Raw genomic sequence first — 72,089 nt, 5'->3', positions numbered from 1 at the left:
CTGACGCTGTCTCCTATTAAATACATAAGTCTTTAAGTTTAGATATTTACCTTTTATGGAGCAACTTTCAACCATGAAAATTAGTGGGAGACTCTTTCAAAAGAAGTTGGCCCTATTTAAATCATCTAGTGTGACTTTGTCTGTTAGACTGTATACAAACCAGTTGTTTCTCATTCATTACTGCATACATTACGTCTGATTGGAGCAATAGTTTTGCCAATAGTGTGATCCTTCAGTTAGTATTAGTTAGTATAACTTCAGTTATACGCTAGTATTGTGTATATTTACAGTCTTCCTTTATGAAACCATCGACAGTTTAGTATGCTATGCAGTTTACCCTATGTAGTTTGAAACATCTACAGTCCTTCTGCTCCAGATTGATAATAGTCAACATTAACAATGCAACATTGTACTATATAAAGCCCACAAAGTAGAAACAATAAGAGTTCATCTTAAAGGTTAAAGCGTTTTTAAATTGTTCTACAAGATTGTCTCTGCAGAAGAATTCCCTCGGACATCAAATCTCTCTTGGCTACTCGTCCCCCCTAAGACGGTGGTGGCAGGGTTTGACCTCAGGGCCTAAGGATTAGTGAGCACCCCTCTCAGCCACTTGAGCTAAAGTAGAACTCAGTTTAGTATGGTACCCGATCGGGCGCCTTTAATGTAACAACAGGCTCTTTCTCTTATGCATGTTAAATGCAGCCTTCCTATTATAAGAGTGTTAAAAATAGGTTTATTTGTAGCCTGTAGTGGTATCACAATTTTGCTGCTGACATTTTTCTTAAATAAAAGATAATAATTAAACTTGAAACTTGAATTGTTCAAGTAGGAAAGTGAAGTATCCAATTAGACAATATTGTTAGTATGAGTGGCAAAGCTCAAAACAAAAACAAAACTAAGTTGAAGACAGAATCTTTTCTTAAATCATTTGCTCAAGTACAAGTCTCTTGCAAAGCCATTCCTTTATACAATTAAAGTTCAGGCCCAGCCATCTTTATAAAGCGACAAAGAAATCAAGTGCGTTGTGCATCAAGTGGCAATGAATGTAAATCATCCAAGCCTCAAAATAATGGTGCTCTTTTAACAGACATTTATGGGTTTAACCACACTACCAGTCAAAAGTTTGGACACACCTAAAAAAATGTCATGATTTGATAGGAACTGATTCCCTTTTTTATCAAAATAACATTGAATGCATTTAAAAATACATTCAAGACATTACTAGTGTTGCTGATGGCTATTACTGCTTGAAATTATTGATTTTTAATTTATTGTTCACATGTGAGTGCAAAGCCCCATCTTCAGCAGCTATTGCTTTAGTGCCCACGAGGCATATTTAGATTTTGACAAAGTTAATAGGACAAGTTGCGGTGGGCTGGTGACCTGCCCAGGATTTGTTCCTGCCTTGCGCCCTGTGTTGGCTCCAGCAGACCCCCGTGACCGTGTGTTAGGATACAGCGGGTTGGAAAATGACTGACTGACTGACTAATAGGGCAAGTACAGTTTCTATGGCGGATTATATAATTGATTCTGAGTAGAGATACTCTTACATTGCAGCTTACTCATGGCTCTCCCGGATGCTGTGCTAGCTTTTAAGGCTGTGTGTTGAAATAGTTTGAGTCCTACCTTAAAAGTAGATCTATGTCTGTTAACATAGATGGGAACTTGTCTCAGCCATCTCCTCTCACACAAAGCATCCCACAAAGTTCTATCATGGCTCCCCTTCTATTTTCCCTTTATCTGCTCCTGATCTTTTACAAACATGATGTCACATATCATTGTTATGCTGATTATAGGCAGCTGTACCTCAAAGTTAGTCCTGACATCACTTCATCTGTACAAAAAACTGTTGAAATGCTTTGAGGATATTAAATATTGGATGGCACAAAATTTCTTACAATTAAAACGAAAATAGAACAGAGGTCATTATTTTTGGTCCTACCACATCTGCAGTTGAAATCTGCACTCACTAAGGCTCCTTGGTAGCAATGATTCATAATGATGTCAGAAACCTAGGTATCATGTTCGAGTTGTCACTAAGTTTTGAAAAACAAGTCTCCACAGTAGTAAAGTAAAGTTTTCACCAACTAAGGCAAGTTTCTAAACTAAAATCCTTTCTTTCAAGGAAGGACATGGAAACACTCAATGTCTTTATTACATCCCGCCTAGATTATTGTAATTCCTTATACGTGGGACTGACAAAATCTGCTCTGTCCCGCCTTCAGCTGGTTCAGAACGCTGCAGCTAGATTCTTAATTGTGTCTAGAAAAAAGGATCATATCTCCCCCATTTTAGCCTCTCCCCACTGGCTACTGGTCAGGGGTCACATTTAATTTTGAAATCTTGTTGTTTGTTTTTAAAGCCTTGCATGGTCTCGCTCCAAAATACTTCTGTGACCTCCTTCACCCTGATGTGGCACCAACAGCATTGAGGTCACCTGGACAACTACTCCTTGTCGTTCCAAGATCTCGGCTGAAGTCAAGGGGAGACAGAGCTTTCTCAGTTGTTGCTCCTAGGCTTTGGAATAACTTGCTTTTTCACATCAGGTCTTCATCCTCTATCGAGGTTTTTAAAAGTTGGCTTAAGACCTGCTTGTTTTCTTCCGCCTTTCACTATGTATAATGGGATTGTGGTGAATGTTATAATTGGTTGTTTTGTTAATCTGCTTCTGCAGGATTGTTTGCATTGTGTTGATTTTAATGCTTCTTTGTGCAGCACTTTGGTGCAACCTCTGTTGTTTTAAATGTGCTTTTATAAATAAATTATCTAATCTAAGATGTTGGATACTGCATGTTTAGATACAATTGAAAGGTGGCTAGCATTAATGGCATATACGCAGCTTACTTTTGCTTTGATGAAATCAGTACTAAAGAGAATTTTTGAAGAAAAGGCATGTCTGGTAACAATGGACATTACTGTCACACAAGAAACTGTGCATTTCACCACTCAAAAACAACACAGCAGGTTGCATTTGCAATGTAGCCAGAAGAGGTCACCATTACCAGGCACTAAGTGGTAGGAGATCAAAGTGCATTATTTGTCAGACCACTTACCACTGGGCTAAAGACTTCTCAAATAAAAATGAACATTTTAAAATAACAGTCGAATAAAAAAAAAAACAGACGACTGTGAAGAATGCAACATTATAAAGGAATCCAAATCAAACATTTGTTTTTGGTAAACTCTTTAGGATTAGCTGTAATTGATGTTTGGGTGCACACGCAGTCTGTGGAGAGAAATGGGTTAGACAACAACATTAGTCAACTTAACAAGAATGAGGTTAAAAAAAAAAAAAAGGTGCTGGATTCAAACATTTCAAGCAGCAGAGCTTTCAAATTTGGAGATAGCAAAATTGAGCATCCCACCAAACTAGTGAAAATTCCTGCAAAGACTGGACAAACATGATGTAGCATTAAAACAGACGTGGCTCTAGCTTACATCCCATTGTTGTCAAGAGTAGGGACATTTTTAGACATAGAAAACAATAAAGCAGTGATGTTTAATCAGCCAGTGACTCTTGAATTAACCAGCTCTGGTCTCTACTGTGTGAACATTTTAGATAAAGAAAAATGTGATGACCATTGTGAAAGTGAGATACATATATTCATCCACCTACTAAGGCAAAAGGTGTAGGAAAACTATGGATGCTCCAAAAATGTATATATGGTTTCATAGTTGTATCACTTTACTGGTACAATAGAGTAAAGGAGGTCATGTGTAGAAGACAGGAGTCAAAGTGGAACCATTGAACCTTCTAGAGCCATGAAATAGGATGCCACCAAACCCCCACAGTGAACTTGAAGTGGAATAATTAAAGTCAAAAATAAGGCAGATTCTCTTGGTTGCCAAACAAAGCAGACCTGATATAATGTTTGATGCCTACATTTTAGCATCCAGCACAAAACATGCTACTGCACAAGCTATCCACAACAAGGTCATTCACAAAATTCATTTTGTGAAAGTGGCCATCAAGTTTCAACACCTAGGAAGAGAAGAGTCATTGAGATTAGTTGTTTCCAGTGACGCCTCATTTGGGAATCTTCCTGATGGTGGCAAACAAGGAGGACACTTCATTATCTTGGCAAGAGAGGAAGGATGGTTTTCACACCCTTTCTTGGTAGTAGAAAAGAACCAAAAAAGTAGTACATAGTACTTTGGCAGGAGAAACATTGGTAATTAATAGTGCAATCTTTCTTTTTACACTTTTTTCAAGAGCTTATTGACAGTGACTCAAGAAAAAATACTCTTTAGGTCATTTGTGTTCCAGATAACTACTCTTTGGCAGATGCGTTTTCTGGTCTCCTGAAAAGGAGCAGATTGCTGACTGTCTAACAAAAAAGGAACATCTCCTTTTGTACTTTTAAAAACACTTAAAGAAGGAATATGGCATATTAAGTGAATAGTATAACCATTTTTTTAGAGTTTGGGTATTATTAGTTCTACTGTGCATATAAGGGGAAATTAATGCATGTTTTGCAATTTTATTTTCTTTAAAAAGAGAAAGAGATGAGAGTTGTTAAGTTCTATATCTTATTTATGCGCTTCTGTTTGTAATATTATGGTACCACATCCCTATTGTGAAGAGTACAGCCAGGGTTTCAAGTGAGTGGGCTTGCTGGTGAGTATGTGCCAGTGTGAGCCATGCAAGGGAGTCGAATAAACATTGGTGGTTAACGTCAAAGGTGTTGTATCATTGTTTAAAATTAACATTAACGGTCAGCTCCCATAGCTTAACCTTAATAAACCAGGTATAAATGTTAATTGTTTATTAGTGGTGCATTTGTAATTGAGTTAGCATCACTAAAAACTGTTATTCTGTTTACTTCATTTACAAGATACCAACATTCCTAAAGTTTATTTTTTGAGTTCAAACATGGTGAAAATAAAACAGCTTCCTTAATAAACATGTCAGTCTATTTTATATTTTATTCTAACTATTTATTTTGCATGATGAAGGCTATTCAATGTGACAGATTGCCAAGAAATAGTGAAGATTTTATGCTGAGATGTTTGTCTCTTCTCTCAACAATTAAACTGGTTCTAACCAGGAGAGAAAAAGGAAGAAGCCAACTGAGGATCTATAAGGCTATTGTTTCTCACATTACACTGTCTGATGTCCTTATTCTCTTATGCAGTTACCCATCTGGGCCTTGCCCACTTCTCACAGGATAGTGTAATGGACATCTTTATATGAAATCATCATCAGTTTTTGGCAATCTGACACATGGAGTAGCCTTCATTCTGCAAAACAAACAGAAAATAACACACATGTTTATTGAGAAAGCGGTTTCATTTTCACCTTTGAACCCAGAACTGAACTTTAGGAATGGCAGTTCCTTGTAATCCAAGTTTACAGAATGACAGGTTTCAGTGGTGCTAATGCAATTTCAAAGATTTTTTAAATAACCAATTCAAATTTAAAATTAAAGATAAGCTAAGGGAGCTACCATTATGACACTGAAGAAATGACGTATATTATATGTGTATAACAAAGTAAAACTCAATAATTTCAAACAGTAATAGCTATTATGTGTCTTGACTGTGTTTTAAAATCAATTTAATGGTATTTTATAAGTAAAGGCATCAATTTCAATTAAAAACATGAAAATATCTGAGTGTGTCCAAACCTTTGATTGGTATCGTGGGTTGACCAGTTACCCTTCAAATTATGAGCAGAAATCTTTACAGCCAGACAAAAATGTAAGCAATCATAAATTAAAATTAAAATAAATAAAAATTAGTATCCCCTTCAAAGATGAGCAAACATTAAAAAATAAATTAGTAATGCATTCCATGCAGTTCTCTAAGCTACTTCAAAACCACACCTGTATAGTCAAAAGTAACTCATATCTAAATTCTTAAGATTTGCCTAATAACTTATTGAGCTTATACTTTTCCCAATTCAGGCTTAATATTCATCCTCCTCGTTATCGTCATCATTTACATCAATACCTACCTCCTCATAATCCTTCTCCAGAGCTGCCAGATCTTCTCTGGCCTCTGAGAACTCACCTTCTTCCATGCCCTCTCCTACATACCAGTGCACGAAGGCTCGTTTTGCATACATCAGATCAAACTTGTGATCCAGGCGGGCCCAGGCCTCTGCAATGGCAGTTGTGTTGCTCAGCATACAGACGGCGCGCTGCACTTTGGCCAGGTCTCCTCCAGGAACTACAGTTGGTGGCTGGTAATTTACTCCAACCTAGAATGGAATTATGGGGCTGTAGGAGTTGACTCTTTAAATTTTAATGTCTACAGAGCAACTAATTGTCCATTCTCTTGACTCAGTGCAATATAACTCCAAGTAGTATAGGTGCTTAATTAAGGTCTGTGATGTTAATATGTTTGGTGAACAACTAATTATTAAAATGGTTCTTACTGTTCCCAATATAAATTCAAGTGAAACCCACCACTGCATGGGTTTCCATTTATCAACTATCACTAGTTTTAGCTATTCAAATACAGAACAACACTATTTGACTTACCTTGAATCCAGTGGGACACCATTCTACAAACTGGATGCTTCTTTTGTTTTTCATAGCAGCAATAGCAAAATTCACATCTTTGGGCACTACATCCCCACGATAGAGCATGCAACAGGCCATGTATTTCCCATGGCGAGGGTCACACTTCACCATTTGATTTGCAGGCTCAAAACAAGAAGCTGTGATCTCAGCCACAGAGAGCTGTTCATGGTAGGCTTTTTCTGCAGATATAACTGGGGAATAAGCAACTAGAGGAAAGTGAATGCGGGGATATGGCACCAGGTTTGTCTGGAACTCAGTCAAATCCACATTCAAGGCACCATCAAAGCGTAAAGAAGCCGTGATGGAGGACACAATCTGCCCAATGAGTCGGTTGAGATTGATGTAGGTGGGCCGCTCAATGTCCAAATTTCTTCTGCATATATCATAAATGGCTTCATTGTCCACCATAAAGGCACAGTCAGAGTGCTCCAGGGTGGTGTGTGTGGTCAGGACGCTGTTGTAGGGCTCTACCACAGCTGTAGATACCTGTCAGAATGAGCATGGACAGATGTTTCCATTGAGTTTCATTATGAGCAATTATTATACAGCAGGCTACTAGATTTCTAGCTTTCTTTTGACACTTAATACCTGTTTTTATTGGACACTTGATATTTTGAACCCATTACTGTGATTAATTAATGTTTTAACACTATTTTTAAGCATTTCTTAACTTTACTATAATTTACCTTTACAACCTTAAATTTGTAGTACTTGGGAGTTGTACCGTGTTAGCCATTATGAATGTACAGAAAAGCCAAGCAAAATGACACCTTTTATTGGCTAACTAAAAAGAATACAATATGCAAGCTTTCGAGGCAACTCAGGCCAGATGAAGAAGGGGCCTGAGTTGCCTCAAAAGCTTGCATATTGTAATCTTTTTAGTTAGCCAATAAAAGGCAACCTTAAATTTGGATAGTTGTTTTTTGCAGACACCAACCCGCATGTCACGCCTGCTGCATTTCTGCAGCCATTTTATTTACAGTCACTATCTCTGTTACCAGTCATATGGTATATTAAGTCATTACTGCATTGGATATTTTTTTGTTTGTTTGCTGTTTTTTTGTAAAACCAGTACATAAAGAGGTGTCTCATATTTCTTTAAGAAGACACCATCCATTTTGCATTTGTGGTGTTTTCCTATTTGTTATATAGTGCACATGCTTACATTTTAGGAAGGAGTTGGTGAGGGATCAATAAACCTTGTCAAATTAACATTTTCAATCTCAAAACACTCCTTGGTGCTCAAGGAGATTCTTTTTTGTTGTTTGACCTATCAGCCAGTTCAAGTGAAAGTCAAGTAAGGTTTCAGATTTAAGCATTGAAAGTTGCAATATTCTCCAAAAAACACTGAAACGTCCTATTTCTTTTTCTTTCAGTCTGTTTCCCAAAAAAAATACCTATAATACTGGTAACTAGCCTACTTTTTTTTTCTTATTCTTACTGTTCAGTGATGCTGTTTGTTGGCTCCATTATTGAAAGGATTTTTACAACAATGCAGGAATCCACATTATGGAATAATTTGGAGGGCGTGTGGAAAATTAATTTTGTAATGCCTTAAATTTTAAAAAGATTTACAACCTAAAATGTATAAATATACATTTTCCTATTCTGTCTGTCAGCTAATAACAAATGTTCTGCATTTTATTATGTAAGGAAGGCAGAAGTTTTAAAGTAAGATGGTTCTAATCTCTTATCAAAGAGCCTGAGAGTGGTGATGTATTGGATGTTGATTAGCACATGCAAGTAAGAATTTCACCTTGCCCGGTATACATGACAATATTGACTCTGCAAAACTTTACTGTTTGTTAGAGTAAGCTGGTGTAAGAAAAACAATGAAGATTTAAGAACTTTTGCTACATATCAAATTTGATTTGCTGTTTGGGTTTTGATGAGGAGTTTGCTTTGTCTTTTCAGGTTTCCCTGATTCCTGCCTGTATTATTTCAGTTTTTGTTTTCTTCCCAAGTTTTCTGCTTTTTTCACTAAGTTTTTATAACAATGTGACCAGGTTCTGAAAGTATTGAACATACAAAAAGTCTCTGAAAGAAGTGCACTATGCAGTCAACTTTGTTCATGAATCCCCTACAGTACAGAGTTATGTAAAAACTGTGATAGAAAAGTTGATTGAAGCCCCTCTAACCTTACCTGAGGAGCTGGATAGATCGCAAACTCCAGTTTAGACTTCTTTCCATAATCCACACACAAACGTTCCATGAGAAGAGACGCAAAGCCAGAGCCAGTGCCACCTCCAAAGCTATGGAAGATCAGGAATCCCTGCAGCCCAGTACACTGATCAGCCTGTGGAGGACAGTTGAAGGTTAACATGTGACAAAAAATGTAGATGTCGCTATATGGTTTAGTAAGCCCCAAAACTATAATAAAACTAATCTGGCATCAGGATGCTCAGCAACATCAAGGTGCTTCAAGAAGCCAATATTCAGTAGTCTGCAAATATTCCGTTGCCATATCTGTACTCACCAGTTTACGAATACGATCAAGCACCAGCTCAATTACTTCCTTGCCAATGGTGTAGTGCCCACGAGCAAAGTTGTTAGCAGCATCTTCCTTGCCTGAGATAAGCTGCTCTGGATGAAACAGACGTCGATAGGTCCCTTTGCGTACTTCATCTGCAAGAAAACATAACAAATTGTAGTGAATGATTATAGGAAAACATTCAGATTGCAATGACAGACAATAAATCATGGCTGAAAGATCTGAAATGTCATGTGCTACAGCTTCAAAGCCCAGATACTCTGGGAAGCGTGTATCTAAATGCCAAGAAAAGAAAGTAGAAAAGAAGTCATTTTTCATACTGCCCAGATTCCTCCAAAAGTCGGAATGCATTAATTACCCAACCAAGGATTAATTTTAAAACTGGAGTATTGTCTCTTGTAGGGGGTGGTCCAGTTATTGGCTTTACTGCCATATAGTGCCACAACTGTAGTTTAAAATTTCATTTTGGGCTGTCTAGTATGAATTTGTACATTCTCTTCATGTCCGCATGAATTCTCTGTGTAAACCAGCTTTCAGTATGTTAATTGTCTTGTAAAGGGACTCCGTACTGTCCCCTTATGAATGTGTATATGCATGTCTGAATGCTCTGTGGTGCCACCTCATTCAGTGCTGGCTCCAGCGTTGTTCTCAGTCTTGCTAGACTGGATCTAAACCAAAATAAACAGGATCAACAACAATGCTGACACAGATGCCTTCTTGTGTTTGACTTTTCATTCAGCATGTAGCATTTCTTCTGCTGAGTCTGGCAAACCACCCATTTATTGAAAATGCTTGGTCCTATTTTAGTAATGTGGACAGGTATAGCCCATTCTAGTACCACTCGGCACATAGCAGGAACTAAACCTGGATAATCAACATATATACCTAGAGTATCTATCCATCTATATGAACCAGTTCACAAATGGAGTGTAGGATTCAAAACGCTGATTTATTTATTTTTTGGGTATACTACTGGTCATTACTGATGTGGTAAATGCTGATACTGTTCTTCCTGCATGACATCAAGGCTTTTCTGTGGCACCTTAAACTGTAAATTCCTGAATAACTATTTATGGCATGACTAAAAGGAAGCAGGACTCACCAATCACAGTTGGTTCCAGATCCACAAACACAGCTCGGGGATTGTGTGTACCAGCTCCTGACTCATAGAAGAAAGTGTCATATGAGTGGTCTCCTCCTCCAAGAGCCTTGTCAACCGGCATATGCCCATCTGGCTGGATACCATGTTCCAGGCAATAAAGCTCCCAGCAGGCATTGCCCATCTGAACCCCAGCTTGCCCAACATGGAGAGAAATACACTCACGCTAGAAAAGGCAACACACTCTATAATTAATAAACTATTTGGGCTGACAAAATGAAATCTGAAATCTCCTTCAAAGTGAAGAATGGAGACAAGATGCCTCACATACCTTTGTGCTAGGCAACCAAAATAAAACTTGACTGGAGATTTCATCTGAACTCTACTTTATATATGAAAGCAGCTTTTTGTAAGTAATTGAAATGTTCATTTACCCATTTAAGAGAAATATATCCACTTTAGGAAGGCCACGACAAATTATTATAAGCCATCATCCCCAGATGCCCCCCATCCACAGACATAATCACATGGTTATCGGCCTGATCTACATACTTAAAAAGACTCAAATCACAATTGCACTTTTCTTGCTGTAAATGAGCAAAGCTTGATTTAGGAACATTAAAGGTATGCTATTAAACAAATTAGTTTCTATTTTACAGAAAAAGTAAAAAAAAAAAAAAAATGGGGTAAAATGCCCTAGTCGATTTATAAGCTTATAGGGTCAGTATTGTTGCATGTTCAGAGTAAAGTGAAATTCTTACTTGCATGTGGTAATCAACACATGTAGCATGTTGCCAGTCTTTAGTGCCTTAATTACTAAGTGTAACTACTTTGAAATGTCTGTCGCAGATCTTATTTGACATAATATGCAGAAGTATCTGGTTACTAATTTGTAAAGTGGCTGAAATTAAACCATGTAGTTGCAACAGCCCAGCAACACCTGAGATTGACACAGATGTGTATGTCTTGTCTGTCTCAGACCTATACTTTTGAGTAGACCATTTGAATATTCGGCCTTACTACTTGCTTAATATTCGATCACAATAAAATATTGACAATCACTGCACGGACCAGAAGTCAAGCTGGTAATTTACACTAGATGTTTAGAAGATTATATGATAGCAGGATGTTGATGCCCTGCTGGGCTTCAAGGAAATCACCAGAATAACACAAGTTCCTGCAAAAAGTCACCAAAAAATAAATAAATAGAAATAAAACTAAACTGCCAGTGAAAGGAAAGTGTGGGAAGATTTGTAGGAATGTCAATATAAGGTGCTAGAGATGTTCTTATCTGTGGAGGAATAAGAGGAAGCTGCCAAGAACTGAGTAATATTCTGGAAGGAAAATACACAATACACCCCCAGAATGATAAAGGGCATGTGACACGGCAATGCCAGGGGTTAAGGAAAAAAAGCAAAGCCATGGAGGACCAACATTTGGCCTCGCACAGGGTTGCAATCTGAAGTAGCTGAAACTAGGTTTATATTTCAAATGTGATGCAAGTCAAATCTCATAAGTTCAGCATGCAGTCTCTCACTTGGGGAACAGGAGCTTGATCTTAAAATAATGGACAGCAGAAGGCTGTCTGACCTTTTAGTGCTACATAGAGCTCACTAGTGAAGGTACACGCAGAGTCACTGGAAATGTCCTGGAGACAAAGTGGGCTACCTTAAGCCAAGAAGTGACCCTGGAAATTAGCTTAAAGACATATTAGGTTAGAACTTCTGTGAGTGTAAAGTCAAGAGAGAACTGTCCGGAAGAGTAATCATCAGGGGTCAAACAGAGAGTTAAAAGCACTTTTATGGTACTGGTGAGCAAGCTTCCCAAAATGGTAGAGAACGTTTTCAAGACTTCTGTTAGCCTAAGTTCTTTTGGGTAGCCAGGATTCCCTTTTATTTTGTCTATTTGTAGTTTGTAGTTCACCCTGTATTGCATACTATATACAGTACAGCGGTGTTCTTACCAGTCAACGTCATGCTCTGATGTTTAGTTTTGAGGGACAGCCTGTTCTAGTTTGAGTCTGTGTGCTGTGATGAACCTTCCACTTTCTGATGACGGATCCGACAATACTTAACAGGTCATTCTCTTCAATATTTTTGTAGCCATTTCCTGCTTTGTGCATTTCAATGACTTTGTTTCTCATATCAGCAGAATGCTCATTTGTCTTCATTTTTGCAGTGATTGTCCAACAAAGACTATGACCCTTACAAAGGGTGCTTTTAATATCCAGAGAGATATAAAGGAATCACAAGGGATACCTTTTAATGTTTAATTATGGTCAAATAACTGTCAGCTTTGTGTCGTTTGTTGTTCATTTGTTATTTGTGTAAACTTGGAGCTTAAAAGACACAGAGGTTCAAATACTTATGGGAACACTAACTTTTCAGTTTTTCTTCTTCAGTTAAGTATCTACAGAAAATTTATTTTGACTTTGGAAATGTATTGCCACAGCATAAGAGTTCCCATTAAAATACTGAATAGATAAATATGTGTACAAATCATTCGTCATACAGACAATTGTAAGGAATTTAAAGGGGTTTGAATACTTTTACTTGCCACTGTATTTATAATAAAGTCACGTATTTTGATAAATCCAGCATCTTTGGGATTAAGTGGGGAAAGATACCAGGAAGGCACTCTCTTAACAATAAGCCCCATTTCTGGTCTCACATACTGTATCTTGGTCAGGTGTACAACAGTATGCATGTAAACTACATAAATTCATGTAAAAATACATGTACACTACATTAGTTACTTAGACGTTTAAGAGACTTACCATTTTAATTGGAAATTATTTTCAAACTGTCTTCTCTTGCATGCAGTCTTTTTATCTGATCGTCTGTGTTTGGTTGAAACTTCAACAGCTGTGCTCAAGTACAAAAATAACAATATAAACACTACATCCATTGTTAGAATAACAGACATTTTGAATATTACTGACTTTGCACAAGGTTTTGAGGTGTCCTAAGGTATGTAAAGATAAATAGAATTACAGAAGGCAATGCTTACTTTCATCATTTTCAGTTTGCTAATGGACAATTTAATTTAATTTCAATATGATTTAACTGACACCAAAGTTATTGCATTTCTTACATACATGGATGAGTCATGTGGTAAGCCAAATTAGCATTTATAGAGCTATCTGAAAATTGATATTTATTAAACTAAATTATAGATGCAGTACCCATAAATAGGATATCTTAAACACATTGTCAGTTCATTCAATTTATTTTTGTATGGAGCTGAGTGCATGCTCAGAGCTCTGGGACAATTTTACTTATAATATACTGACAACAAAATTTACAAAGCATATAATGTACACACATAAAACAACAGATGATGTTAAACACAGGGTGAAATAGAACAATTCTGGCTGACAAACATTACTGAATACTAACAAAATATTATATTTGAGATGTGGACAGTTGACAATGAATGACAGTAAGATAAAAACTCCAGTTAGAAGTATCTAACTTCCAGAGATGCATCTCTGGAAAATGTAAGTGTCTGGGGGTCCACAGTCACCTTTGCCTGTCATAACTGACGGTGGACCTGGCCACACACCCGCTACTACACATATTACAACAGATCAGGATTTCTTATTATGGCACTGTGTTTGGTTTAAGACACCAAGGTGTCTTGTAAGCACTCTCATGTCAAATACATTTTCAGTGAACATCGTGATTGAACTCCTTTTAAAAAATCAGTGTTAATGAGCTTTAGAATTACATTTCTGTTTATTTAGCTATCTCATATTATTTTGGGATGTTAAAATAATTAACTGTAAAAATTCTGATATTATAAATAACACTTTCTGTCATTTTTCAATATGTCTAAATGGATCTATTAAAAGTAATAGGAAATCATAAGATGAACAGGAACCACACTATTTCTAATATATCATAGAAACACAAATAAGATATCTTGAAAATATATCTGAGATAATCGAGAATGGCCTGGAATTTTTCCTGCAATGTAATGAAGAATCCATTTGAGACATCATATCATGGCCTCACATGAAGTTCACTGTTAATATATCAAATTACCTGTTGTTATAAAATGAGTTCCTCTATCATCTTTATATATAATACGCTACTATGGCTGTTCGTTTTTTCTGTCCAGGGTTTTAAATCACCTGTAGCTCGCAAACTGTTTGACCTATTGATCTGAAATCTGGTACACATATACTACATGATGTCTGCTATCCGCTTTTGGGGTGATAATTGACCTCCAAGGTTATTCCTCTTTTTATCTTGATTTGATTTTATTATAGAATCAACTCTCGGCAGCAGCCAGCAGTGCGGCCGTGCAGAACATGTGTACTGGCGCCGTTCTTATCCCTACCACCTTCGACGTCACTTCCCCTACCTCTTCAAATCTTAAATCATTCTTGAGGCAGATTGAAGACTTAAGTGTCAGCTTAAGTAGAAAATTAAAGAAAATGTGCAAAGTAATTGCAACACAAACACGCAAAAATATGCCAACAAAAGAAGAGAAGCAGTGGGCCGCTAGGTTGGAGAAACGAAGAGCTGCTCAGGAAGCTGCAAGCACATTAACCTCTGAGCAAACGAATGCTAAACGTACAGAGAAAGAGTAGGGAACTAGGAATGCTCAAGTCAAGTGTATTAGCAGTGCGCCATTACTGGTAAAAGATAATCTAACATGTATTTAAGGAAATTATTTCAATAAATTACCTGAAGTACCGTTAAACCTATCTTAAAGGGGCTTTGAGTTTTAAAGAGAAGGAGGGCAGCCAAACAATGATCATTTTATATGCCAGTTTGTGTTAGTTTGGATTGTGTTGTCATGATGTTGTCAATGATGGACGGATTAAAAGGAAGAAGTCTACGTGACCATCATCATCATCAAGCCCTTCCGTGAGAATCCTAAATCCAAAGAGGACTGTTTCATTTATGTTAGGTAGATTGCCCAGAGGGGACTGGGCGGTCTCATGGTCTGGAATCCCTACAGATTTTATTTTTTTCTCCGGCCGTCTGGAGTTTTTTTTTTTTTCTGTCCCCCCTGGCCATTGAACTTTACTCTTATTCGATGTTAATGTTGATTCATTTTGTTTTATAATTATGTCTTTCATTTTTCTATTCTTTAATATGTAAAGCACTTTGAGCTACTGTTTGTATGAAAATGTGCTATATAAATAAATGTTGTTGTTGTTGTTGTCATGGCATTTTACCACATGTATGTTTTAATATTGAATGTAAAACGTATTGGGTTGTTGTATTTTTTCTCTAAATGTCACCTCTTCATGTAAAGCATGATTGTCAAAGCACATGTTATTGCTTTGTAAATTATATAGTATGAGGTAATATGTGATATCTACTCCACTGGTATAATGGTTATTTGCTTCTGTTTGATATCCAATAATAATTTTAAAAATTGGCATATGATTGAATAAACACACTTATTCAATGTGGCTGTAGAACTGGTCTGGTTGTGGCAGGGGAGACCCAATTTCTGTTCAGACCCAGAAGCCCCTTGTCTTGGTATCTGTCCAAAATGTCTGTCCAATTATATAATTTTGTTTTTTCCATTTAATATTATAAATAAGGTTTGCCTTTAGGTTCGTAGACAGCTTGTGTCCCATCTGCTAACCACACACTGATCTTACCAGAGGCCTGACTTGTAAAGGAAGTATTAGACTCATTCATAAGGTTTCATAATATTTATACAAATGTAATTTGTCAGTGGTAATAAAAAAGGAATTCCAGTTCCTTGATTGATCTACTTTCTTGGGCCCCTGGGTTAAGTGGTAAATAGTGATACAATACTAATTCTGATTAAACAATAAACAGGACCGTAACTCAGATATACAGCACTTTTTGCATACAAAAGAAACAAAAATTACCTGACAGATAAGAGCAAAAGTGATGCTGGTGAGCAAATCTTCTGAAACCTGCCAATTATGCCTGTACTAAAACAAACAGCAATTTAATTACTGAGTTACATATAAATGATAGACATCAGTGCACATTAATAGGACACATGGAATACAGCTTTGCGTTAAAAAGGCAGACACTGTGCAATGTGTGTATACATGTTTTTGCAGTTGTCAGTGGCCATATACTACTGCAAAATATAAAATAAAACAAAACTAGAATTTGAAAAGTAACAATGATTGAGGTCATCCGACAAATAAAATCAAAAACATTTTATTGTACATTTAATCTGTCATGATTACCACATTTAAAATTTAAGATATGATGAATACTGAACTCCACTTAGTATTTTTTGAAATAATTAATCTAAGCAATTCAGAAAAATCCATAAAAATGACAAAGACAAAAAAGTTTGTCTTTTGACTGTCCATTCATTCTTCCATTTTCTACCCCACTTATTCACATCAGGGTCGTGGGACTACTGACTAACCTGGTAGAGCAGGATGCATGGAAGGAGCCTGCCTTAAAAACTATCACTCCATTTGAAGTGAAGTGAAGTAAAACACACACACTGTGGTGTGCTGCTCATTGTGCAGACCTAGCTCAGCCATCTCAGTAAAAATGAAAGTCAGGTAAAGGTTTGGTTGAAATGAAAATCAACACCTTTAAAAGTAGATAAAAGCAAGTGTAACTTTAACCAAGCACAATACTCAGACTGATACGTAAGCTTTTAAAACATCTGATGAGCCTTTTGGCAAAGTTGGTACATGACTACTTGCCGTCATAATGGACACGACTAAGGCAACAAGACATCTGGGACCAGCTGTCTGGAGTAGGATAGGCTGAATGATGTGCATTATGCTTATATAGCAGGAAGACCGATCATTATGTAATATCACACAACTCCTCACAATGTGCAAAGCACCCATCAAAATGCGAGCATATTTTTAATTATAAACTTCAGTCTTATAAACGTTTGTCATAACAAATGATGACAGATGCAATATGATAGCTGTCTTATGAAGCCAGGCAGGATATTCCAGCCATCTATCCCATCCTGGGTATGACGTTAATCTGCATCCATCCCTGCATATAGGCCCTCCAACCTGCAGGGAAAAACTTGGGGGTCGGTGGCAGAATTGGCACTCCAGCCACCATAGAAAAACCCTCACGCTGTTCCACTCCATCTGAACTAGTGTGGTGCTGAGGTGTCACCCGTTGCATGGCTGCACTCGGGTCCTAATCTGGATCCTGAGTTGGTTTGTTGTGTGGTGGGTGCAGCAATGCACTGTATCAGTGTGTGCTCCTAACCGATCCCATTTTAGAGCTTGCCTTTTGAATACAACCTCACGGGGGGCTATCTAATATTGTTACAAAAATGCAATAATTTATTATTGTGCAGTATGGAGGTAACACTATCAATTAGCCAAAAGCATCTCCTTGCTATTGTAAATTATAATCATCTCTCACAAGCAACAGTAGACAACTATGTGATCCTAAGAACTGGAACCCAACAATATCAACATCTGACTTTACAGTGTTCGATGGGGAAGTAAATGCTTTGCAAAACATCCAAGCTCTACAACATGCCATCATTTATAGAAACAGGTTGTATGAGGTGGCTTTAATACTAACCAGTAAGAAACAGCTTGTGTTTTATCCACATTAAAGTAATATAAATGAGATTGGAAACAAACTTTAATGCAAACTCAGCACCATCTAAAATACTTCATGCATATGGATAAATGCTGGCTTTTATATTACATGAACCAATCTTTTGTTGCAGGTAACTCAATGCCTTGCACTTCCACATCAGCAGTGGGGCCAGCTAATGGTTGCTAAGACTTTTTCTAGAGTTTATAGGACTACTCCAAAATTTATGGGGTGGGGACTTCCAATATATTACAAGCGAGAAAAGTAAAGGAACTTTTAACTTTTTTTTTTTTTTAAACCAGATTCACGTTTCTTGTTCCTATTTCTTTAAACGTTTACTCCATTTCTGTCCTGTTGGTTAATCCAGTGACTGCTGAATGATAAGCAATTCCACAACAACAAGAATGGCTGCTGCCGAGTTGGAGTCCACATACCTTAAAATGGCCAAATAGTTTATTGCATAGAGTTCTTTTTGGTTTGAGGTGGAACTCACCAGAGTATTTTTTGGATAAATGAATACAGTACTCTAATAATCCTAGAATAGCCAATGTGCATGGTTTAACAGACATGTTTCCTGATATACAGGTTCAATGCATTGTTCTTATACTTTACAGTAAAATGAAAGGAGTTTCCTGCTTGTTCTACTACTGCAGACAAATTAAAAATGACCATACAAGCACACTGTACAATGAAGAAGTGCAGAAGACAAGTGCAACAGACACAGATTACTTAAGCAAAGCAATGCTTAGTAATGGTGCGTGGATTATTGTACCCCAGGAAGGACCCAGAAATGCAACAGGTGCGTTTGAAAAATAAATTGACATACAAAGAAGAAATGTTCAATAACCAACCATTATAAACAATATGGTGAAGCTAGTATTCTAACCAGTTCTTGCAGTTTCAAAATGTGTTTTCTTAAAGCTACGTATACTCCACTGTTCATTGTTAGGTGTAAATTACTGCATTAGTTAACATCAACTTCTTCCCTATGATGGAACTGAATACGCAAGGCATGAGTAGCCTCGCCAGGTCTCAAGGCGCCGCCAATTATATCCTGCAGTTCGTCGTGATAGGCGGGGCATTGTTCTGTCATACATTCCACATACGGGTGATAAGGCGGGACAAAAAGGAATGCGTGTCTCAACAGACAAGAAACTGATAGAATTCCAGAAATGCGATTGGACAAAGTGCCAGTGCGCCGCCAATTACATCCCGAGTTTCATCTGGATGGCTAAGAACCGAACAGTACAGCGGAAGTCTCCATACTAAGCAGAAAAAAGAATTTTCAAATACTGCATTTATCAGTTTTGTTTATTAAAAAGTGCTCCGGAATCGCTTTTTTATTTTTTATTGGACGTTTCACTGCTCCCTACCAGACATCCCGTACTCTGGTTACCACAATTTATTTCCGAAATGTTGGCAGCGCGTAGTAGCTCTATGACGGGCTCCGAAGTAGGACGAATATGTTTGTTGTCCGGCGGCCGGAAGTTTAAACCAAGCCACGTGCAATACCCTTAATCGACCGGCCGGGACTTCCGTCCAGTGGTCATTGTGGCTTGTTTGGAATCGGGTCTGTGTGGAGCTTCGATGTGGAGAGGCGGCTTTGAACCTAGAGTGACGGACAGGCGAGGTAAGTGTGCAAACTTTACGGGAGGTTAACTCAGGGAGGTAGAATGCCATTGTTTTGACGAATGTGTAGATGTTTTAATTGTTCGTTACTTGCGCCAGTTAAAGTTGACAGAATCTTGGTTCACTTTGAGATACTCCTTATTATGTCTTGACCACTATTGTGGACCTAATCGTTTTAAATGAAGCCGGTATTTAATTGTACTTTGCAAAAAAAAAAAACACACACACATATATATATATATACACACTGACAGCTTAATTGCAGAACGAGATGATGTTGATGCGAGGGCGGTGCGATGGCGCAGTGGTTAGCGCTGCAGCCTCTTAAGTTTCACTGTCCCAAATTTTGTCAATTTGGAGTATGTACGTTCTCCACGTGTCTGTAGGTTTTCCATACATGTCCTTTAAAAATTTTTTTTGTTTGCCTGCCTAAGTGCAGGTCAGCGATTGACTAGGACCACATCTATGGTTGATACACCGATCACAGCTCAGGTTATCTAAATAGGCTCTGCTCCTGGACGACCATCCATTTTATTGATAAGGTTTAAATGGATTGAGTATTTTCAGAACAACATTCATTGGAGGTACTGTAATGTATTTACTGGTTTTATTCCTGAGTTACTGGATTCACCAATAACTCGTTCATTTTGAAGGAGAGGTAGAAGGTGGAAACTCAGAAACACATGCAATCACACTTTGATGTGTGCATTGTGTATCAAGTGTGTGTCAAATAAAGTATTTCCTGCCTATTATTTTTGTCCTGTAACTTTGTTGGGAAGTGTCTAAAATACATGTCTCAAAGAATGTTTACACTTTAACAAAGTTAATAATTCTGATCTATACAATATAGATTATATTCGTATAATGTGCTCCTAGAATTCAGATCTTGGGTTAATTTTCTCCTACAATTGTTCAGTGGTGGAATGGTCAATAAATTTAAACATAATGTTTTTGTGCTTATGTTTATAGGTTTACAGGGCCAATATTGTCACATGACAAAGCATGGTGAAATTCTTACTCAAATGCACTTATCAATATGTAGCTCCTCTGCATTCTCCAGCACGATGGTTAGTGAGTATAATAATCTTATGTTAAAACTTTTGTAATCCATACCTGTAAAAACTACCTCACAGAATGTTTGTGTAGATATTTATATCAGTCACTATGCTACTATACTGTATTGTCCATATGTGCAACACCATAAGTTCAGTATAAAAAAACAAAAAAAAAAACACACACACACATTGAAGTGAAATCCTACTAAACAGCCATGGATGTTTGGTTTTTAATTTTATCATTGATTGATTGCCCTTATGATGTTCAGGTATTTCATGATGTATATGGTGAAGGCAGAACAGATATAATATGAGGTAAGACCTGTCTTTTAGCCATCTGGTTTTTTAAATCTATTCAATCCAAATTTAGGTCCATGATGGGAAGGAGACAATATCTGCATCTTCAAATTCAAGACAAGAAACCAGCATTAGATGGAATCTTAGTCTGCAGCTGGACATTCTCATACAGAGCCAATATAATTCCCAGCAGTTAATCTAGCAGGTTGTTTGTTGGGATTTAGAGAGAGAACTTGAGTTTGTGTTGCAAATTCCACACACAAAGTGATGACCAGGTTTGAACTTGGTTTTCTGGAGGTCAATGGCAAGTTTATTTATATAGCACATTTAAAGCAACATAGGATTGCTGTGGCCAAAGTACTTTACAATAATAGAATAAAAGAAAACACATAAATAACAAATAGAAATAAAATACATGAACCTAAATAAAATAAATAGAAGTAATGTTACATAATCACAGTGAGGAAACCATCAGTATTACTGAAGGTCACGGAATGCAAGTGAATAGAAATGAGTCTTTAATCTCGTTTTGAACAGTTCAATTGTAGACGACTCCTTTATGTGATGAGGTAAAGAGTTCCACAAACGAGGAGCAGCAGCTGCAAAAGCCCTGTCCACTTTAGTTTTACACTTGGTATGAGGGACAACGAGGTGTAAAGGTGTACACTGTATCACTGTTTAAAAAAAGAAAGAACTGCTTTAGTCCTCAGGGCCTTTCTGGAAATCTTGATTGCTTCTATTGTATGGTGTAATAGCTAGCCCAGCCACAGACAGACACAACACTGCAGTGTCCACAACGCACACGTTTTATTACACTATTATTTACACAACTATTTACAGTTTGCTCAGTTCTTGGTCCTTTGGGCCACCTCCACTCCTCTCTCGCAAGCTCTGTCCACTTCCACCCGACTCTGGCTCCCTGAGTGGAGTGAGGTGGCCCCTCTTATAATACCCTGGATGTGCTCCAGGTGCCTGATGATGAACCTCCAGCAGCACTCCCCAGTGTGGCGGAAGTGCTGCTCTTGCACCCAGAAGCACTCCGGGCGTACACCGTCCCTGGCCTGTCAGCACTTCCTGGTGTACCAGAAGTGCTGTGCCCCAGGGATCAAGGACCGTCCAGGTGCCCAGGGAAGAGAAGTGCCACTCTCCCAGTCCCTCCTTCCTCCAAGTGTCCCGGCGGGGCAGGGCTCCTGGCCGTCTATCACACTGGTTTAAACTTTAAGTCTTATAGTAAAGACAATACATTTTTAAATGCACTTGGAGAAAGTTCTCAGGTCATACAGTGTAGTTCATATTGCCTTTCTAAGAGGGGGAAAAAACTGATTTGAGCTGGTTCAGACTACCTAAACAGATTAACTGGAAACTTTTACTGAAGAAGCTGATTAGAAAGTTGGTGGATGATAACATTTTTTTATCAAGTTGTAAAGTAAAGTGAGTTGTTAATTTCAATAGTCCTACATTGTATGCAGACAGGAAGTAAGCAGGGTTTAAATTAACACTGTTGAAGAGCCGGCCTTTTAAAACATTTAGACATGTATGTTGTTTAAAAGGAAAAAAAGATTGTCGTAATGTAAAATTGTGTTATATCATTTTTCCTTGCCCAGAGACGGAGCCCCTGTTTGAAGAAAAGCAGAGCCTAGCGCTAAGGTGCTCGACATGGAGGGGCAATGTGCTCACAGAGATGAGGAGTCTGAATCAAAGGGCAGCCCCATCCCTGCGATGAATGGCTGGGAACTGATGTCTGTGCAAGTTAAGGAAGAAGACTGTGAGCAGGAGCTGGATCGCTACAGCGAACAGGAATGTGACTCGTGGTCTGTCTTTGTTAAACAAGAGAGTGATGAGGCAGAGTGTGGTAGCATTAAACAAGAGTTTTTGGAGCAGGACCCTGTAAGCTTTAAACAAGAGGACTTTCAGGTGGAGTGTGTCAATATTAAACAAGAAGATGTTGAGCAGAGTTCTGCTAGCACCGAAACGTCAGATTATGAAACTGAAGAGGGCCTTAATGTGAGTTCTATCTCGGGTGATCTGTGTCCAGATGAAAGTGAGACAGACAGTATTAGAACTTCTCAATGGAAAAAACAATTGCCTGGTTTGCATTCAAATCACGTAAAACCACAGCACCCAGAAACATTACAGTTTGAGTGGACTGAGCAGGATTCGTCCAGCACAGACGTGGTGGATGGTCCACTGGCATCTCCTTCTCATCGGAGTGGTTTGGGTAAGTTAATCTGAAATTTCACCTTTGAAAGGAAAACCCAGATCATTTCAGACATACTCTTAATCGATAGTTTTGAGAGGCAGAATTGTTAAATGCTTAAGACATTTTACACACGAGAAGCCCTTTGAGCCAATAAACCTGGTTAGCTGAGAGGGAGTTTGTCTCAATATGTCATGCATCTCATTTTTATAGTATTGTGGATCTCTGTTTCTTCCTCATAATTTGGCAGCTTGTTGGAGACAGGACAATAACTTTGTTTGACACCTGTACATAATTACTTTCCTTTATACATTTACTTGTTTATATCATAGTCACCTGTGCCTTGTTAAAACACCTTACAGCAGTGCTGTCACAAAGATGTGTTCTATCAAGGATGGATTGATTAGAGATAATTTATAACATGATTAAAATGATCAGATTCAAGGCCCCTTGTTTTATTTCATTGCTATTACTGCTATTGGGTGGCTAAAACTTCCAGAGGAAGCAGAGTTATAATGAATTAGACTCTGGTTTGTTTTACAGTAGGTGCAAAGTGACAGCTCAGGATGGTGGAAGCAAAGAACTTGTTTCCTACAATCAACATCCAGAATTTTTTTTTTTTTTTTAAGTGAAAAAAATTAGCCAGAGGTGAGCTGAAAAGAATGAGAGAGCCTGCTGCGTAATATGATGCTGTCATAAGCTTGCTTATTCAGTTGAGCAGAGGAGTTCCCTAATAGTTTGTCTGAATAAAGCAGTCTAGCCCATAAGTTTCTGGCCAGCCTGTCTGTGTGAGGATGTGAAACAGAACGAGAGAGGTGAGACCCCAAGTGAATTTTAGTCTGTACTCATTATGAAATATTCCAGAAAGGAATTTGCTTCATATGATTGTATTTTTCACAAACAGAATTTGAAATGTTTTGTATGGAATAAATGTGGAAATCTGACGATAGTATTGGAGGAACTTTGATTTTCAGTGTGAGAGTTCCAATACGGTTTAACTTAAAATTGAAAAGTTCTGCTGATCTTTCAAAACAATTCAAATTGGCAATCATTCAATTCTTTTTATTATAGTGTTAAATTGAAATGTATCATTTATCCTTGCTTGGAGAGTGTCATAGTGTGACCAGTTTTAGCTTGAAGAATGTCACACTTTAATAAGCAAGTTAACAACAGCAAAAAAAAGAGCTTTTTAATAAAAAAAAATCATACATAACCATGATAAGGGAACAGATTATTCCCATCCATACTATCGCAGTAATTAACGTGGCTAGAGTTGGTCATCCATCCCTTTGGCTTAACGCAGTTTGTCTAGTTCAGGGTTGTTGGAAAACAATGCCTATCCTATTGTGTATGAAGCAGAAATGAACCTTAAGTAAGGTGTCACTGGTGTCCACGCTAACTCATTTGAGGTCAGTTTAGAGTTGTCACATATTCTAACATACCTATCTTTAGGATGTGGGAGGAAAATCCACACCAATAGGAGGAGAACAAGTGGTACCAGCTAAGTATTAATGAAGACCAGTTTTAAACAGAGTGTCCATCTCCTGAACCTGTGGCTAATCTAAAAATGTGATGATATAAGCGGCTCTTTATATTAATTTCAGGATATTCACATTGGCCAGACATTTGCATGGCTCTGTTCAAAGTCATGTTTCAAAGTACAATGTAGACCAGTTTCATGGTTAAATATCTAAAAAAAAAAAAATCAATTCAGACATTTATAGTGCATTGTTTCCTTTCAGTTAAAGGATATTTTTACCCTGCTCTGGCTTATTTTTAAGTAGTTGCTTATGTTTGTGGAAATCATGGGTATTTCAGTCAGGTGATTCCACTATCCTTTTTTTTGTAAAGTGGTTCACTTGTTCTCTCTGTGAATGCTGCATGCACTGTTTTCTTTGTTTGGAAGTATTGTGTGTTAGGGTTAACCGCTTTTGCTTATCTTTACAGATACTTTCAAATTATCTGTCTAAGCCTTGGTCACTCCTTGGCGTTTTTAAGTATTAAAATGCAGTTCTCCAAAGCTGATTAATACTTTGCGATACAAAGACCAAAGTAGCACAAAGTTTATGTAAAATTTTAATTTTGATTGTTAATTTGATTTTTTCCCCCCTTCTTTTCAGGTCTACAATATGAAACATCGCTTTTTACATCATATAACTCTGAGCAGGAAGAGAATAAAATTAATCTTCAGAACAAAAGTGTCAGGGGTTCAAGGTCCAAGAGTCTAAAATCAGCCTCTCTGCAGTGCAGTAAACGGCGGGTTCAAAAGCTGATAGGGTTCGATGGTACTAAAATTTCCCAGGAGATTGAGACTACCGAAGTTCTGTATTTTTGTGAAGTGTGTGGCAAGGGGTTTGATCAGAGATCTTATTGTGATGAGCATCAGGCAACTCATTCTGAAAATAAACCTTTTTCCTTCACTGAGTGGATCAGGACGTTCTTAGAGAAGGGGCTACAGATACCAAAGGTAACTCCCACTGGCGAGAAACTGTACTATTGTACAATCTGTGAGAAGAGGTTTTCTGAGCGAGGTGGACTGCGAAGACACAAGAGAATTCACACTGGAGAGAAACCATATTGTTGTACAGAATGTGACAAAAGATTCACAGAGAAAGGGGGACTGCAGCGGCACCAGAGGATTCATACTGGGGAGAAGCCATATTGTTGCAATGAATGTGGAAGGAGATTTACTCAGACTGGCCCATTACAGAAACACAACAGAATGCATACAGGGGAGAAGCCATATTGTTGTACTGAATGTGGTAAATGTTTCACAGACAAAGGCCACCTTAAGAGGCATAAACGAATCCATACTGGTGAGAAACCATTTGGGTGTACTGAGTGTGGGAAGAGGTTCACAGAAAAAGGTCATCTTGATACACACAGGAGAATTCACACTGGAGAGAAGCCATTTTGTTGCACAGTATGTGAGAAAAGATTCACACAAAATGGTGGACTTCAGAAGCACATGAGAATCCACACTGGAGAGAAGCCATATTGTTGTACTGAATGTGGCAAACAATTCACAGTGAAAGGTCATCTGCAGAGACATGTGAGAGTTCATATTGGAGATAGGATGTGCTATTCTGAAGATATAGGTGTAAGTACAAAGTCACACCGTGATGACCAGGAATCTAAAGAATCATAACTTGGCTCTTAATATTTCACTAAGAAAAGGACCATTTAGGAGGTGTCAAATAGTAACTTATTTTTACATATTTGTCTTCATATGAATGAGGTTCAGCTTCCTATAGATTCTAGGCACTACAAAAGTCCACATTGGTACACATGGCTACCAAGGCAACAAATAGTCAGTGAGTCAGATAATGTTTAGATTGTGTGGTATCATGCAAAATAAATAAATAAATGCCTATAAAAAACAGCATTGCTGACATTGCCCATTTAGGCCTAATGAAATGGGACTTTCCTGTTCATTGGTAGGTCCAGAGATTATTTGTAACACTAAGTGATACACAGAAGTACATTTTGGTTTCTATACTACAGATAGTTTGCACTAATAAAAGGGATGTGTGGTCTTCAATAAAATGCCAAGGTGTTTACTGTTAAAATGTGACATTTGGACTGCACAGTTTCAGTATTTTTTAACTGTCAGTAAGCCTTTTGGAAGTTTCATAGTATGCTCAGTTTGTTAGGAGAGAATTTGGAAGGGTGCCAGCTGACAAAAAATCTGTTCCATCAGTGTGTAAGACAGACGGGTATGGTAACTAAGTAAACCATTAAACTTTTATTATTGGTGAATCAAAATTAAATAAACAGATAAGCAGTTGCACTATGGCAGGACGCTTCAGTTACATCCTGATGGGACATAGTGGCTGCCAGTTTTCTTTTCAGTTGGTTGCCTAGTAACCTCCTTATTTACTACTAAAGCAATATGTTTTTTTAGGGCTTAGTTAACTTAGCTTATATTTCACATTCCTTAATTGTCTTATTAGTTTTAAACAACTGCATAAAGATTTTCATTGTTGCCTGGATTCAGTTGATGATGAGGTGCAAATGACAAAGGTACCACCAGCTCTTCAGTTGACATGGTGTCATTTAAGCCTGTGTATAAAGTTCATTAAGTGTCTGTGTTAATTTTTGTTTTTTTCTTTTATAAAAAAACTAGCTGTGTGTGATAGCTCAGCACTTAGTCTTCTTGAGCAACACCATTTCTTATCCCTTGCTGTGGTTTCCTTCCGAAAGACAAAATCATAGTAAACTTTCAGCTTCAACTGGTTGGTTTTGTTTTGATTTACTTCCAAACTTATTTGAGAACTTGCACAAGCGAATAGAAAACATATTTTTTACTACAAGAAACATGGTTCCATGAATATGCAATAAATGCATTATTTCCAGATTCGTTTTGTTGTCACAAACATATATTAGAAATACGAAAGGCACTGATCAATACTCAACTGTCCCATACCTTCCATTGTAAAGCACCAATGCAGACAAATTTTATATATATACATACACACACACACACTATGAGGGCAAGTTCCCCTGGTGCCTTCGGCGCCCAACCCCCAGTTGCGGCCAGTCTGCCCATCGTGTTGTGAAGAGGGGGGCTAAATGCACCCCAAGGAGATGCTGTTGCTCCTTCGAAACCCCCTGTTAAATGGTGATACAATTTTTTTTTTTAAACCTTTTTACTTAATCAGCTGCTGGATTGCTGCTGTGCTGCATGATCTGCACCTCGTGCGGCACTTCAAATGTTTAAAAGCCTGCACAGCAACTGGCCTATTCTTTGTCTTTTATTTTTGGCCTCCGGCATGGTTAAATCCCTTGCCACTCTTGGTTAAGTCTTGTCTTGCGGGACGAGAGTTCTTGATATTTTTTAGTTTATAATGTCAAATTGGAATAAAAATCTGAAAATCTAACAACATTACATTATATTTCAATAAATTCTGACACGAATGATACCAAACATATATACATGTAGGTTTTAAAATAAGCCCGATTTAAAATGTGACAAAAAAGTCACATAAGATCGTTGCACTTTTAGGTTTAGGATTATATTTATATTATGTACTAGGGGGCTCTGCCCCCTGCTTGCTTCGCTCGCCCACTCCCGGGTTTGGTTTACTGGATATACAATTTAAAGAGATTGTTATTTTCATAGGAATTGTTACATATGCATTATTTTCACTCTTATTTTCAAAACTTTTGTAAAAACAATACTGCTCGAGTTTTGAAGGGGCGTGGCTGAACGCACACTAAGGAGATGCGGTCAGATCATCTGCTGTTTTTCTGCTGCAGTCGCGCTGCCCGTTGATCATTTTAAAGCCTGTACAGCAGCTCTTCTTTTGCCACTTTGCATCTCTGCCACTCACATTGTGAAGGTGGGGGGTTGTTAGGGTGGCTGAACACATGCAAGGAGAAGTGGTCAGATCATCGGTTACTGCTGCTGGCGAGCTGCGTGTTTTGCTTGTCATTGTTTTAAGAGCTGGGCGCAAGTTAAAGTGTCTCTCGCGGGACGTCAGATTGTCTTCTAAGAAGATCACGTCTCATCTCCCTAGTCTCCCTCCCCAAGATCTTTTTTTATAATGGAGATATATATATATATAGATATATACTGTATACACACTAGCTGTGTAAGCCCAGGGTGCTAGAAACTATTGAAATCGTCAGAAAAAATATTGAAATGTAGAGATGTCAGGTAACTGAAAGGAACTTCTCTGGGCCTCTCTCTCCTAGGAGGATTCGTTTTGCTGATGTGCTCGCATCACTTGTGCATTAGCGGTGGGAAGAATAGTTAAAGGGATACCGTTTTGCCGTTGTTGCCGGCTAAGCATCTTTGTCTTTCTGTTGTGGTTTCGTTTTGCTGATGTGCTGGCCTCACTTGTGTTATTAGCAGCTAAGCGAGTTTTCTGTTTCCTCAGAGGTGGAGCCCTTACCCCGACTCCACCTCTCACATATAAGCCATGTTTGTAAAGAAATAAGTTTGACTTAAAAAGTACAGAACCTATCCTTTAATAAAATATATTGAAATAAGTGTTAGAGAATGGAAATATCAAGATGTATAAATCTGCTCCAGGTATCTATACATATTGATAATGTTCTCAAAAAATGAAAAATCTACAGTAGGATAAAGATATTTCTTTAAACAGTTAAAGCACTAACAGGCTACATTATTAAACAGCAGGCGTCATAATCTGCTAGGCCTGGCTTCTAATTATGAAGACAACTGAGGACCTTTGCACTACTGGTGTGCAACTGCTTTAAATTCATTCTGTGTTAATATCATTTTACCTTATGTGTTCCTGGTATTAACCTAATATGGTTTCACTAGCAAGTAATGGCTCTGGAGGGAGTTTTACTCCCTTACATGTAGAAGCTATCTGAGACCGTGCACCCTAGGAGGCATTAAGTGCTACCTTACACAGATGAGCTATGAAGTAACTCACTCTGATCAACTGAGCTGGAAGACTTCTTATTTGTAACTGCAATACATACTGTGTGGGCAACTGTGACAAGGTTCTGTTGTCTTATGCTGGCTGAAAACCTTTTCAGGTGGCATTCTTTTGGCAAAAGCACTGATATATTATTGTGTTGCCAGTGGAGACGATTCACTTTTTCAGTCACCTTTTTCAGTAGGTTGGCTGTGCTATGCTCTTCAGTGTTAGAGTTTGGCTTATTGTAGATTTAGATCTGTAGACACTGAATGGTCAAGTCATGTGCATGAAAAGGATTAAGCAACACTGTCTTAGGTGAACTTTATTTTTGGTAGCACTTTTCTTTAAGAAGTGCACAGAACAAGAACTAGCAGTTCTTCCCAGCCTATCTCTTCAACCTCTTTAGCAAACTCTCAAATCAAGATGGTGGCATGAACCACCACCACTCCAGCTACTTTGGAAGAACAGTTATGTTGTACATGAGATCGTTTTTTTTTTTTTCTTTTCCCCAGCCCCTCAGTTCACACTCTAGCTTGTTGTGTGAATTGCTTCTATAAGAATATAGTGAATTACAAGTGCCTCAATACCCAATGGCTGGGAGTAGTTGAGTTAGATTGGAAAAATTGCTATTTCAGTGATATTTTGCTTTTATGGAAATTTCATGTATAGCGTGGTCCAGATCTCATTATGCAATTTTCGTTACGCTATAACTTGTTAAGTTTATTACATAGAAAATCACCTGAAAAATCCCGGATCATCGAGAAGTGTGTGAACTGACGACATGAAGAATCATCTTCGCGCTGAACTGGAATCGTCCCTGCATAAATCAAAGTCATCCAGACGATCTGGATCTGCATAATTAGATCTGGACCACCCTGTATTATACAGTGAGACTTTAAATTTTAACAACAACAACATTTATTTATATAGCACATTTTCATACAAAAAATGTAGCTCAAAGTGCTTTACATAATGAAGAATAGAAAAATAAAAGACACAGTAAGAAAATAAAATAAGTCAACATTAATTAACATAGAATAAGAGTAAGGTCCGATGGTCAGGGAGGACAGAAGAAACAAAAAAAAACCTCCTGGAGGCTGGAGAAAAAAATAAAATCTGCCGGGGTTCCAGGCCACGAGACCGCCCAGTCCCCTCTGGGCATTCTACCTCACATAAATGAAACAGTCCTCTTTGTATTTAGGGTTCTCACGGAAGGACTTGATGATGATGGTCATGCAGACTTCTGGCTTTTAGTCCATCAATGTTGGAGCATCATGATGCCTTCAGTAGATGGTTGGTGGCGCAGGCCGCCACCACAAAGAAACAGAAGAGAGAGTAGGGGTTAGTATGGATTTTAGAGCCGCCATGAATAGTTATTATAATGAAATGAACATACAGAGTATCAGGATTAAATTAAAGTTATGAGAAGGCCATGTTAAAGTAAAGTTACAACAGAGGCTATGCCAGTGGACTGTGTTTGTGACATTTATTACTATCATGCTCTTTAAAGTGATGTATGTACATACCTTAGTTTAATCAGTTGGCTGCACTTGCAAGCATATCTATAAATTGATCTATCTCGTGACCACATGAAGCAGTGAAGATGTACTTGGGGCCTAAGAAATGTCTGGTCTGCGATGCTAATTTCTGACCAATTGTACCCATATTGCTCTTATATCTCAGACTTGGCCTTTTCACTTTCTGCTGTTCCATATCTCTTCATTCTTTATGGCTTTTTCAGGACAAGACAAAGTCTGGAGACATATTCAGGTCCTATGGACTTCTATATTGCAAGCTCATTTTGGTTTATGTCTCTTCATATGGACATCATAAAATATGGACAGTTCTTCATGTTAGCAAGCACTAATACTGTTTACAACATTTGAATGGACCAACAACTGAGTTGAAGTAAGAGTCAATCGGACGCACAGTTGAACTAAATAGGGGGCACAAATGTCTGTTAAGCTTTTTTTTTCCTCAGCTACAACAGTAATTGTAATTATAGATTTATATTTTTAGCTATTAATGTTAATAGAGCTGGTGGGGAAAACAACAAAAGAACATGTTTGAGAAACCTAAAATGTACAGTTAACAAAAATGAGGAATATTGGGATTTAAAAATGTAAATCTACACTTTTTCTGTACTTACTTGCTCCGTAATCTGCCTGTTCACTTCAGTTTAGTTCTGTCGTTATGGTTTTTCTTTAATGGAGGAAAGGTTCTGAGAGAAATAAAAATGAGCAGCATGTCTTGTTGTTCATTGCCATCCAGGTTTTTGTTGTTTGTTTGTTCTGTTCTAAAATGTCCTGGTTATCTTGTGACAACATGACTCTATTTTTGTAACCTCTGTGCACATCCTTATTTATTTTTTTTTTTAATTAAATCTTTTTTCCAGGTACTTTTTTTTTTTGTAATATCACCCCTTTCTAGTGCCATGATGTGTTGTATATTGATTGGATATGAAATCATGAAAGGAAATATTTGACTGTGCTCTGTACCTGAGATGGGCTACTGTTGGCCGAAGAAGGAGAAGAAGAGGGAGCAGGCATGTCTGGAGGCAGGGGGATAAGAGGAAGGTAAAGGGAGTGGGAGTGAGGCTAGGAATTTTGCATGTTAACAGTTGGACTGGGAAGAGGAGAGAATTAGTTGATATGATGGAAAGAAGGTAGGTTGATTTATTGTGTGTGCAAGAGACCAGGTGGAAGGGGAGTAAGGCCAGGAGTATTGGAGGTGGGTTCACATTGTTTAACCATGGTGTGGATGGGAGGAGAAATCGGGTAGGGGTATCCTGAAGGAACAGTATGTCAAGAGCGTTTTGGAGGTGAGAAGATTATCGGCTAGAGTGATGATTATGAAGCTAGAAATTGAAGGTGTGATGATGAATGTTGTTATTGCATATGCCCTGCAAGTTGGGTGTGTAATGGATGAGATTTCTGGAGTGAGTTGGATGAAGTGGTGGAGAGTGTACCCAAGAGAGTGGTGATAGGAGCAGATTTCAATTGATATGTTTGTGAAGGGAACAGAGGTGATGGGTAGGTATGGAGCCATGGAGAGGCATGCAGGAAGTCAGTTGGTAGTGGATTTAGCGAAAAGGATGGACATGGTTGTGGTGAATACATGTTTTAAGAAGAGGTAGGAATGCAGGGTGACGTACCAGAGTGGAGGAAGATGCACATTGGTAGATTACGAGGTGTGGCAGAAAAGTAATGAGAATGATTTTTTATTTACCAAAGTTTTTATTTTTTTCAAAAATCAATGTTATCCCCTTCAAAGTAGTTCCCTTGGGCAGCTACACACCGATGGAGACGTTGTTCCCACTGTTGGTAGCAGCGCTGGAAGTATTCAACCGGTATGGTCTTCAGCATGTCCGTTACACTCTTTTGGATGTTTTCTAAAGTCCCGAAATGACGTCCTTTGAGGACATTTTTCAGTTTAGGAAAAAGTCACACGGACTGAGGTCAAAACCACAGGAATGCCTTTTGAGGTCAAAAATTCTGTTATGGAGAGGGTAGTTTTCAGCACCATTTTGGCACAGACCTTTCGCATGTGCAAATGTTCATTCAAAATTTGATGAGCGGTAAATCTGTTCAAATTTAATTGTTCACTCAACATTCTTAATGTTAAACGACGGTCTGATCTCACAAGAGTGTTCACACGTTCGATGTTTTCATTGGTTTTCGAAGTTGAAGTCCTCCCTGAACGGTGTTCATATTCAACGTGTTTTCTGCCTTCCAAAAATGATTTGTGCCAGCGAAAAACTTGACCTCGGGATAAAGAATGTTCCCCATATGCCTGTTTTAACTTTTCAAATGTCACACTTGCCATTTAATGGCACAACGTTGCTCCAAATTCCGCTGTTCCATTTTGCATGACGCACAACCAAAAACACAACTTCGCTAATAGCAGTCACAAAAATCACGTAGTTAACGGAAGGTATTGAAACTCGCACTGAGCTATGGGAGGGTACTGATACACGTGCTCTATCAAGGACAACAGCGAAGCGTTGCCAGATCACTTGCAGTGTTGCCAGTCTCATTACTTTTCTGCCACACCTTGTATATCTTGTGCAGCAGGATCAGTCTGAAGGAGACTGGAGACTGCAAAGTGATGGGAGGGGAAAGCATAGTCAGGCAGCATAGGTTGGTGGTCTGTAGGATGATGCTAGATATTAAGAAAAGGAGGAGAGTGAGGACAGAGCCAAGGATCAGTTGGTGGAAGCTGGAATATGAAAACTGTAAGGTTGAGTTCAGGTAGGAGGTAAGACAAGCACTGAGTGGCAGTGAAGAGTTACCATATAGCTGGTCAACTACAGCAGACGTGGTAATTGAGACAGAAAGAAGGGTGTTTGGTGTGACATCTGGATAGAGGAAAAGGAAACGTGGTGGTGGAATGGGGAAGTACAGCAGAGTATACAGAGGAAGAGGTTGTTGAAGAAGAAGTGGGATAGTCCAAGAGATGAAGAAAGTAGACAGGAGTGCAAGGAGATAAGGCGTAAGGTGAAGAGATGCTAAAGAAAAGGTATATGATGAGTTGTATAAGAGACTGGACACTAAGGAGGGAGAAAAGGACCTGTACTGAATGGCTAGGCAGAGAGACAGAGCTAGGAAAGATGTGCAGCAGGTTAGGGTGATAAAGAATAAAGATGGAAATGTACTCACAAGCGATCTGCTGTGGCGACCCCTAATGGGAGCAGCTGAAAGAACTAGAAGCAGCAGCAGCTCTATACAAGGTGGTCCAGATCTAATTATGCAATTTTCATTACACTATAACTTATTAAGTTTATTACATAGAGAATTCACAACTGAATGGAGGACAAGTGGGACATTACATGGAAAATCAGTGAATTAATTCAATGCAAGTCCATTTTTGTTTATTACAAGATATTTCAAACTATTCTTTTGTCTTTCATTGTTTTCCTGGATTGCATTAAAAGTTGCATACAGTAATTAGATCTGGACCACCCTATACCTGGGATAATACTGTGACTACTGCCTAAATTTATATGTATCTTTATAATTTGTTTTCTCATTACTTGTATAACTTTATTCAAAACTATTATAATTTTTTCCTTCAAATAATATTTTTGAGCAATATTCCAGTGAAGTATTAGCACTGCTACAGCTGCAAAGGTTTGAATCCCATGTCCCTGCCATTCCCATGTGCGTTTGTTTTCTCACACATCCCCATGGTCCATGGTGTTTTAGGTGGATTGGTAACTCTAAATTGTGAGAGAGCAGTGAAGTGATTCATTTTTTTCAGCGTAGTTGGTGAATGTTTGTGTGCTTTTCTTGTGCGTAGTGCTAGTGGGATAGACGCCAGCCTCTGGCAATCCTGAATTAGACTAAAGCAGCTAGAGAATGACAGCTTGTGTGTGCTTTTTCTACTTTCCAGTTCATGTCTGGATGACTTTTCATGAATTAATGACAAATGATATTTCAAACAAATTTCTCAGTTTAGTAAGAAAATAGAGGACAACTTTTCAAGTTACTGTATTCTGATTCTTCTAACTATTACACATTCTCTTAAAGGGTTACTTTTCCAAAAAAAATCCTAGCACAAACCTTGGTCTGTTGACAGTGTTGTAAGTTGCTGCCAGCTGCTTCTGTGGCATTTTGTTAATTTCCTGACATGCTATCACTTTTTATAAATACTTTCCTTCATTGGATTGGCACAGCATGGTTACACATTGGTAATGCCACTGCCTGATCGATTCAGCACGCAAATTCCAAATCTGTTTGGAGCTTGCATATTCTCCTTCTATGTTTTTGGGGTTTTCTCCTACAACCCAAATAAGTAATTGGCACTTCTAATTTTTTTCTTTTGCAAGTGTCACTAGGCATATTTGTGTGTGCCTCAATAACCTGAGGCCTCATGTATAAACGGTGCGTACACACAAAAATGTTACGTACAAACATTTCCATGCTCAAATCCACGCACATTTCCACGGTAGCTCATACCCTGGCGTACGCAAGTTCTGTGCTCGGTTCTGGCACCCAGCGTCAAAGCAGTGCTACTGTTCCAGTTTGGTTACCCTTTCTTTTTTTAGATCCACATCCCTGACATGGCTGTATAAATACACTGAAATTAACCGCATATTGTTTATTAGTTTAGTGCATCTGATTGTAATTAACCTGTAACAATATAATGGTCTACAGAATGGTCAAACTATTCCAAATACCATAACTGCTTTAGCGTTGTTACTCTCACTGCACCTTTGTTTTCTTTTTTCAGCTGCTCTCATTGCACCACTCGGAGTATTTATATCACTGTATCGGAGTGTGAATCACAGCTGTACAGCAGCTGATCAGAATGTGCGTTACTTTTCACGCTGACCGGGATTTATGTAGAGGAAGAACGTGAAAGTTGGCAGGAGCCTCATGCATAATGCCGTGCGTAGAATTCAGACTATAACATGGCATGTGGACAAAAGTGGAAAAAATCTAGATGCATAAATCTGTGTGTTCGCCAACTTCCACGTCGTTCTGCTCCATAAATCCAGGTCAGCGTGAAAAGTAACATACGTGCACACGCGTGCTGTGCTTTCCCCAACTCCTCCCAGAATTACACCTCTTTGAATATGCAAATCAATATAAATAGTCCTTAAGTTCAGCTTTCTGTGAAAAGGCAATGGTAAAAGCATGAGGGAAAATAGAAGACTTTCAGCAAATGCTAAGTAGAGGCAAAGAAAAACGTACTATTTGTTGGTTTACACAGTGATATAATCAACAAAAGGAAGTTGATCAAGTGACAGAGTGTTGGAGAAACTCGAAAGCTCAAGTGCACAAAGTCCACAGTGCCCGAAATAAAAAGAAGTTGTCAGATATCAAAGTCGCCGTGAAAAGGCGAGTCGTAGCCACCATCTTGAGTTTCATATGAAAGCTTATTAGGGTACAGAGAAAAAAAAAAGGCACACAGTAGGAAAAAAGCACGAAATGTCAACTTTAATCTCAAAATTTCCACTTTAGTTATGTAGTTTATGATGTTCTACTTTAATGACAAAATAAACTTCATCTTAAAATTGTTTAATCTACTAGTTTCTCAAATCCCATTGCAACTAAAGTAGCACGTTAAATGCTTTGTTTTGTATTTGATCTTCTATGTGCTCTTTGTGTGTGAATCATTACATACTTCTTAAAGCGGCTTTCTCTTCCTCCGACAGGACACAGAATTCATTACATTCGTGATATTACAGCTCTCTGAATAATTAAAATACTGAGATGTATACGTGATATCATTTTCATGATGCTAGAAGTTAAAGCACGTTATTAAACAGGGGAACACGGTGGCACAGTGATTGTTCCTGCCTCACTCAAGATGCTTGCTGCGCCGTGCGTGACCTTCGATGAAATAATTTATTGCAGCAGTACTGTCTCTTGCAAATGTACTAACCTCCAATTCCTGTCCTTCCTTTTCTTTCTCCAAATACCCAGACACCACACAATCAGTTCTGTAATAGACGTTAAGCCATCTGTAAGATTAGAATGCTGATTCTTCAAAACCTTTAAGGAACATTGAAATATCTTCATAGTACGTGTTTAATTATTCTATCCATCTATCCTTCTCTTGTCGGGCCAGCCCCAGGAAGAATACAATCCGTGAACGGAGTGCCAGCTCCTCGCTAGCGCACCAACACTGTGTCCTGACATGTTTAATTATTAACAATATAGATTATTTAAATGAAGTTAAAGTTTTATCTGTATAATATAATAAACATATTTTGCTACATTTCATCTTAAAAATAATATCGTCATCATATGTAAATACGTACTTTAAAAAGTGACTCAGGTTGTGCAATATTATAACTGTATCGCAAGTTTACAGTGAGTAATTTGTACTTATAAATGCAAAGCGTTCTACAAGGAGCACTCAATAGACTGATTGAATGCGTTTATAGTACTTGGGATGAAACTGTTTCTGAACTGCGAATTCAGTACAGGAAAGGCTCTAAAGCTCTTGGCACATGAGAGCAGTTCAAATAGGCAGCATGGCCGAGGTAGCGTGTGCTTGATGCTGTACACCGATAATTCTCTTTCTGATCAGCTGCTGTACTCCTGTGACTCACATTCAGATACAGTGATATAAATACTCCGAGTGGTGCAGTGAGAGTAATATGGAAAAAGATGATCCGCTGTGGCAACTCCTAACGGGACCAGCTGAAAGAAGAAGAAGAAGGTGCAGCGAGAGTAACAACGCTATTTAAACAGCTATGGTATTTATAATAGTTTGGCCATTCTGTGGACCATTATATTTTTACAGGTTAATTACAATCAGATGCATTAAACTAATAAACAATATGTGGTTAATTTCAGTGTATTTATAAAGCCGTGTCAGGGATGTAGATCTAAAAAAGAAAGGGTAACCACACAGGAACAGTAACACTGCATTGACGCTGGGTGCCACCAGTCTGCAAAACCGAGCGCAGAACTTGGGCACATCAGGGTATGAGCTACCATGGAAATGTGCGTGGCTTTATGCCAAGTTTAGGTTTTATAAATCACAATTTGAACGTGGAAACATTCTTACGTAACTTTTTTGTGCATACGCACCGTTTATACATGAGGCCCCTGGTCCTTCACAAACCATTTTCTTTTTTTATTTCTTTTTTATCATTGTGAAGTTTGTGAGACTTAACAGGGTCATTTACTGGGCACACTGACTCCCACTGTTGAAGAGTAACACACACATTCACAGAGATCCTACCTCAACAAAGTGTCAAGTGGTGCCAATCGCCAGTCATGTTGCATTATTTTGCATATACTGTAATTCCCTAGATAGAGACTCGCTATCACCAGCACTAACAAACATGAAGGTGTCACTTACAACAAAACAATGTCTTACTTTTACCGCAGTTCTAATTATTGATACAATTATTAGTGACCTCAATAACCTTGGTAAACCCTATAGGCAAGAAAGTGGCAATTTTTCCCCACAGTTGGCACCCTCTTGTTTTTTTCACCCACCATAGATGTGACAGAACATATATATATATATATATATATATATATATATATATATATATATACACACACACACACACACACACACACACATACACATACTAAGGGGCTTTGCCCCCTGCTTGCTTTGCTCGCCAACCCCTGGGCTGGTGCTATGCGCTAGCCTCTTTGTGGTTCAGCCACTCATGTATGGGGATGTGGATGTACAATTTAAACAGATTGTTATTTTCATGGGAATTGTTACCTATGCATAATAGAACAAACAATTTTACATTACAGCAAGTAATTTCCATATTACAAAAGAGTAAAACATAATAATTTGAAAGTAAATGTTTTGCGTTACAGTTATTCATTGCCTAATATGATTTTGTTCTGATTGGCTTTGAAATTAACACTTAAATACTGTTTAAACTTACACTTTTACTGTACAACTTATATAAAAATAACTTTTTGAATTAAATTTTAATCAATATCGCATTGAAATTTGATTCTGTGTTTGGACTGTCATCATGACAATACAACGTATAACTGCCCATGACTGAGTTTTGTTTCTTTCTCTCTATGAAGTCAAATGTTTGTCCCTGTGAGTTGTTAATTGTATTCACAAAAGCTATTCTAACAGGAAACTGATAACGTTTTAATACGAATGGCATATCAAGATCTCCTTTGTTGTGTAATGTTATCTGCGGAAGATGTACTACATTACGTTTCTTGGATACATTCTTCTTTCTACAGTAATTTGTGTGGTGGAAGACTGGATGGTATTAACAGTTGTAGATATTCTTCGGGATATTTTAAATTGATGCTTTCATCTTCTGCACGATCACCACCAACTGTTTCAGCATAGTCTATTGATAGCCATTTAACCAATTTGCCGTGTAACCAATTAACATTTCTGGCATTACTTTGTTTGACTTCATCGTTTCTCGGTGCTAGGATTGCCCGTGTACTCCTTTTTTCTGTTGATAACCCTTCATGATGAAATTCTTCAATGAGATTTAGACATAATACGTCTTTTTTAATTGGGAACTTTAAGTGAGGAAGATGTTAAAATTTATAAGAGCTGGGAGAGCAGAAACTGTGTCTGTCAAAAGCATTCACACAAATGAGAGTTGAGATTACCATGTGCATGGTTGAATATGGTTGAGACGAAGGCGTGAGTTGAAAAAAATCGCATGGCCAAAGTCTCATCTTGCAGGATTTGAAATTATCTCTTTAAAAAAGTCTCAACTCCTCACAGGATTTTTTTTTTTATATAATAGATATAAGTTACAAAATTAACATGGTATTAACATATAACAATACCAAATAGAGAAAGTATATTACAAAATAAAATAGCAAAGTCTGGAGATAAACACTCTTGGAAAAGCAAACTGAAAATCATAAATGAGAAAGAGTGGATGGTGTCCTGGATAGCTTTTGATTTAGTGATCGGTGTTATTCATAGGTTATGTTTTCTGTTGCCAAATCAGCTAGTCTCACGTCTCTTGATGTCTGACGTTGCCACCTATATTGTTGCCCTTCTGTCTTTTTGTGCTTTGGTTGTTTGGACAAGTGATATTTATGTTAAAATGTACATGTGCAGTTTCGGGATCTGTGACAATATACACATTTTATTGCAGTTTCCTGATGACAAATGACTTTGAATGAAGTATCTGATCTTTTAAACGCCTCTGTATTTTCTCAAACTGTAAACTAATTGTGTAATTTCAAGTACTAGAGTGGCCATCTATTCCCATCTTCTAAATTAAATAAAACCAGCTCTGTGGCATCTGTACTTGTTTCCCATTCCCAACTCATACTCTCATTGTAAAAGAAACTGACTGGGACAGATGTATATATTACTGGATCAAAGCAGTAAAATTTACAAAAAAAGAGGTTTGCAATGCTTGTAATTAAAGTCCTGTAAGTTCACTTCATCTTAGTTCATTTGAGCAAAATTATTAAAAACTTGACATTATCGGTCTGCAGTTCAACAATTGAAGATTTTCCATGCCAGGACAACATGTAAACCCTTATACCGGTTAAAAAAAAAACTGGGTTCTTGTCCTCTTAGAAGCCTGGTTAACAGAGGTATATTCTTCCACAAATAATTTGATTGTGTGGCCTTGTAAACCCTTAACCAGGTTACTGAAAGGATTTTGTAGTCTGCACATGTATTTGTTTCGTGCACACACTTTCAGAAGCCATGGATAGAAGCAAGCATCCACAACATAAACTGACAGAGGCAAATGTTCAGGCAATCGCATTATTCCTTCTCCTTGCTGAAATCTGTTTCAATATTTCAGAAATCGCTCTATTTATTTTGATGAGCTGAACGTACAGTGCTAAGATCAGCTACGCAAATTTGGAATCAGTAGGATAACACCTTAAAAATAACATGCATTATGTAGTCCAAGTACTTTTTAAAATAAAAAGTAACCTAATACAATATTTATTTAATTAAACATACCTGCGTTATTATTATCCCGGCAGCACTGGGTGTGAGGTAAGAAAAGAAGCACATGGACTGGGTCCTTTGCAGGGCTCAATCTACAGTTAAGCAGAAAAGAGATTGCTGTGTGCAATTCTGTAACAGAAATCTATAAATAAAGTGTCAGTTTGCCTAAACCTATTTATAAAACACATGAAAATGATCCCAGGGCATCATACTTATTTTCAGATTCAAGGTTGTCCGATGATGGAGCTTTTCCTGTAGTTTGATGACGTGGGATCATTTTGACAAGAGAGAACTCCAGAAGATTACTTGCCCATGTTTTAACATGGATTTCTAAGAAACAAGGTTTCTGCTTTAACAAGATGTGAGATATGGCCGGCCGTTCATCCCGGCCAATACCCCCACGCTGCTAGATGGAGCCCTTCCAGCAGCATGGAGGTGCCCCGAATTCCAGCAGGGCATCATGGATATTGGAGTTTTCCTTCACAGCCTTGCTGGATACCATGGGGGCCGCAAGGGGACGCTGCAGAGAGGCTCAGACACTTTTATGTGCCCTATAACCTGGAAGTACGTCCTGGTCACAGGGACAGAGGAAATGACTTACTTCCGGGATGAAAAAGAAGAGCTTTTGATCTGACCCGGAAGTGCTAGGAAGTCACATGGACTGAGGGTTCAGAAGCACTTCCGAATCAAGGACTATAAAGGACTCTGGCAAATCCCAGACGGAGGAGCTGAGTCAGGAGGAAGGGTGGCAACGCGTCTGGGAGAGGAGGATTGTTTATTGATTATTGTATTGAGTATTGTGGAGTGGAGGGTGCTTGGTGCACATTATTATTATAAAATAAATAGTAATTGGACTTTTATCTGGTGTTGGACGTTTGGTCTGAGGGTTCAAGGGGATGACAGCGCCCCCTATCTGTCACAAAGGTTATTTGCCTTAACCCGGTTATGTGTGTGCATGTAAACGCACTCCGTGTGAGTCTACCCTGCAGCCACAAAACCCACACCACCTTGTACTTCAGAGTAGAGGCAGGCACTGACGGTGTTGTCCTGTAGTTTAAGATTTAAACAAGCGCAATATTTCTGCACCACTGGAACTAACAACAAATACATTTTCTTGTACCAGAAGATAGAAAGGAAATCAATTGAATGAAAATAGCAATCCTTCCACGCAGCAGTTTAAGCTGCAGGTATTGACCAATTGCGCTTTACTTTTCCTCCCTCTCACAATCAAAAAAATGTCCAGCTTTAACGAATGAGCCAGTGTGAAGCACTGATGTGTGAGTGACTGCGGACTACTGCCATTCTGAACAGGTTTCGTTCACGGCGTCGCTCGATATTCCCGGGTGGGCTGAACTCTGTCAGACACGGGTACAACTGGGTGTTGGTCATTCACTTAACAGCTACCGAAGGTCGGCCCTTTCTTGTATTTTAAACAAAATTCTTGCCAAGTGTCTCTGCCGCTGAGCTCCAGTCATTGCTCTTTTTATGTGGAGTGTGATTACTACAGAAAATAAGCCGATGATGAACGAGACGGAACTACAATGTTTTTCAGGTGGGATTTCAGCAAAGCCACATGGGGTTTGAAGTTTTTACGTACTTATCTAAACATGTTTGTTAACATGACGGACCCCCACTCCCTGTTTCTAAAATGTTATAAATATAGGAGTAAATAGCATTATGTTTCATTAAACGAAGATACAAAAAGGTGTGCTTCCTGATAGTAAAGTTTCCCTGAGAGCTGTGAACCCTTCTGACATCAGCGCGTGCAACCATCAAATCATAGACATAGAATTACTAGATGCCACATGACCAGCAGCATCGTACGTCAACGTCGCCGCCATATTGCGAGTGTCACTGCTGTAGAGTGAAGTAATGGATAATGATGCCTCATGCATGTGCTGCTTGGGATTGTACAAACCACTGTACGCTCCAAACCAGATCCCGGGGGATTACATTTCATAGGTAAGGCTGAACAATTGTTTGGTTATATTTGGCCATTAGAAAATCCCATTTTATAATCTTAACTTTAGCTACGCTAGCAAAGCTATGCATCTATGTGCTCAAGTGAACCTCCAAACAACATTTTGGGTAAACGTATTTAGTCACTAACTATGTAGACTGTTGTTAGCTGTTAACATTTCTCAAACTTTGAAGGTTTCCCAAAGAAATCCACCTCAGGAAGCAGTGGGAGGTAGCCCTTAGATGGGATTTTGAGAAAGCTGTCCTGTGATGTGTGCCGTGCTAGTTTAATAACAGATGCTGTACCGGCATCATATGATCAAAGCTACCACTTGCTCACATTAAAAAAAACCAAGGCGGTTTGATGATTCCTTCTGAGGGTACAGTCAAGGTGGCCAAAGTAGCTGAGCATGTTATCCGACAGTCGACATTAGGGCAAGTTGTCAGTGTATCTTAGATCAATCAGTTTGTTTGGGTTGAGATTGGTTCAGTTGATGATTTTTCTCAAGGAGCACATTGAGGAAGCACAGTTTGAAATTGACAACCATCATAAAATGCTCATGTCTAAGGCTGCACCGTATTGCCAGACTGAATACTCTCAAATTATAGGATCTGAGTGAGCGAGAGGACTTTGGAGAGCTTTAAATGTTCAGAGCAGTATTTTGTATTGTATTCAGTAGTGAACAGGGAGCCAGTGAAGTTGAGAGAGAATAGGTGTAATATGTTCAGTGGATTTAGAACAGCAAGTTATTATCCTGGCAGCAGAATTTTGAAGAAGTTGTAAGCGATGGATACGTTTTTGTGGGATAGAATAGCATAACAATAATCTATATGTGACGTGACTCGGGCATTAACCAATACTTCAGTAATGTGTTGCGTAAGAATAGGACGGAGTCTAGAAATGTTTCAGAGATGGAAGAAGGCAGTCTGAGAAATGTTACTTATTTGGTAGGAATTATTTAATAATAATTATTATTATTATTTAATAATTGTTATTATTAGTGTATAAATGGATTTAAATAATTGCATTTAAACGATTCGCTAAAATCTGTTGTATGTAAACGATACTGTTTTAAACGTTATTGTTTTTTCATCAGAAAACCCGGTTTCCATGTCTACTTGTATTAGTTTAAAAATTGCACTTTTGCCACTCGCAATATGGCGGATGCGCTGACGTATCGTGTCGACTGGGCAAGACAGTGAATGCAGCGTCAATCTATATATGTCTACGCATGGAAGCATTTCTCCCTAGAAAGACTGATGCTTCATGGGAAATGAAGGCTTTAGCCCATTTAAATCTATTGCGCAAGCGCAAAGTCGCACGCCCGATGACGTCTGTGAAGGGACAAGAGCGAAAGCTTGAGCCTTAATCGGTTTACTCTGTCTTTTGTTTATAGGAACATACTACAGACGCTACTGTAAGTAATATTGGACAGAATTTAGCTGTCATGTTTATATTTCTGTATGAAATCTTTAGCTTTAATGTTTTTTAATCGATCGGTTGTGCCCAGAACGAATTTGCTTTATAATGTAATGCAAGCGTGCCCTGTCGCTGTTGTCTCTGTCGTTGTCTTGCAAATGGGACAGCTGTGCCAATCCAGTTTCTGTATTTCAAGCTGCAGAAGCAGAACGCATTTCCAGATTCATATTCATCAATGCATGTTATGTTCCGAGTTGATTTTTATTTTTTTTTTGTACAAAATGCATGGCACATCACAAATCCGTTAAGATCACGGCCTCACCAAAACATCGCCCTTTTCTAATCGTAAATAAATATTTTGACACACAATCAGGTTTCATATTAGAAGATATGTGAAACACAGAAGCAGTGGCCGTTGCAACACGAAAATAACTGGGTTCTATCGACAAAATGCCCATATTTTGCAGCCGTTATGCGGAATAATATTTCGACTATTATTAAAATGGCGGATTTAATTCATCTAATCTGCAGTTAATGCGTCCGAGGGAAAAAACAGTTAAGATCCAACCATTTATTCGAGGGGTTTTGGGGAGCCAGGTTCTATCCTGATAGTACTGTGCTCAAAGACTGAGATCATCTCTGGAAAGGACACCACGGGTCCCACTCTCACGCCCACACCCAAACTCGCCCACGACAGGCCAGTTACAGGTCTCTAATCTGCACAACGTGTCCGGCCCAATACAGTGGAAGGAAATAGTCGCCCGAGCTACTCTTATAGAATTTCCAGGTAATTGTACAAATTTGAATGCATAATAAAGAAACAAATCTGAATCCATCGAAGTAGATGTGTTGACATTATGTAGAATTAGGCGTGCAGGGTAACTGGATTGGCTAGTCAAAAATAGCCCAGTGTGAGGGAGTGTGCCCAGTACTCGAATCTTTGACGCTTCGTGGGCAGCGCTGCTGGAATAGGCGTGGGTTTCTCTCCCCACGGACAGGATTAAGCGGGTTCAAAAACTAAGTGGATGGATTTATCGTTGATTCTATTTAGATATAACTACTCTCTGCCAGATTTCCTAGTTATAAAAGCCGAATGAAAGTCCTTCAGTTTCTTAAACCTGTTTAACTACAGGAGCCTGTCTGATTTGTTATGTGACGTTTAAGGGAAAGTATTTAATCAAGAGAAGTGTGAACTGTACTTGTCATTTTTTCTCGGGGACTCTTGGGAGCGTTTTAAACATTATTGCAGCAGGAACATAAGCTGCGCTATTTATTTATAAAGCTAAGTATCTTGCCATTTCAGATACATTTCTAAACATAATGTATGCTTATTATTTTTCTGTGTGATTATTCCTCGGTGTCAATTCTGATTATTTGTATGGTCGTCTGGTCGTTTTATTTTTCTAGCGGACCGTTAGCTTCGGTTTGTGTATGCGTATATTAAATGTATACATGTCCAAAATCGGAGACACCTGGAACAGTTGGCAAATGAAGAGTGGTCCGAAATTCCAGTAGAGAGGTGAAAGAAACTCATTCGTGGTTAGAGGGAACAATTAATATGTGCTACCATATATTAAGTTGAAGGTGCAAATAGTTTTGTCCAGTCTGTTTCTGGAGTTCTGTGCAGATTTGATTTTTTTTCTCTGCTTTTTTTTTGTGTTGTTCCAATGCAAACAAAATAAATAAATGTGAATACCAAAGCTCTTGTAATTGCAACAGTTTTCTGGTAGAAGTGGTGCATTTTCTGAAAAAAAAGTGCAAGTTTGTCAAAATATTTTTGGTCATGACTGTACTTGTATATGTAATATTATATTGGGAATGCATTGTGAAGAGATCAAAGTTTATACCTCAAGTTTAATGGCTTTGCACATTTTTGGTATCTCCGAATCCGACTTAAGGTACTTTTGGAGTAAGGAACCTTTGCTTAATCCAAATAAACCATGAGATCCCAATATGAGGATTACAAAGTGATAGAAACCTGTTGATTTGATCTTTGCTCTGGAAAGGGAGATATCTCAGTGGTTTACGTGTCTATGTTTAATATACAGTGGGTATAGAAAAGAATCGCCCCCTGCAAAATATTACTTACACACCATACCTGCAGTAAAGCATGGAGGTGGCAGCATCCTGCTGTGGGGGTGTTTCTCTGCCGCAGGGCTTGGGGCTCTCGTTAGGGTAGAAGGAAAAGTGAACGGGGCAAAATACCATCAAATTATTGAGGAAAACCTGCTACCCTCTGCCAGAAAAATTGAAGATGGGCAGAATGTTCACCTTTCAACACAAAAACGACCCGAAGCACACAGCAAAATTGACCACACAGTGGCTGAAGGAGAAAAAAGTGAATGTCCTTGTCTTGCCCAGACCTAAATCCCATTGAAAATCTGTGGAAAGATTTGAAGATAGCAGACCACCAACGCTCACCATCCAATAGGGCCGAACTTGAACAGTTCTGTAAAGAAGGGTGGGCAAATATTGCTCAATCTAGATGTACAAAGCTGATGGAGAAGTATCCCGACAGACTCAAGGCCGTCATTAAAGCAAAAGGGGGTTCAACAAAATATCGACATGGGGGGGGGTCCTTTATTAATCTCGGTATGTCTTGTTTTTGATTTTTTAATCATTTTTCTGAACTGTGGCTGGGATATCTTTGACTTGGATGTTATACGTTGCATTGGGTAAGTAAAGCTGGGAAGAAATTTTTTTGTGTGTGTTTTCATTTAAGGTTGTAAAGCAAAAAAAAAATGGGAATATTTTGAAGGGGGGGGATTCTTTTCTACACCCACTGTATATATTCAGTAGATTTACATGTTTAATGTATTTCTGAACATATTATGACCAAGTTTGGAGTGTTGTGTTGTTATTTTCCATATCCTTGATTAACTTAGAAACAAATTACTCAATCCTGGACTGCTTGCAAATAAGTAACTATTACACAAGCGTGTTAACAGAATTACATTTCATTTTTTTATTTTGCCCAACCACAGCACATGTACCTTTTTTTTTTTTTTTTAGGCATGATTTTTCTCTTCATTTTGTATAATAAAATATTAGCCCACAATATATTTCTGAAATCACATTATGTATTGTGGGTTTGTGTATTAGTCAGTAATGGAGGTTTAGAAGTGACAGGTGCAACACTACATAATTCCAGTCGTAGATTCACTAGTTTCACACACAGCTCTCAGTTCTTTCTTCAATCATAATTTAGTATCCTCTGTTTTTACCGTATATACTCGCTGATAGGGCGGCACGGTGGCGCAGTGATAGCGCTGCTGCCTCGCAGTCAGGAGACCTGAGTTCGCTTTCCGGGTCCTCCCTGCGTGGAGTTTGCATGTTCTCCCCGTGTCTGCGTGGGTTTCCTCCGGGCACTCCGGTTTCCTCCCACAATCCAAAGACATGCAGGTTAGGTGGATTGGCGATTCTACATTGGCCCTAGTGTGTGCTTGTTGTGTGGGTGTGTTTGTGTGTGTCCTGCGGTGGGTTGGCACCCTGCCCAGGATTGGTTCCTGCCTTGTGCCCTGTGTTGGCTGGGATTGGCTCCAGCAGACCCCCGTGACCCTGTATTCGGATTCAGCAGGTTAGAAAATGGATGGATGGATACTCGCTGATAAGTCTTTCTCTCCCAGGATTTTTTTTTTTTATATAATAGTGAGATTGGAAAGCCATTAAAATGTTTCCTAATTAGTACAATGCAATAATAATTTGAGGATCTCAGCTTTCCATTCATTTCTACTCTTTGCCTGGAGAACAAACTAACAGTGGTGTTTGTATTTTGTAAATTGTAGCAGTAGTGTAGCAAAGAAGGCTGAATCTGAGCCCAGCTCACTGTCAGTGTGGAGAGCGCATGGCCTCCCAGTGCTTGTGTCAGGTTTCTCCTTGTGTTCTGGTTTGCTCCCACATTCCAAGCACCTGTCAGACTCGTGGGGCCTAATTGTAAGTTTTAATAGAAAAAAACACAAATTTTTATGTAAATTGTGCACATCACTCACCTGTAAACAGTTGGTTTTAAATTATGCACAAGTATAAGGTTTTCTTTTCCCATTTAGAGGGTGCACATTTTTTTTCCCATTGAATAAACAGTGGACATTTATATTTACACAATCAAATGGTAGCCGGTAACTATCCATCCATTCATTTTCTAACCCGCTGAATCCAAACACAGGGTCACGGGGGGTCTGCTGGAGCCAATCCCAGCCAACACAGGGCACAAGGCAGGAACCAATCCTGAGCAGGGTGCCAACCCACCGCAGGGCACACACACACAAACACTAGGGACAATTTAGGACCGCCAATCCACCTAACCTGCATGTCTTTGGACTATGGCAGGAAACCCACGCAGACACGGGGAGAACGTGCAAACTCCACGCAGGGAGGACCTGGGAAGCGAATCCGGGTCTCCTAACTGCGAGGCAGCAGCGCTACCACTGCGCCACAATACCGCCCCTAGCCAGTAACTAACACATAACAAAAGGATACAAGTCATGACCGTTTATGAAAATAAATCCTAAATGTCGTGTCACAAATGTACTTGCTGAGGCTGACAATGAAGTGGAGGGCAAGTGAACCCAAGTACTAAGGTGATTGTGTTTTAAGTGTCGGTACACTGTATGTATTTGACAGTTTTTAATGATTGCCATTCTGAAGCAATGTCAGCACATTACCTCTTTTACATTTTCTGGCTCTCCATTATAATCTGGTTGGAAGTGTGAAGCCACACTGCTAAAGATACATTTTACTCTGAAATAACTAGGGGGCTTTGCCCCCTGCTCACTTCGCTCACCAACCACTTCACATCTCTGCCATTCGCGTATGTGGATTTCACTTTCACCAAACAACAAATCTTTTAATTCTCACGGATACGCTTCTTCATTGGGAAGAAACACTACTTTTCCCTGATGGCAACACGAATTAGACGACCTACAAGTCTCTGATGTAAAGTTTAAATCCAAACAATATATTTGATCGCTTTTCGCTGTTCCGTTATTTCAATGAGTAATAATTTCTGTTTTTTGCGCTAATGCGATCTTTACTATCATTTTTGTGAGACTTTCGAATCTTAGTACTTTCATTATCTGTAACCTGCGCAGCATGTGTATCGCGCCAACGTTTTTGAACCTCTTTATGATGATCTACTTTGTCAACTACACTTTGTCTTTTATTTCTGGCCCCAGGTGTGGTTAAATCTCTTGGCATAAAGCCTCATCTTGTGGGACATTAAATTATCTCTCTGAAAAAGTGACATCTCATCCCCGGCTAAAAAGTCTCGTCTTGTCCCAGGATTTTTTTATACAATAGAGAGATATCTATCTTTAGTGCGGCTTCTTTTTCTTATTCTTACCTTTTTTGCATTAATGGGGTGAACTCTTTGTTTCCAAGACTACTGTTATCAGTAACTAAAGGTAGAAACTGTCGAGTCGTGACGTTGAAGCATTCTGTCCAATGAAATAGATTTTCAGGACTTTCAACGGTGTTCGGCACATCTTCGTAGGTTCTGATTGGTTCGTCCTGTTAGTGTCAGTGATGCCTATGGCTTGCTTATTGTTACAGTGTTCATGTGTTCTTTATAGCCCTGCCTATTTTTCAGATTAATATTATAGTTGCTACTTCTTGATTACTTTGAACCGGTAAAGACTGTTTTAATTTATTATTAATATTTTGCCATTCCAAAAAAAAAAAAAACAACAAAACACAAAGCCATTAACTGTCATTTGAAACACATTAATGCCGCTTTTCCACTGCATAGTACGGCACAGCACGGTTCAGTACAGCTCACCTTGGTTCGGCTCAGTTTGCGTTTCGACTGCAGTTTAGTACCGCTTTAGAGTGGGCGGGATTATTCACGTGTCGTTATAGTTGCGCCGCCTCTACTGCCGTGACATCATCGTAAACGCGCCACAAACAAACACACTACAATGGAGCATATCGACGGAATGGTGTTCTTCATTCTCAGCATGTAGATGTTTTTAACAGCAAGACAAAGGAGTTTGTTTTAAAAGAGGGTGATGGCAGCCAAAGAAAACACAGCTAAAAAAAACAAGAGAGTTTTGGAACTTTTACAACAACACGCAGACAACGATAACACTTTAGCTCGACGACGCGCAAGGGTAAGCATCTAAAAAAAGCACATCACTAGCTAACTTTTATCACTGTTGCAAAGCTACCAACGAGAGGAACGTCTGTACTTCCTCAATAGACCACGAAACAGCCATTTTTGGTTAAAACAAAATGGTGCGTCTGAACCTTCGCTGGCTGTGCTAAAAATCTAGCGGGTCTGTTGTGTCTCGTGTCGCAAGTTCAGTGACGCAGTAATGACGATTTTCTCCGGCCAGTCAGTGACCAGCAGAGTTTACATGTCTCGTTTTGGTAACGGTTCGGCGCTTGGAACCTCGGCTGAGGTGGTACTAAAAAAAGGACCAGGTACTGTTCCCAGTGGAAAACCCCCCAAAAGTGAGCTGAACTGAACCGTGTCGTGTTGTACTATGCAGTGGAAAAGCGCCATAAGGCTGTGTCAATGTGCTGAACTCGGTAACTGTCTACTGACACAGGCCTGCCTGAGTGGTTTTACTAAAAAACTGCTTTTGTATAAAATTAAAGAAAACATTCCAGTCAGCGAGTGAAGAACAACCAGGTGCATTCTGAGGTGGCATGGCAGATTGTCAAAGCTTTTAACAAACTGAGGCGCAAGGTGATGGCTATGGACACTGACATTATTGATCTCCTGTCCACTCCTGCATGATGCCCAGGTGGTCTTGAGGAAACAGGAAGACTTTACTTGCTTGGCACAGAATCAAATCCCATGCAGCTTACAGAGGGCCATGCGATGTAAAAAGCAACAGTCCGCAGCTGTGATGTCCGCTGATAACAGGTTTATTTCCAGTGTGACTTCCTTATAGCATAGTTCTCAAATTGCAAAATCCTGAGCAGTTTCTCTTACATTTCGTTCTCTCCTCTGTGCCTTTGCAGAAATCAGTATTGAGGTTGCACAGCAGTTTATGTCAATTTAACCCATGAAGCACTTTCCACAGGGCCTTTTACTTAGGTGGCCTTCAGGTCTGTTTGGCCCACTTGTAGAATTCAGCTGAATTCTCGGTGCATTTCTCAGTCTGTTGCATAGTGGTCAGTGGTAAACCTGTCTGTTCAGGCCTGTGCTTTGTGGATGGCAGGATTTTGGCGGTCAGGCGGTAGAGGGACTGAAGTTTTCACTCATTTGTGTCTTAGAGCACTTTCTTCATTATTTGCTGAGTTTCTCTGCAGCCAGTTCTTTTATGGTGGTATCCAAATGACTCTTTTCACTTGTGATTATGAATAAAGCTCTGTAGGTTGACTCTAAACTGGCTTATTAAAGATTTTATGTCCCCAAAGTGCCTTGTCCTTGACCTGTTTTCCTTGCACCTGTTGTTGCCCTGTAACAGAAATCCTCATCTTCAGAAAATGAATGAATGAACAGCAACAAAGAAAGTGTCCCAGATCTGTCATCTAGTGGCCGTGGCTGGAACTGCAGAGTAAAAGATACTATTAACACTAGAATTACCAGAGCCTACGAAAAAACTTGTAATTCCGTCCCACCTTAAACTGCTTCTTAAATCCCTTCACACCTCTCCGCCAGCGCCCTTTGTCTTCTAAATGTGCTGATAAAGAGAAGCCGGCTATTCCATCCCCCACCAATTTAGAACGTGCACGAACTTCTCTCAGCCTTGATTGAGTATCTGGGAGTGAAGTGGAGTTTTAGAGTGAAATAATAGATTGTTGTTTGGAACACACGCATTTCATGTCTGTTCCGTTTCTACAGTAATCTGTGTCAACACATTGTTAAAACACAAACTTTTTTTATATTCTAGTAGTAGATGACAAAATGTAGGCATAAACTATATAATGTATGAAGCCTGAAGTCCAAATACCAAAGAAACATTTTCACAAGAATAACACAATTGCACTTTTATTCAAACATATAACTGCAGAAACAAAAAACCGCCTTAACATGCGACATTGACACCAGTTAACTGTAACTGACTCCGTGGCTCAATAGACTCAGCCCCCGCTTGGGAATCAAGGGTCGCGGGTTCGATCCTGCGCCCCTCCGTTTTGAGAAGTAAACTGCTCTTGTCTTATTGTTTTAGAATAAAAGCATACATTTGATTTCAGTCTGTAACAGCCGGTGCAGTTTATGATCCTTGTAAAGGTTAGCTTTTTTTATTCACTTTTCACTCTCTCAGTCGCGTTCAGAATCAATCCATACAACCCCATCTGACACGGCTGTTTTCACTAAAGACGCGCTATAGCTCTGCAGTGTACCACGATGCATACTAACACACAATCACCTAAACACCCCCCCTCCCCCGATTCTGACACACAAACGCTGGCGAAGCTGCCTTCTTCGTATCTCACCGTCAATTACTTTTCGTTTTATTGAGTGTTCCTGCCAGTCCCCACATGTTGCTGTATGCTTTTTCTTTTGTACTACAGGACATGCAGAGGAAAGAATGGTAAAGACCAGTAACTTCGGCGCTATATGCAATCATCAGACACTCCCCATCTGCCCGTGTCGTTCAAGCACGGGGACATATATTGGTGTAAAAGTATAACAAAAGTGCACTTTTATTCAGCGCGTCTTTAGTGAAAACAGCCGTGTCAGATGGGGTTGTATGGATTGATTCTGAACGCGACTGAGAGAATGAAAAGTGAATAAAAAAAAAAAGGCTAACCTTTACAAGGATCATAAACTGCACCGGCTGTTACAGACTGAAATCAAATGTATGCTTTTATTCTAAAACAGTAAGACAAGAGCAGTTTACTTCTCAAACGGAGGGGCGAGGATCAACCCGCGACCCCTTGATTCCCAAGCGGGGCTGAGTCTATTGAACCACAGAGTCAGTTACAGTTAACTGGTGTCAATGTCGCATGTTAAGGCGGCTTTTTGTTTCTGCAGTTATATGTTTGAATAAAAGTGCAATTGTGTTATTCTTGTGAAAATGTTTCTTTGGTATTTGGACTTCAGGCTTCATACATTATATAGTTTATGCCTACATTTTGTCATCTACTACTAGAATATAAAAAAGTTTCTGTTTTAACAATGTGTTGACACAGATTACTGTAGAAACGGAACAGACATGAAATGCGTGTGTTCCAAACAACGATCTATTATTTCACTCTAAAACTCCACTTCACTCCCAGATACTCAATCAAGGCATGAGCTGAGAGAAGTTCGTGCACGCTCTAAATTGGTGGGGATGGAATAGCGGCTTCTCTTTATCAGCACATTTAGAAGACAAAGGGCGCTGGAGAGGTGTGAAGGGATTTAAGAAGCAGTTTAAGGTGGGACGGAATTACGAGTTTTTTCGTAGGCTCTGGTAATTCTAGTGTTAATTAAACTGGGCCATGTTCATAAGGCAGCTCAATTAAGACTTTGTATTTGCTTATTTATTTGTACCCCCATTAATATGTGACACTGACCCAATATTTTTAGTGAGGCATGTACAAAACACAAAAAACCCCAAAACACACGCAGTCAGAACTTTTTGGATTGGATTTAGACCATCTTTGAGTAGAGACATCTGCTCAAATACCTGAGACATTTCTGCTCATTGCCCTTACAAGGCTGTGCACCACCTACATTATATGCTCAGAGACTGATTTGCATTTCTTTTGCTTCTTTGAGTGTGCTTTGATTCTGGATGAAGAAAAGACAAAGTTGGGGGTATTTTTTAATGTTTCGAAAAACCTGTATAGCCGCCCATCCAGTGGTGTGCAAATCAAAAACAGATTAGTTGATAATTAACTGTTAGACTGGAGTGGTCAAATAAGATATTGACCTTGCCACAGAAATAATTTCTGTTATGAATTGTGATAATAGTAACCCCATACAGTACACAACCTTCTTCTTCTTTCGGGTGCTCCTGTTAGGGGTTGCCACAGCAGATCATTATAACCCTATTTAATGAAGCCTCCTGTTACACAAACAGCACTAAGTGAAAACTTACTTAAACTCCTTTAGCTCTTTCTTAGGCTTGAGAGGTCAATGAGCATTTTTACATTTAATTACTGTTATTTCATCAGCATTTTCCAAGATTCCAAATTACCTGTCAAGAGAAGGATTGTTAACATTGATTTAAAACTTAAATGCAGTGAAGTAAGAATTGCACCCATATGTTTGTACTTGTTAAATGGTATTTTGCGTGAATGAACCAAATGTTAGTAATAAGATGGTTAGATTAACCAGTGAGTTCTGCATTACAGTAATTGGTTCTGCCTAATACAAAAGATTGAAGATAACAAGTTAAATTAAAGTCTGTTTCACTGAATTAATCATATTCTTCTTTCCCAACAGAAAGCTGCTGCCCTCCTCACCGAGAAGGGTCCCACACTGATATGGCCAAAATGGAAGAGAAGCCTTACTGCTCTGCCCAACGGCTTTCAAAGCTCAAGTGTGAAAAGGGCACTGCAGAAGAGTCTTGTAGCTACAATAACAAGGGGATCCCAAAGCTCAAACATGAAAAAGGACTCTTGGAAGAGACGTGTAGCTACAAAAAAAAGGGGCTCTCAAAGTTTAAAACTGAAAAACCATTCTTGGGGGAGACTTGTAGCCGCAAAGCTAAGAGTCCTACCCCAGAAAAATCGGTTCCAGATGAGGATTGCACAGAGCAAAGGGTTGTTCAGATCAAAGAAGAAAACTGCGAACAGAAACTCATGGAAAGTGAAGGGGAAGAAGAGCCAGCATTCTCAACTGTAATAGTTGATGATGACTGGAATCATGAGGGTGTCACTGTCAAAGAAGAAGAAGTAGAACAAGTCTGTGAGCAGAGTCCGGCTAGTGTTAAACAGGATGACTGTGAGGTGGATTCCCTGCACATTAAAATTTGGGACCCAGAGGAGAATAGTTTGGATGAGTGGGTCCTTAATGAGGATTCTGCCTGTGAAGATACAGCTGCAGATGAAACAGAGTCTAGACATTTAGATTCCATTCAGTGGAGGCGCTATATTTCTCAGTTTAATTCTTCACGTGTAAAGAACTTTGCACCAAAACTGCTGCATTCAGAGCAAAAAAGGATCGAGGAGAACTCGTATGCTGAAGTTTGGGAAGAAGAAGAAGAAGAACCTTCATCTTCTCTCAATTGTCCTGGAACAAGTAAGTTGAATAAAGAGAGAGCCTAGGCCTTGTTTTTATATTTTATATATATATATATATATATATATATATATATATATATATATAATTTTTATATTTATTGGTCTAAATCAGGACTATCATACTCCATTTTATTGAAGGCCAAAAAGTAACTCTATGTACCCAATATTGGCTTGAATTGGTGGCGGATTTAGAGGTTATGGGGCTGTATGCATAGACTTAATTAGGGCCCTGTTACTTTATCAAAAAATAGAATGGATTTTAGCAGGCTTGAAAAAACAAAAGCACACTATAACGTAACAATGTCATCTTGGAGTTGTGACTGCAGGGCTTTTGTTCCGACCAAGTTTTGCTTTTTAATTGAACTGTTAGCCTAATAAAGCAAGCCATTATTTCCCAGTTTTTATGATTTTGTTGTCAATGTAGAAATAATTAATTTTTTATTTTATTAAAATGTGTAAGTCATTTATGTATGTTACATGGGAACCATTTAGTGTTCTTTTTTAACTTCATTTTTACATTTTTCTTCATTACTTACTAATGAGCTCATTGGTGGGGCTGACACTGAAGTAGCTGCAGCCTTTTGCATTCAGTGTTTTAAAGTCGGTGGAAACAAATACTTGCAGACACATGAAGTCACCAGGACTGAGTATGAGAACTACAGCAAAGAAATGTACCCTCATTTAACAGTTAATTGACTGGAATTCCAGTCCTGAAACCAGCAAAATACAGTAAGGGTTGGAATTACAGACATCTGTACAGTTTATATCTGTGAGATACATGTAGTAAACACCTACAATTCTATCATTGTTACAGTATTTCCGTTGTATTAAACTTAACCAATAAAAGACCGGTATTTGGCTTAGTTGAGTGCACTGGACTGGAAGGCATTACTTTTAATTAAATATAGTATATTGATAAACAATTTATAAAAGTGGCCTTTTATTTATAGATCCATTTATCAAAATTTTGGAAAGTATTTAGTGTTGGATTTTTTTTGTTTACTTTTAGAATATGAGAAAAAATCTACCTTGATTAAGACTTTTAAGATAATGCATGGATCCTACATTTTTGAATAAAATGTTATTTTTACAACAGTCCATGTTTTAGGTCAGCAGTTGTCAGTCTATGGAAATATAACAGTCATTTTCTAACCCGCCTAGTCCTGAATGGAGTCGTGGGGCCCTTCTGGAAATGCAGCACATATTCATAAAGCACTGCCTAAAGATATGTTTTTGTGCAGTTATTTTAAAATAATTTTTAACCATTATATGTACTACTGTTTTTACTGTTTAGGCTATACCTGTAATTGAATATATTTTACGGTTTGTTCATTTTGGTTTTGTACTTATTTGTCATTACTGCTTCTTGAGGTGTAATTAATTATGCATATACAGTAGAGAGGGATGCTCCAATCAGGCTTTTTAAGGCCAATACAGATCACCAATTTCATGTTACTTGATTGTCAATTACGATTTTTTTCTTTATCCCTTTAAAAAACTTTTTTACACTAATCTCCTGCATAACCAGACAAATAGAAGTTTTATGTCCTGGATTAAAGTTTATTTTTATAATTAAACTGTAGGCCACAGGTGTTAACTGTTCATTTTGTATTAACTAAATGAAATTCTGTAGGCTTATTGTTCAGTGATCATAATATACCAAAATAAATAAAATATCCTTAAAATACATAATTTAACTAATAAATAAAACTAATAAATGTAAAAAATATTTGTCCATAATACAAACCGGATTCCAAAAAAGTTGGAACACTAAACAAATTGTGAATAAAAACTGAATGCAATGATGTGGAGATGGCAAATGTCAATATTTTATTTGTAATAGAACGTAGATGACAGATCAAACGTTTAATCCGAGTAAATGTGTTATTTTAAAGGAAAAATATGTTGATTCAAAATTTCACGGTGTCAACAAATCCCAAAAAAGTTGGGACAAGTAGCAATAAGAGGCTGGAAAAAGTAAATTTGAGCATAACGAAGAGCTGGAAGACCAATAAACACTAATTAGGTCAATTGGCAACATGATTGGGTATAAAAAGAGCTTCTCAGAGTGGCAGTGTCTCTCAGAAGCCAAGATGGGTAGAGGATCACCAATTCCCACAATGTTGCGCAGAAAGATAGTGGAGCAATATCAGAAAGGTGTTACCCAGTGAAAAATTGCAAAGACTTTGCATCTATCATCATCAACTGTGCATAACATCATCTGAAGATTCAGAGAATCTGGAACAATCTCTGTGCGTAAGGGTCAAGGCCGTAAAACCATACTGGATGCCCGTGATCTCCGGGCCCTTAAACGACACTGCACCACAAACAGGAATGCTACTGTAAAGGAAATCACAGAATGGGCTCAGGAATACTTCCAGAAACCATTGTCGGTGAACACAATCCACCGTGCCGTCCACTGTTGCCAGCTGAAACTCTACAGTGCAAAGAAGAAGCCATTTCTAGGCAAGATCCACAAGCTCAGGCGTTGTCACTGGGCCAGGGATCATTTAAAATGGAGTGTGGCAAAATGGAAGACTGTTCTGTGGTCAGACGAGTCACGATTTGAAGTTCTTTTTGGAAATCTGGGACGCCATGTCATCCGGACCAAAGAGGACAAGGACAACCAGAGTTGTTATCAACGCTCAGTTCAGAAGCCTGCATCTCTGATGGTATGGGGTTGCATGAGTGTGTGTGGCATGGGCAGCTTGCATGTCTGGAAAGGCACCATCAATGCAGAAAAATATATTCAGGTTCTAGAACAACATATGCTCCCATCCAGACGTCATCTCTTTCAGGGAAGACTCTGCATTTTTCAACAAGATAATGCCAGACCACATTCTGCATCAATCACAACATCATGGCTGCGTAGGAGAAGGATCCGGGTACTGAAATGGCCAGTCTGCAGTCCAGATCTTTCACCTATAGAGAACATTTGGCGCATCATAAAGAGGAAGGTGCGACAAAGAAGGCCCAAGACGATTGAACAGTTAGAGGCCTGTATTAGACAAGAATGGGAGAGCATTCCTATTTCTAAACTTGAGAAACTGGTCTCCTCGGTCCCCAGACGTCTGTTGAGTGTTGTAAGAAGAAGGGGAGATGCCACACAGTGGTGAAAATGGCCTTGTCCCAACTTTTTTGGGATTTGTTGACACCATGAAATTCTGAATCAACATATTTTTCCCTTAAAATGATACATTTTCTCAGTTTAAGCTTTTGTTCCGTGATTTATGTTCTATTCTGAATAAAATATTGGAAGTTGGCACCTCCACATCATTGCATTCAGTTTTTATTCACGATTTGTATAGTGTCCCAACTGTTTTGGAATCCGGTTTGTATATATATATTCTCAGTCAATCATTTACTTCATATTGGCAATTTAATGCTGCTTAAAAGTAAATATGCATGCACTTACCGTATTTACGCATGTACCACGCGCACATTTTTTCCCAAAAATTAGTATTAGAAAATCAGGTGTGCGTCATACACGAGGAAATGTAATTCTGTAATGTTTACTTCTTCTGCTTGGGCTTGCGTTCTCTCTCGCTCGCACTCTCTCTATTTCCCTCTCTCTTTCTCTAAATGCTTCCTATACAATCACGACGTGCATCGTACACGGGGCAAAACAATTTTTGCGATTTTCTTTGTAAAAATTAGGGTGCACGTCTTACACAAGTAAATACGGTATATGTTTTAATCATTTAAAATCATTAATTGCACTACAGCTTTTTGCTGTTAAAATATACATTTACTATTTTTTTTTTTTCTTCGGTGTATCAACTAGATTTGCAATTCATGAGAGGTAATTATAAAATAGAGATTACCATTTTAATTACATAATACTTGTTTCTTACCAAAACTTATGCTGTATGACACACAGAAACAAATAATAAACACCATACAAATCTGTAAAAAAACAAAACAAAAACAAAGCCTATTGTTTACTAAACAGCAATTTGAAATTCGTCTTCCAATTAAAATTGCTGCTGCCTTTTAAACAAGCTTGTTGTCCAAACTCAAGTGGTGTCTGATTTAATTTATAGGACAAAATAAAAAGGTCTGAATTTCTTAAACTAGCTTTTCTTGCCGTTTTTCTAGTTGCACACGATGACTTTTTACTCGCTGCTCTTTGCTTACATTGCAGGAGGTTTGCTGCAAAAGGAAAACAAAAACACGTCCTCTGGCTCAACTACTGTAACACCCTGTGTAAAGGAGCACTACAAATAAATTACCGTACAGCTTAGAAAATCAGGGTGGTTGAAAATATTGGTTTTTGTGATCAGCCTTTTTACTGATCACTGATTGTGTGTATTGTTTTTTTTTTTTTGTGCAAATCAGCTGATTTTGATTGGACTATCCATACACATTAATATTACTCATGCAGTGCTTGTTTCTTACCAAACTTATATGATATACAGAATTGATAAACACAGTAAAACCACATGTTGGTGAGTTTTATAGTGGAAGCAGTTTTTGAGTCTTTTACTGTAATTGTGCTGCACAGTTATTGGCAAGATGGATTTGATACCTGTAATGGGCTCTCTTGCATCTTTATCTCATCACAACTACAAGTAACAGACACAGCTTTTGTTTCAATATGTGCTTTGGACCCATATGTGTGGTTGTCTTTGCCACGTCTTGTTTTGTTTTTCATTTTCTGATGCATACAAAGAGAGAGCGAGAGGGCATGCGCTGATAGCTCGTTGGCACACCCACCACACGACAGACCACCTGGATTAGGGCCCGATTGCAGTGGGTGACACCTCAGCACCACACTGGAACACCACTGCCACCAACACTCAAGTTTTCCCTGAAAGTTGGAGAACCTGCTTGGAGGGCTGGATTACTCCCAATGGAGTAGAGTCACTTCTGGGGTTTACGAGATTCAAACTGATAATCTAATGATTAAATCCCTCCTCGATCGCGGGGGTTACGTTCCAGAACCCCCCCGAGATAGATGAAAATCCGCGAAGTAGAAACCATATGTTTGTATGGTTATTTTTATATATTTTAAGCCCTTATAAACTCTCCCACACTGTTAACATTATTAGAGCCCTCTAGACATGAAATAACACCCTTTAGTCAAAAGATTAAACTGTGCTCCATGACAAGACAGAGATGATAGTTCTTTCTCACAATTAAAAGAATGCAAACATATCTTCTCTTCAAAGAATGCGTGTCAGGAGCAGAGAATGTCAGAGAGAGAGAGAGCGAGATAAAAGCAAACAATCAAAAAATCAATACATGCTTTTAACACTAGAATTACCAGAGCCTACGAAAAAACTCGTAATTCCGTCCCACCTTAAACTGCTTCTTAAATCCCTTCACACCTCTCCGCCAGCGCCCTTTGTCTTCTAAATGTGCTGATAAAGAGAAGCTATAGGAGCAGCCGGCTATTCCATCCCCCACCAATTTAGAACGTGCACGAACTTCTCTCAGCTCATGCCTTGATTGAGTATCTGGGAGTGAAGTGGAGTTTTAGAGTGAAATAATAGATCGTTGTTTGGAACACACGCATTTCATGTCTGTTCCGTTTCTACAGTAATCTGTGTCAACACATTGTTAAAACAGAAACTTTTTTTATATTCTAGTAGTAGATGACAAAATGTAGGCATAAACTATATAATGTATGAAGCCTGAAGTCCAAATAGCAAAGAAACATTTTCACAAGAATAACACAATTGCACTTTTATTCAAACATATAACTGCAGAAACAAAAAGCCGCCTTAACATGCGACATTGACACCAGTTTACTGTAACTGACTCTGTGGTTCAATAGATCAGCCCCGCTTGGAATCAAGGGGTGACGGGTTCGATCCTGCCCCCTCCGTTTTGAGAAGTAAACTGCTCTTAGTCTTACTGTTTTAGAATAAAAGCATACATTTGATTTCAGTCTGTAACAGCCGGTGCAATTTATGATCTTTGTAAAGGTTAGCTTTTTTTTTTATTCACTTTTCACTCTCTCAGTCGCGTTCAGAATCAATCCATACAACCCCATCTGACACGGCTGTTTTCACTAAAGACGCTATAGCTCTGCAGTGTACCACGATGCATACTAACGCTAACCCCCCCGGTTCTGACACACAAACGCTGGCAAGGCTGCCTTCTTCGTATCTCACCGTCACTTGCTTTTCTTTTTATTCAGTTTTATTGAGTGTTCCTGCCAGTCCCCGCATGTTGCTGTATGCTTTTCTTTTGTACTCCAGGACATGCAGAGGAAAGAATGGTAAAGACCAGTAACTTCGGCGCTATATGCAATCATCAGACACTCCCCATCTGCCCGTGTCGCTCAAACACAGGAACATATATTGGTGTAAAGTATAACAAAAGTGCACTTTTATTCAAGTGCACTTTTTCCATCGCCTTTTCCTGTAAGAAGCAGTGTACACACTTCTCTCTATGCTGTGGTTTCTATTACACACCTGAAAGAAAGAGACAATATATGTGAAAATATAATCGCACTAATGCAATATTATTTGAAAACGAACAGCGTCAGATCGGGTGTGAATTTATGCAGGAACTGGAAATTCTCTGATGCGGACCTTCCCCAGGGAAGAAAGTACAGTGTCAGGTGCTCATTCAGTGTAATAGAAACCATAGCACAGAGAGGTGTGTACACGGCAACAAGTACACGGTCGTAAATGTAGGAAGGACGGTCCTTGGGTGTGTGGGAACTGTTAATATTTGAATGTGATGATTTTATATAGCACGGAATGAAAATCTGCACTTCTTAGCATTGCACCATGCAAGATGTCGTATCAATCGCCTACTGTAACTTGCTTTCTTTTTTCTTCGGTTATACAGGTAGTTTTGAATAAAAGTGCACTTGTTTTGTTTGCGAAATGAAGTGTCTGCGTGCACTTTTCGTGGCATTACACGGTATTTTTGAGCATGCCCGCTTGAGCAGTATAAAAGTATTGAAAAGTATAACAAAACAACGGGCAGATGGGGAGTGTCTGATGATTGCATATAGCGCCGAACTTACTGCTCTTTACTATTCTCTCCTCTGCGTGCCCTGGAGTACAAAAGAAACAGAATACAGACGCTATAGCTCTGCGTTGTACCACGATGCATACTAACGCCCCCACCGGTTCTGACACACAGACTGGCTGAAGCTGCCTTCTTCGTATCTCACCGTCACTTGATTTTCTTTTTATTCAGTTTTATTGAGTGTTCCTGCCAGTCCCCGCATGTTGCTGTATGCTGGATATGTTCATATGTATTGTCTCTTTCTTTCAGGTGTGTAATAGAAACCACAGCATAGAGAGAAGTGTGTACACTGCTTCTTACAGGAAAAGGCGATGGAAAAAGTGCACTTGAATAAAAGTGCACTTTTGTTATACTTTTACACCAATATATGTTCCTGTGTTTGAACGACACGGGCAGATGGGGAGTGTCTGATGATTGCATATAGCGCCGGTTACTGGTCTTTACCATTCTTTCCTCTGCATGTCCTGGAGTACAAAAGAAAAAGCATACAGCAACATGCGGGACTGGCAGGAACACTCAATAAAACTGAATAAAAAGAAAAGCAAGTGACGGTGAGATACGAAGAAGGCAGCTTCGCCAGCGTTTGTGTGTCAGAACCTTGGGGGGTTAGCGTTAGTATGCATCGTGGTACACTGCAGAGCTATAGCGCCTTTAGTGAAAACAGCCGTGTCAGATGGGGTTGTATGGATTGATTCTGAACGCGACTGAGAGAGTGAAAAGTGAATAAAAAAAAAAGCTAACCTTTACAAAGATCATAAATTGCACCGGCTGTTACAGACTGAAATCAAATGTATGCTTTTATTCTAAAACAGTAAGACTAAGAGCAGTTTACTTCTCAAAACGGAGGGGCAGGATCGAACCCGTGACCCCTTGATTCCCAAGCGGGGGCTGAATCTATTGAACCACGGAGTCAGTTACAGTAAACTGGTGTCAATGTCGCATGTTAAGGCGGCTTTTTGTTTCTGCAGTTATATGTTTGAATAAAAGTGCAATTGTGTTATTCTTGTGAAAATGTTTCTTTGCTATTTGGACTTCAGGCTTCATACATTATATAGTTTATGCCTACATTTTGTCATCTACTACTAGAATATAAAAAAGTTTCTGTTTTAACAATGTGTTGACACAGATTACTGTAGAAACGGAACAGACATGAAATGCGTGTGTTCCAAACAACGATCTATTATTTCCACTCTAAAACTCCACTTCACTCCCAGATACTCAATCAAGGTCTGAGCTGAGAGAAGTTCGTGCACGTTCTAAATTGGTGGGGGATGGAATAGCCGGCTGCTCCTAGCTTCTCTTTATCAGCACATTTAGAGAACAAAGGCTGCTGGAGAGGTGTGAAGGGATTTAAGAAGCAGTTTAAGGTGGTACGGAATTACGAGTTTTTTCGTAGGCTCTGGTAATTCTAGTGTTAAGTATGCCGAAGCACCGCAATAAAGCGGCAATTTGTAGAGGAGCGTCCGTATCCTCTGTGCAAACAGCCCCTCTGCTCACACCTCCTCCGTCAGGCGCAGAGAATGTCAGAGAGGGTGAGAGAGTGAGAAAAGCAAACAATCAATCACAGCGCGGGAAGCATATCGTATATCATTGAGGAGTTTTATTTAATATGTAATACATACTCTGATTGGGCAGCTTCTAAGCCATCCGCCAATAGCGTCCCTTGTATGAAATCAACTGGGCAAACAAACTGAGGAAGCATGTACAGTACTTTAAATTAAAAGACCCATTGTCAGCAGAAATCCGCGAACCAGCGAAAAATCCGTGATATATATTTAGATGTGCTTACATTTAAAATCCGCGATGCAGTGAAGCCGCGAAAGTCGAAGCGCGATATAGCAAGGGATCACTCTACCAGCGCAAATCCCTAGCCTCAGAGCCGCCACTCCGCATACAGATGTTTCCTATTTCACATTCAGTTGGCAGAACAAACAGTCAAGCTGACTAACAGAACAATAATTTTATATTTTCTGAAAGCCTGCAATTTTTTTTTTATCACAAACAGTACAGACCTCACAGTACCACAGGAGAGTGGCCAGCCCTGAAAGTGAGCAGAGCAGCATCTGTCTGTCTAATCTATCGTCTTGAGATTGTGACATCTTTGTCATCATGTTAAAACATTAACAATTTTATATTTTCATTTTTTTATTCAGTTGGACCATTAGCTGTTTCCTTTCTATCGGTTTAGCAGTTAGTGTAAATTTAATCTGACTAAAATATAAATGGATACCATCAATATATGAAATTGCTGTTGAGAAAAACAACCCCTCATTGTGAGCCGTATTTAACGTATTTTGAATCTGAGTGACGTGGGTCCTTAGGCATTGAGTTTTACATAAGGCATTGGTCTACATAGGACTCAAGTGTCATTATTAGTCTGATCAGGCATTATAAAGAACTTTCTAGTATGGACTGGTAAATATACAATTTTTTGGATATGTTTTTAGATATTTACTTTCCATTTCCTAAGAAAGTGATTAGTATCACTAACCAGCTCGGGCATACTTAGATAGCTTTACAGCTATAATTCTAAATAATTTCACTGAGACTTGGAACTGTACCCATTGAAATAATTACCACATAAAAAAGAAATTTGGTATTTTTAAAATGTACTTATTGTAATACCAGTCATTTATATAAATAAAAATATGTTTCCACTTTAAATATGTCCTGATATCATAAGTGGATACTTTTAATTTAAGAAAAATGCACATGCCAGAACCAGCCAGGTATCCAATTTAATTTCTTTTTCTTCAGTTGAGTATACTTTTACTGCTAACCATAATTGTGAAGTTCTGAGAATGTGCTTGACTGGACTTGAATCAGCCTGTCGGCTGTATCTTAACAAAAAAGAGCTGGCAGTCATGAAGGTGGATGAAAGGTTTAGATGATCAAGAGGCTGCGTGATTTTTTTTTCCACCATTTGTTGTCAATTGAGATTTGTGTGAAGGACAGAGGACATCTCCGTATTAAAGTGGCGGCTAGTATGAAATGTGCAGTATATGAGCTCTAGCTTGTATACTAACCTTATTCATATTCTTTTCTTTAAACAGATGCACAAGACAATGACGAATCCTGTTTTTCTTCATTTTCTATGACATCTCCTCAATTTAAAATCCGACAATATGGCAACAAACTTGAAGATGGAAATTTTAGAAGATCAGCTTCTTTACAAAATAATTCTGTAGCTTCAGGGAAGCTTTTAGGTATAGATGCAACTAAACAACAGTGCATCCAAAATTCAGTAGCTCTGCAACTCTTCCAGATGTGTGGTAAAAAGTTTAATCAAAGATCTCAAGGTGGTAATCAGAAAAAACAGCTTGGGGAGAAACCCTATGTTTGCTCTGAATGTGGCAAGATTTTTACACACAAAAGCCATTTTCAAACACACAAGAGAATTCACACTGGAGAGAAGCCATATTGGTGTACCGAATGTGGAGAACGATTCACTCAGAAAAGCCATCTTCAGAGACATACAAGAATCCATACTGGTGAAAGACCTTACGGATGCACAGAATGTGGCAAATGTTTTATGAGAAAAAGTGACCTTCAGATGCATGAAAGAATTCACACAGGAGAAAAACCATATTGTTGTTCAGCATGTGACAAAAGATTCACTCGAAAAAGCCATCTTCAAATTCACGAACGTGTGCACACCGGTGAAAAGCCATTTTGTTGTCTGGTATGTGGCAGGAGATTTACTGAGAAAAGTAGTCTTCAAAAGCATCACCGAATTCATACGGGAGAGAAACCCTATGTTTGTACTGATTGTGGCAAGAGATTCACAATGAGATGTACTCTTCGCTCACACCGGAGAATTCATACAGGGGAGAAACCATATTGCTGCAAAGAATGTGGCAGAAGATTTACAGAAAGAAGTAGTCTTCTGAAACATGAGAAAATTCACGCCAGGGAAAAGCCACAGCGCTGTACTGAATGTGGTGAAAGCTTCACAACTGAAAATAGTCTTGAGAAGCACAAAAAAATGCACAGTGTGGAAATGGCCTTTCTGATTGATAGTGCCCAGCCTGATAAAGAAGAAGATTGTGAAGTACCAAAAGATGAAATTAATTTGGGAGCTGTTTCTCAACCCTGATTCTAACATGTCCTCATGTGAGCTCACTGAATGGCACACACAAGTCTGCCTAGATTATAGTGCTATTTGTGCAGATAATCCTGATGCACAAATGAAAGGAAGAGACGCATTTTGGTAGGTAAACTATGCTAAATGTGTGCCGAACTGTAAGAGGCAGCTGTGTATAAGCGTAGATATTTAGGTGGTTACTTGAAAAGATAAACAAGAAAATGAAATTCCAGGTTTTTATAAATATTTTTTTTTTAATAATTTTCATCACTGCACTTTTATCTCTGCCATCTCTGCTCTAATTACATGCAGATTCTGTGAGCATTTTTTTTCTCTGCTTGTGTGTTTTAGCTGACTATGATGTTCCCTCAATAGGTTATGCTTTGATATTGGCGATTTTAAAATGTCCAGATGCAGTTTCCAATCAGGTAGAGAAGAAGTGTCCCACAATTCATTTCACTTTCATTTACTTAACTATGCTCTGTCTCCATTAACTAAGAGAATCGCACTAGCTCTTGACATGAAATATAAGGAGCATGTTTTTAAAAGATCTGTCTTGTAGGAGATCTGGACCATGAGCAGATATCCATTTGGCCATGGCTGTCGTTGGTCATCTGCTTGCATCAGATGCTAAATCAGAAAAGGTGCCATTGTAAAATGCTGAGGTTCCCTGCTGTGCTATTTATCAAGTATGCCACTTGCTATGTGTTCTGCTTACTGCGGCTATCGAACAAATCGCAGCCAGTAACTGGAGATTTCACACAAATTCACTGTCCCTTAGCTTAGGTGGTGGTGTTCATACAGCTTTATTTCCATTTCATTAATGCATCCTGCACTGCAGCTTGCATGTCCGTTACTTACTCAAATAAGTTCTCACCATATTTGGAATTTAATCCCCTTCAACAAAATGTTGTTTATTTCTTACACAGGATTTTTATTTATATTAAACTGTTAAGAGACAACCAAGTAAAATGGCTATTCTCTAGTAATCATTCGGCCTTACTGTTTATAGCATTATTAGCTTTTGTTATTAAGGCATAGAAGTAGCTAATAAAAAGATTAAAACCATAGTCATGTTATTAACAAAAAATAATATTTCTGACCTCCTTTGAGCTCTGCAATGAAGTTATTATTGCCAGAATGTTCCAGGTATTAACTGGGAAAATGTAGGAAAGATGTCGCTGCTTGACCTGAGACTGAAGGTTCACCGCTGCATTCGCACAAGACACTGCTGAGCCGTCGCCGAAGTGTAAGGAAACATTTGTGATAAACTGGATGGGGACTTCCCTTACACACTGGAAATCTTCTTGTTACATTTATTTTGTGGAGTTGTATACAGGTGACAGTGGACGTGGTTAAACCTGTAAATATGTTTGAATTTTTATTTTAATGTCATATTTTGCAGTGAGTGATTTCCAATAGTTTCTTTTTTTTTTGTTTCCTCCCCATGTTAAAACACTTATTCATACTCTGCCTGATATCTGACATAGAGTTGAATTTTAAAAATAATGGATTCCCTGGCATCTTACTCCAATGCACACACTTGGACAATGGGATGACTGGCTGCTAAACCCACCATTGAGTCAGCTTGCATCCACCCGGCATCCACCCAGCATCCCGAGTGCCTTCTGGCCTTAACTTTGTCTTCAAGGAAATCCCAGCACTTTGAAATCTTCAGTTTCCGCAGAGTTTGTTAGCAAACGTGCTCTTACTCCGTGCTGCATCTGGACTTTTCTGGAGAGTTCTATGTGTTGATTAATGTATTTTTTGCATTGATGGATATCTTGTAATATTTTTTCCCCTCTAAGATGTTGGATAGTTGTTTGCCTATTTCATTTTGGCTATTTATATTTGTAATATAAAGCAGCTGCGTTCTGGGGTAAAATACAGGTAGAGATCTGTAACCCGACATTCTCAAACCCACTTAATCCAGCCTGGGATAGCAGTAGGGCCAAAGCAGAATAAGCCGTTAGCCGAATATTCACAGATATAGAGTGTGGGAGGAAAACCAGAAAATCTCAAAGAGGTCCATCATATTTAAAAGCAAGAATAAAATCACAATTTAAGAAAATTGCATATTAAAAACCAACTTGAGCAATGTTTATTTAACAATTCTAATAGCATTTTGTAGATTATGTATGGGACAAATTTTCTTAAATTAGAATAAAATCATTCAATTTTAATGGAATTCCAGAGTATGTTGTTACTGGGAACATGTGTTTTATGTTGGCTGTTCAGACCCTTTGTTTGGGGTCATACAATGAAATTGCTGGTCCACTATTACATCTTTAGTGCTTTCTTCTTTTTTTATTCTTATGCTACCTTTAAATCCTTACTGTGTCAAAATGAAAAAACAAATATCTGAAATCTGTCAGAAAAATAAAATTTGTAGTATACTGCCCACTGTATTTGTATTATTTTGATATGTTAAAAGTGTTGTCTTACGCTTGTGGTTTGGAGGGCCAGTGTACTTTCCAGTGCATGCTGGGACGATCACATGTTTCTACTAAACTAGTCCTTCCCAAGTTCTTATTTCTACAAGTTTCATAATAAGTGCATCATTCTGACCTTTAATTGATTTAATTCTTCAGTGATCTTTTTTGTCATTTTATAAAACATTCTTAAATAATCTTTTTTTATCAAAACTGTTCAATTTTCTTTTGCCATTTTTTTAAATCACCCTTTTTATAGAATTTACTTCCTTAATTTTATCCAAATACTGACAGTTCTGAATATTAAAGGATAGAAATTACTTCAGTGCCATAATCACTTGTCTGCTAATTTGTAACAAGCATTTGTTAATGAAAACGCAAGTAAAATGGCAGTGATTGCTTTCATTTAGTGTTTGCTGCTGTGTCTGTACTGCTCATTGTGCAGCAAACTCTACAGAAAAAGGGTAAATGGCATTTAAAGACATGGCAAAGAATACAAATATTGAATTTCTTAGAAATAATTATTGATCAGATATCTAAACCATGAGATCAATTAGAAGTAACATTGATGCACAGATTGTGAAACTGGTTGGGATAAAAACCTGCAGCAATGGGGGTCCCCAGGACTGAGCTTGAAAACCACTGTAGTATAGATTGAGCATCCATAATCTGAAAATTTAAAACCCAAAATCTATAACTGAAACCACTGTTTTTCGGTTACAAAGGTGTAGAAGTTAATGTAAGGCTGAAGAAACGGGTAGCTTTGTTTATGAAAAAATATGCATTAGAAGTAAATGATGTGTCACCGCCTGTCAGAAGCAGGTGATAAGACCTGACACCGAAGAGGTACAGGAGAGACAGATTATAGGACACGAGTGACACTACAGGACATGAGAGTGACACCGAAAAGGTACAGGACAGACGGATTACAGGACATGAGTGTGACACCGAAGAGCTACAGGACAGGAGAGTGACACCGAAGAGCTACAGGAGAGACAGATTACAGGACATGAGTGACACCAAAGAGCTACAGGAGAGACAGATTACAGGACATGAGAGTGACACCGAAGAGCTACAGGAGAGACAGATTACAGGACATGAGTGACACTCAAGAGCTACAGGAGAGACAGATTACAGGACATGAAAGCTCTGAATCCATAAATCTGCCTAATGACACCAGCAGAAACACCGACAAGGCTGGACAGAATCCACCTTCTGCCTGCACATCTAAACAAATAAGTAAATTAACATCACTACTTGAAAATGCAAGTATGCCATGCCAGAATATAGCTGCAGGGTTTTATCAAATCGTATTTCCGTAGACCACAATGCTTATCGAAACTCTATTTGCTGTTTTTATGCCAGGTAGTGATGCAGTAGTCAAAATGACAGAAAGATATCATAACAGCGTGGAGCCAAGTAGCTGCTCTAGTCTGTTTGTATGCATCAGACTCTTCACTCATTGCAATGTACAAATTAAGCATTAAGGTGCAGTTACATGGATAATAACAATTTTAGCTTTTAATTTGTCTCAATGTCAAGTCTTTTTTGTCAGTTTCTTTTTCTGTCTTCCTGAAACCCTGGCAGGTTAAACAACAACAGCAACATTTATTTCTATAGCACGTTTTCATACAAATAGTGTAGCTCAAAGTGCTTTACACGATGAAGAAAAAGAACAAATAAAAATAAAGTAAGAATTCAAGTAAGTCCATGGATGCAAAATATGCAAATATTCCAAAATACTTATGGGCCCGGGCATTTAGGATTAGGGATGTTCAACCTGTACTGAAAAAACTTATATTTAAAAGGAAACACAGAATGGGATATATTTTTTTTATAATTCCATGCGTTTTCATGCTTCTTGAAATATGTTTGTGTTGTCTGAGGCTGTGTGCCATCAGGTCATTGTGGCTTAGCTCTGTCCTCCTTGATGTTCTATGCTGAATGGGCAGAGCGATTCGTGTACTGGTAATACACAGACAGGCCAACTAAGAATTCACTTGTAAAGGTCACCTGAGCTTGTTTGGTTTCACTTTATCCAGGAGAATACTATTCTTTAGTCTTGTATTTGCACCGTGGCCATAGATGCTAATGTTTTCGGTATTGTTTTGTGCCACACCTGAAGTTTGCTTGTGTTCACACTGTACTGCAATTACCCCTAGAAGGCTGGTAATCTTTATTTTTATAAAATTGCTCAATTAAAATGTAATCTTATTTAATATTATACATATAAAGAATTATTTGCTGGTCGTTGTATAAGACCAGACAGTTGAGTCTCCCACTGGTTCCATCAGTCCTGGGCAATGGCGTACAGTTCATGTTACCACTCATCCCGACGGCATCAGGCTGTTGAAGACCTGTTCGCACCGAGTCCTTTGTTTCATTTGCTGCCTTTTTGTTTCTTTGACTCAACTTCTGCAGCTCTCAGAGTTTTTGGCGTTTCTGTTTGTAATGTCACAGTTTTCTTTAGGTTCTCATGCATTTCTGAGTGGTGTTTTAGGAGAAACATGAAGTCACTGTTGCTATGCTGTTTGATCTGCACCCAAAGCAATACACATTAGCTTGAAATGTTTCATGAATATAACACTAAATGAATTATGTAATCGATCCAGATCCTGTGGATCTGTCAAATTTCATTTAAGCTTATCATTATTACATTTATATATTAAAATACATTATTGTAACATTGACAGGACAAATTTGGTCCTACCCTACTTGTCACAGTTGAAGCTGCCATTTGAAAAGGAGTTCACCTGAAATTTCCATAGCGAGAGTCCTCCTGGCCATACTCTCCATAACACAGGGACGCAGTGTTAAGGCCCACCCTGATGTGGTGGATGCTGGAAAATGCGGTCTTAGCTTTTGTAATGTACAGTTGAATGTGTCCTCAAATTGCATGTCTCAAGCGTAATGGAGACCCTGAGCTTCTTATGAAGTTCCTTTTGATTAGCGTGGCAGACTTCCATCCGGTGGTGGGTATACAATGTAAGGAGCTTGACTGGCAGCTGCTCTGTTTGTTTGGCCTCTGTATTCTTTATCATAAAGCAAGCAGCTGTTATTGTCATGGGTTTGGTGTGAAGTGTTCGGCATTATTTATTTGCAAATATTTGAATAAAATTAATTAAGCCTTTCTGTAGTGACCGTCTTTTTCCTACATTTTCTTGCAGCATTCTTATTAACTAGATACTGTATTATATGTCTGTGTACATACATATATATTTATACACATATAGTACAGTTGCATGCAAACATTTTCACTACCCTAACCAACTTTTGAAATGCAGCTTTATGGCAAACAAACTAAAACAGTGTCTTTTAATGAAAATGTTAATGTACAGATGATTAATTTGATAACCCGAAAAAAATGTAAAACAATAAATAAAAGTAAATGTTTGGACACCTTTTCAGTTGTAAGGCCTCAGAGCTCATTACATGCTTGTCTGGTC

The 72,089-nt window shown here is 38.6% G+C and overlaps 2 protein-coding genes across 2 annotated transcripts; one reads left to right on the top strand and one right to left on the bottom strand.

Annotated features, from left to right (window-relative positions):
• Positions 1-5,908: 5,908 nt before the first annotated feature.
• LOC120537565 (tubulin alpha-8 chain-like) lies at positions 5,909-16,780 on the bottom strand. Its single transcript, XM_039766595.1, has 6 exons — positions 16,760-16,780; positions 10,121-10,343; positions 9,004-9,152; positions 8,671-8,823; positions 6,486-7,013; positions 5,909-6,202 (listed from the first exon to the last, which is right to left on the bottom strand). The coding sequence occupies exons 1-6, from the start codon at positions 16,778-16,780 to the stop codon at positions 5,909-5,911; spliced, it is 1,368 nt and encodes a 455-aa protein (XP_039622529.1).
• Positions 16,781-18,401: 1,621 nt separating this feature from the next.
• On the top strand, positions 18,402-68,610 carry LOC120538245 (gastrula zinc finger protein xFG20-1-like). Its single transcript, XM_039767697.1, has 6 exons — positions 18,402-19,294; positions 20,263-20,360; positions 22,250-22,863; positions 24,963-25,982; positions 54,338-55,135; positions 65,181-68,610. The coding sequence occupies exons 3-6, from the start codon at positions 22,302-22,304 to the stop codon at positions 66,221-66,223; spliced, it is 3,423 nt and encodes a 1,140-aa protein (XP_039623631.1). The 5' UTR covers positions 18,402-19,294; positions 20,263-20,360; positions 22,250-22,301; the 3' UTR covers positions 66,224-68,610.
• The last annotated feature ends 3,479 nt before the right edge of the window (positions 68,611-72,089 follow it).

This window comes from Polypterus senegalus, chromosome 10 (assembly GCF_016835505.1).
Source record: "Polypterus senegalus isolate Bchr_013 chromosome 10, ASM1683550v1, whole genome shotgun sequence".
NCBI classification, from domain to species: domain Eukaryota; kingdom Metazoa; phylum Chordata; class Cladistia; order Polypteriformes; family Polypteridae; genus Polypterus; species Polypterus senegalus.
Note: the sequence above shows the minus strand (reverse complement) of the source record. Positions and strands in the feature narration are given on the sequence as shown.

Coding starts and splice junctions, on each gene's coding strand:
- LOC120537565 (XM_039766595.1), bottom strand. CDS start 16,780: ATGTACCAACTTTGCCAAAAG. Junction 10,344..16,759: donor TGTACCAACTTTGCCAAAAG/GCTCATCAGATG, acceptor TGCCTTTTCTAG/CGTGAGTGTATTTCTCTCCA. Junction 7,014..8,670: donor CGATCTATCCAGCTCCTCAG/GTAAGGTTAGAG, acceptor TCATTCTGACAG/GTATCTACAGCTGTGGTAGA.
- LOC120538245 (XM_039767697.1), top strand. CDS start 22,302: ATGGAGGGGCAATGTGCTCACAGAGATGAGGAGTCTGAATCAAAGGGC. Junction 22,864..24,962: donor TTCTCATCGGAGTGGTTTGG/GTAAGTTAATCT, acceptor CCTTCTTTTCAG/GTCTACAATATGAAACATCG. Junction 25,983..54,337: donor TGATGACCAGGAATCTAAAG/AATCATAACTTG, acceptor CTTTCCCAACAG/AAAGCTGCTGCCCTCCTCAC.